The following is a 72,089-nucleotide window of genomic DNA, read 5'->3' on the forward strand; positions in this document are numbered from 1 at the left end:
GCATTTGCTCCTTCTCCACAGACCTCCACCAAGCAATAAACATCCTGTTCAAAGCCCTCCTTAAGAGGCACTACTCCAAAAGATTCCTCCGTACAATAAAAACAAACACCCTGGCTGGCCTAGCTCCTGCTCACTCATGTACTCCCAACACCTCACTGTCTACCCCCACACCTGTCCCCATCCCTAACCTCAACCCAAACACTACTCCTAACCTTAACCCTGATCCCAACCCGCTCCCTAATCCCAACCCCAACCCAAACACTAGCCCTAACCTTAACCCTTACCCAATTCCTAACCACAACCCTCACTCTGGTCCCAACCCTCACCCTGACCCCAACCCAAACCCTAACCCTAACCTTAACCCCTCCCATCTCCTGCCCCTCATCAGCACCTACTCACACGGCATCCAACACCTACACCACACACTGAAACAACATTATACTGACTATCAATCATCACACCCCACCTTCCAACACCACGCACTCATCTCCGCATACAGACGCAATAAAAACTTAAAGGACCTCCTCATCCGCACCACTTTCACCCGTCACCTTCAACCTCCACCCCCCAAGGAAAACATTCATTTCACTCCCCACTTATTCATCACAAACATCCATAGCCATTGCTCTGCACCCACCAACCCCCTGGATTTAGACACCCCCAATTTAGTTTACGCCATCACCTGCACTTCCTGTCACATGATTTACATTGGGGAAACTGGACATACCTTACGCACACGCCTAAAACAACATCTACACTACATACACAAAAATGCACTCAACACTTACCTTGTCGCACACTTCCAAACTCACCACATTTCACACCTGAGGGTCTGTGGCCTTGAAGGGAACCCAGGCTGGACCTGTCTGCAGAGAAAGAGGGCGGAAAAAATATGGATTTTAAAATTAAAAACACTTTATCCTACGGGATTAAATGAAAAATTAAATTAATTTAAACAACGCCTACCACCTGTGTTTTTCACTTTTACCTGTGTCCTTTCTGCCCTCTCTTTTAAACATCATTTACATTACTTTTAAATAAACTTTTAACACCTTGGTTTTAATGGGATAAGGGTGGCAATAACAGCAGGCCAGTGCACCTTTTAATTAACCTTTTAAATAACAAACTACATTTTAAACCCTAACCTCCTAACCTAGCCCGAGCCGCTGTTATTTGCCCCCGATCCCCATTTTTACACATTATTACTTACTTTTGTTTTAATATCTTAAGTGCAAATTTGCTTTTAACCAGTCCAAGCCTGGTTTCCCTTGCCCACCGGCACCTTCCTAGTTCAGTCACACAGACTGGACTGGGGCTTGAACCCAGGCCCCCAGATTACCAGTCTGCCACTGTACCACTACACCACAGGCCCACTTCTACTGACTTATTTATTTCTCTTAACCTTTTGTTTTATTCTCTTTTTATTGAAATAAGGAAAACTCCCCTTCTGGGAATTGAACCCGGGCCCCTGGATTCCAGTGGTGATGCCCTGACCGCTGAGCTACCACTTATCTCTTGTCTTGTGGTTTTAACATCCATCTCACCCTCTCAGCTGACAGGGAACCTTGATTATTTCACCTAGTCTACTCCCCCTCCCTTCTTAAATAATTTTAATTAACAATATAACCTTTTTTCCTTATTTCCTTTTAAACTATTATTTTTTCTTTTTTAAAAAACAAAGGTCCTCAGCCTTGAACTTATAACCCCCGACTCCTGGGGCCAGCACTTTCACCACAACACCACATCACACTCCAACCTCAACACACTTACAACCCTCATTTCTTTATTTCTAAAACCACTCCTCTTAATTTTTAACACCTGAATAAGGAGGAGCTTAAAATCATAGACACCAGTTCTTTTACTCCTTTTATTTTGTTTTAATTTTTTCTTAAACCATTTATTTGCCCCTACTAAGGCTAGAACCCACAACCTTAGGTTCTTGAGCCCAATGCCCTGACCACTACACCATGGGCCTTTTTAAATGACACTCTCCCCACTTTTAATTATCCCCCATCCCTGTAGATTTCAAACACGAACACAACACAAGCCTCAACCAATTACATCTCCCCATTAGATCAGCTGACCCTTGCTTCCTGCCATCTACTTCCTTTTTTAGATACATATAGGGCACCACACTACAAACACTCACTAGCCCTGAAGAAGTAGCATAGCTACGAAACGTCGGCTTTTTAAAATTTTACCAAAGACTCAACACTGGCTAAACTTTTAATTGATTTTATAAGTTTTAGCAAGCCTTTTGGCCTTTTAACAATAAAGTTCTACATTTTAAACGGAAAGCTGTGGAGATTTCCCCTCATCACAAGGACAATTTCAACCACATCAAGACCTGGATTTTCAACAAGGATCATCAACTTCACCCTCTTCCATAACTTCAACGGACTTTACAAACTTTACACAACTCACTGGCTGTGCAATAAAGCTTAAAACTGGACTCTGGGGCTCACTTAAATACCATCTAAAGTGAGCCCCCTACACCTGGATTACCGTAAACAGAGGTAAGACTTCACCACAGCTTTCCACCTTTTAACTTGTTTAAGCCTGTTTTGACTCTTTTGTAAGTTCATTTTAGCTCTTCCCCCCACATTTTAGATCCCTAGTTTTTAGCCTTCCCTACCCTGTAACCCCTTTTATTTCCCCATTCACTAGTTGTCCACTTTAATTTTCTTTGCCCCACATCTTACCTTTTCCTTACCTTAACCCTTACACCTACCATATTTGAGTTAATTTTGACTTGACCCCTAGTCCCCTTTTAGCACAATACACCTCACATAGTCCTACCACTACCTTTTGTTTGTCCCCTTGCACTTATACACACACTCTGCCCTTTATAATTTTTTCCTTATTCTTATTTTTATTTTTCTATCCCACTTGTCTTGCCCCTTCCCTACACAACCTACACACGCTGTTTTAATTTTGTACCTTACATTCTTTTATTTGTCCCTACACTTGCACACCTAATACTTCATTCCTACACTTACATTCACAACACAACATTTCACAACACAAGGCCGACCATTGTATAGAGTTTTACAGTGTCTTTTATTTTCTTGTTTTTATTTCCTTTTTATCTTCACTGGATCTCCTTCCCCCTCTGAGTCATCCATCCACCTGACACACCCTGACACACCATGCCCACCACCACTGCCCCTCCCAAACACTTAGATAGGGCCCCCCCGTCCAGACGCCCACCCCCACCTGCCCGCACACAACCACCACCTTTATTTCCCCGCACACAACCACCACCTTTATTTCCCCGCACACAACCACCACCTTTACTGCCCCACACACAACCCCCACCCTTACTTCCTCACACAACACGCACTACATTTAGACATCCCCACACACGTCCACTCCTACCCACACCCCCACCTAACACTAGATACACCAACACACATAGTTATTCTAGGCCCACACATACACATACATATGCATCCATTTTGGCATCCAACAGACCGCCTCTCACACATACACGCACCCAGACACGCACACACCCCATTCCATCACCTGACATATACACTAACACCCTCAGGACAGAACCAGACCCACTCACCCGCCAGCTAGCTAAACACTACTTCAAACTCATTCAGGTCACACATCACAAACACATCACACAAACAGCCCTCAACACACACACCTTCCCCACGGGCATGCACAAACAAGTCACTAAACTCACTGAATTTATCAAACCAGCTGCCCCCACACCACAGACACTTGAACATATACGGGACAACACTACACAATGGATGACTCAGAACATGGAGATCCTACACCAACACTACACCTCACAGTTCTTAGCCTTCACTACATCCACAACACCTTTTAACAACACAGCATTCCAAATAGCCAGTGGCTGGGCTAGGAAGCGCTACCAGAAGAGACTCACCGACTCCACTCTCCCCACAGCCCACCTAGCCCTCAACCCCCACAACATTACCATTCCATCCACCACCCCTCTCTCTCCCAACACCACACCCACTGTAACATGCACACAAGAGTTTCCACCACTAGCTTCCTCCACCACACCACCACACACCACTGACGACGCAATAGCTCATACACTCCCCCACACCACCCCCCCTCCCACCACCGCTCCTGTTCCCACACCACGCACTCACACTACACCAACACCAGACTCAAGTCCACCCCAAGATACAGTAGTACAGACACTAGATAACAATACAACACATAGCACTGAAAACACACCCCCCACCACCCCCCCAACTAGACATACACTAGCTTCAACACACTCCACTAGCCCAGCACCAATCCTCACACACTCTACACAAACCCAAACACTCGCACCCACGGCCACTCCACCACACACACACCACACTCCACATACATGCAAACAGTCACCTACATCTCACAGATCACCGGAGATCCCCTACACACCCCGCATCACAACTACACACTCCACCCCCCACATACAGTCACACACTACCAGTACACAACCACTACCCCAACGCCCACAACCACGCCCACGCATTAGAACACAAGCACAATTCCACCATACATTACACAGCCAACCTGACACCAACACTCCCCCCACCACTACACGGTCACTTCGACACACCAACACACACACACTTTCACATCTGGTAGTCCACGACACTGATAACACCATTTCCTTATCCCCACAGGAACTACCAGAAGAGAGGGTGTCTCCAGCATCTCCACAGCCGGAGAGGGCCATGACGAATGAGCGGACAAACCAAGTCAACCAACTTGCCGTAACCGCCTCTGAGCCCTCTCCAACAAACGCTGTGGATGTGCTGGAGCCACCCACCTCACTCCCCACCACACTTCACTCTCTCCCAACCCTTCCCTCACAACCCACACCACCCAACACACGCACATTTCATCCCACTTACCACAGCTACAGTAAGAACAAACTGGACGAATGGACCATTCAAATTCACAAACCACTAGTTTTCCTGGGGGATTCAAACCTCAACCGGATCCCCTCCTTCATCCATCCTGACATACAAATTGACAGTTACCCCGGAGCCACCACACACCACTTTTGCAGAATGCTGCAAAAGCTTCTCCCCACCCCCTTCCCCCAAGTGAAGTCGGTGGTCTTGTCGGTGGGCCTGAACAACAAGCACCACGACCCTCGGAAAACCACTACAAAACAATTACTCATACTTTACAAACATGCTTCTACAGTTTTCCCCGATGCAGTCATACACTTCCCACTTCTTAATTTTTCACCTCACCTTTTGACACAGCACAAAAACAACCTCACCTATGTCAATGAATACATTGCATGTCACTTCCCCCACATCCCTACTATCCCCTCACATACATTTCACACCGCAAAGGACAACATACACTGGACAAACCACACAGCACACACAATATTTACACATTGGTGCAACTACCTCCATTTTCATTGACCCAACCCTTACCCTTGGACCTCCCAAACCCTAACCCTCCTACCCCCCCTCCTCCTTCCCATCATGATTTAATCATGAACCTGTCCACCCTCTTCCAACCCACTTCCCCACAGCGCTCCCTGTTGGAAAGGGGGCTCACCTTCATTCCACATAACACGCGGGTCGACCAGGAGGAACTTCAGAGGGACCTTCACCAGTATCACCGCCGTCTGAAGTTGATAAATCACTTCTCTTCAGACGACACCTACACTCCCACTCCATTCACTCTCCCCTCCAATTGGGAACCCCCTCCCTCACAATTAGATAAGGACTTAGTTAGACACATGCACAAGGATAGACAGGCACTTAGGTACTTTCTCCAACACCCCCCTCCCCCACCTACCAGTAACATTACGCCAGCAGAAAAACAAGCCATTTCACAACTCACAAATAATAAATTTATAGTAATCAAACCGGCGGACAAGGGGTCCAAAATTGTAATCATGGACACCCAGCACTACCTCACTGAAGCACACAGACAACTGAATAACACCCAATTTTATACACCTATTGCACGATCCACCCAACCCGCAGCACAAGCCATTGTCCGCCGTTTAGTCACCACCCTCTACCAACGCAAATTTATCAACCATAAACAAAGCATCTTTCTACAAGGACCAGATCACCCTCGACCACGACAGTTTTATCTCCTCCCCAAAATTCACAAACCCCCTCACACTTGGACGGTTCCCTCTCAAGTTCCTCCTGGTCGACCCATTGTCTCAGACTGCAACAGCACAACATATAACATTTCCATTTACATTGACTCCTACCTCAACCCCCTTTCCAACAGACATCCCTCCTACCTCAAGGATACATACCACTTCCTCACCCGGCTGCGACCCATGGTAGTCCCCCATCACACTTATCTTTTCACTCTAGATGTTGACAGCCTTTACACAAACATAAATACTCCATCTGGCATCCAAGCAGTTAAAAACACATTTCTTAAATATCCGGACCCCCTCAGACCCGACACCATCCTGTTAGAACTTTTAGAAACCTGTCTCACACACAACGACTTTAATTTTGACAATAAACTCTATCTTCAAATACACGGTACTGCCATGGGTCAACGCTTTGCACCTTCCTACGCCAACATATACATGAGTGACTGGGAGCAGGCCGCCCTTGCCAAATGCCCCCTTCAACCCACATTTTATTTCCGTTTCTTAGATGACATCATTGGAGCTTGGCCACACCCCCTTCACGAATTCGACACTTTTTTAGATATTCTTAATGCACATCACCCATCTATTTCACTTAAAGCCACTATAGACCCACACCAAATTCACTTCTTAGATACAACCATCTTCTTCACACCTATCTCACCCACAGAAAACACTTTTAGTTCTAAAGTCTATTTCAAACCCACAGACACTCACTCACTGCTGCACAAGCACAGTCACCATCCGAAACACACCTTTAGATCCATTGTTAAATCACAAATTATCCGTTTTCATCGCATTTGCTCCTTCTCCACAGACCTCCACCAAGCAATAAACATCCTGTTCAAAGCCCTCCTTAAGAGGCACTACTCCAAAAGATTCCTCCGTACAATAAAAACAAACACCCTGGCTGGCCTAGCTCCTGCTCACTCATGTACTCCCAACACCTCACTGTCTACCCCCACACCTGTCCCCATCCCTAACCTCAACCCAAACACTACTCCTAACCTTAACCCTGATCCCAACCCGCTCCCTAATCCCAACCCCAACCCAAACACTAGCCCTAACCTTAACCCTTACCCAATTCCTAACCACAACCCTCACTCTGGTCCCAACCCTCACCCTGACCCCAACCCAAACCCTAACCCTAACCTTAACCCCTCCCATCTCCTGCCCCTCATCAGCACCTACTCACACGGCATCCAACACCTACACCACACACTGAAACAACATTATACTGACTATCAATCATCACACCCCACCTTCCAACACCACGCACTCATCTCCGCATACAGACGCAATAAAAACTTAAAGGACCTCCTCATCCGCACCACTTTCACCCGTCACCTTCAACCTCCACCCCCCAAGGAAAACATTCATTTCACTCCCCACTTATTCATCACAAACATCCATAGCCATTGCTCTGCACCCACCAACCCCCTGGATTTAGACACCCCCAATTTAGTTTACGCCATCACCTGCACTTCCTGTCACATGATTTACATTGGGGAAACTGGACATACCTTACGCACACGCCTAAAACAACATCTACACTACATACACAAAAATGCACTCAACACTTACCTTGTCGCACACTTCCAAACTCACCACATTTCACACCTGAGGGTCTGTGGCCTTGAAGGGAACCCAGGCTGGACCTGTCTGCAGAGAAAGAGGGCGGAAAAAATATGGATTTTAAAATTAAAAACACTTTATCCTACGGGATTAAATGAAAAATTAAATTAATTTAAACAACGCCTACCACCTGTGTTTTTCACTTTTACCTGTGTCCTTTCTGCCCTCTCTTTTAAACATCATTTACATTACTTTTAAATAAACTTTTAACACCTTGGTTTTAATGGGATAAGGGTGGCAATAACAGCAGGCCAGTGCACCTTTTAATTAACCTTTTAAATAACAAACTACATTTTAAACCCTAACCTCTTAACCCCTCCCATGTCCTGCCCCTCATCAGCACCTACTCACACGGCATCCAACACCTACACCACACACTGAAACAACATTATACTGACTATCAATCATCACACCCCACCTTCCAACACCACGCACTCATCTCCGCATACAGACGCAATAAAAACTTAAAGGACCTCCTCATCCGCACCACTTTCACCCGTCACCTTCAACCTCCACCCCCCAAGGAAAACATTCATTTCACTCCCCACTTATTCATCACAAACATCCATAGCCATTGCTCTGCACCCACCAACCCCCTGGATTTAGACACCCCCAATTTAGTTTACGCCATCACCTGCACTTCCTGTCACATGATTTACATTGGGGAAACTGGACATACCTTACGCACACGCCTAAAACAACATCTACACTACATACACAAAAATGCACTCAACACTTACCTTGTCGCACACTTCCAAACTCACCACATTTCACACCTGAGGGTCTGTGGCCTTGAAGGGAACCCAGGCTGGACCTGTCTGCAGAGAAAGAGGGCGGAAAAAATATGGATTTTAAAATTAAAAACACTCTATCCTACGGGATTAAATGAAAAATTAAATTAATTTAAACAACGCCTACCACCTGTGATTTTCACTTTTACCTGTGTCCTTTCTGCCCTCTCTTTTAAACATCTTTTACATTACTTTTAAATAAATTTTCAACTCCTTGGTTTTAATGGGATAAGGGTGGCAATAACAGCAGGCCAGTGCACCTTTTAATTAACCTTTTAAATAACAAACTACATTTTAAACCCTAACCTCCTAACCCTAACCCTAACCCTAGCCTAATCCCAACCCTACCCTCACCCTTAGGCTAATCCCAACCCCCACCTCTTTAGGCTTACCCCTACACCTTACCCTAACCTTAACCCCAGTGCCTTAGGCTAATCCCAGCCCCCTCCCCTTAGACTAACCCCAACCCTTTTCCTAACCTTAACCCAACCCCAGCTGAAGGCTAACCCCAGCCCTTGGGCCTAATTCCACTCTGGTCCCCTAGACTACCTCCAGCCCCTTACCTCAATCCCCTAGCCTAATCCCAACCCATTCTTCCTTAGGCTACCACAGCCTCTACCCCAAGCCTAACCCCCTTCCTAATCACTTTATTTATTTATTTATTTATTTATTTATTTCACCTTTAATTCTTCTTAATTGCTTTCTTACCTTCACCTTCTATCTTATTTTCACTTTCACTTTCACTTTCATTTCTTCCCCTTCCTTGTCCTTCTTGATAACATGTAGCAACTTTATTATATATATTATAATTATTATTATTATACTTGTCCTTAATAAATATCTTTTAGACAGTTTGACTCACTTCTTCTTTACCCCATCACACAGCGTGCTGGATCCAATCGGCCCGTGCACTCACAGTCACTCCACTCACCAAAAATTCATGTTCCCCTAACCTAACCCAGCCAGTGCCATTGGATCCACCGCTACTCCCTTCCCCTCACTTCTTTCTTCTTTCTCTACAAATATTTTTCACTTTTTTTAATTTTTCAATCCAGCCGGGGTTGCACTCCTCCCACCGACAGGTTGGTCCTCTTCTGGCCCGGCCGCATCGGGGTCTTGAACCTAGCGCAACAGACTCCCAGACCACTGCCCTAACCACTCTCCCATGGGGGCAACTGGCTAATGTATATTCCTTTTTGTTTTTCTTTTGTTTTCACCTCCTTAAAAACTTAATATGGAGTGCCCCTCCTGAGACTCGAACCGACCACCTTTGGGTCACAGGGTAGAGACTCTACCCCCACTCTATTGAGTCTCCCTCCTACTTGACTTGATAACCTCTATTTTTAGACTTCTTACTACCATCTAGATTAGCTTCTTCAAGTAAAAACTTCTTCGTTCCTCCTCACTGACCGGACTCGAACCGGGTACCCTTTGGTACAAGGGCGAGTTCCCTACCATTACACTAGGGAATCTCTTCTTCCTTCATCTAACCCTTTTCATCTACAAACCTACTCTAACACTAACATCTTAATATGCACTTTTAGGTCCTCCCTCTAATTTTTTCTTTATTTTATCTATGCTATCCTTTTATTTCTTAATTCCTTCTCATTTTTTACAAAAATGCTACTTTGCACATTTGGTCAGATGGGCCTCGAACCTACAACCTCTCCCATCATGGTCTGACCTCTTAACCACTGCACCATAGAGGACCTCCTCAGTAGAGCACCTACACTCTACCTCAATGTCACCTTTTACATTAGGAACTACAACTCCCATGCACCTTGTCCTACTCCATTTTGAGACTCCATTCAAACACTCCAATCACAGATGCCCACACATCTTCATTTAGACTGACTTACATTATACCCAATCATAAACCCTCCTTCCAGAAACAAACCCCTTCCTCTTCCCTTCCCCACCCCTCATTTCTAACTGAAATACCAAACACACCAGCACTTTGGCATTACGTCCTCCTCTGATGCAGGACTAGATGTCCGAAACGTCAGGAGTTTTTCACAAGAAGCAACACGGTATCTATGCACTTTTCTACTTACTATTTGCTCTAATTGGACTTTTAAACTACTTGAAGTAAAATTTGGGCTTTTAAATTTCACAAACACTGTTGCAAGATTACCCTTCCCATTTCACCGACCACATGGACTAGCATGCTAATAGCGCTTAGCTGAATTGTTTGCAAAGCTGAACTGCTAGCATGCTAATAGCGCTTAGCTGAATTGTTTGCAAAGCTGAACTGTTTGCAATGCTCAATGCTGCCAAGATTGTCTACTCTTTTCCATAAAATCGGATTACAACTTTTATCACCTTGGATACAAACTTCAAAGCAACACCACCTGGAACATTTCTGTGAACATTTCCAAAACTGGAGGTATGCTTGCCTGCTTCCACACCACAGGTAAGGGCTTTCTTATTCAGTGTTTTGTGTATTAATGTTAAATCTTGTAAGTATTTGCTTTACCGTTTTGCTTCTTTCTAGCCAGCTGTCCCCATTCCCCCCTCTCCCCCCAACACACTAGCACCCACAACATATCTCTTTATTTTTTATTTTTTACTTTCTATCCTTTTGCCTCTTCTACATCACACACTCCTAGTCCCTGGCCATTCCATCGCCTTGCCCCAACCCCTAGCCCCAGCCCCTGCATTCATTTTCACTCACTCACTCACTCACTACTCGTACATACACTCACTACTTGTACATACAAACATGTCCACGGCCAATAGACCCTACACACGTTTCCTCACACAACCACCAGATCCCCTCACCCGACAGCTATCCAAACACTACTTTAAACTGATTCAAATCACCCACCACCAACACATAATCTCAAGTGCACTGCAGACAGGCCACTTTCCCTTGGGTATGTGCAGACAGGTGACTAAACTTACACAGTTTATTAAGCCAGCACTACCCACTCCACATACACGTTCACTTCTCACCCAGAACACTACAGATTGGATGCAACGCAACATGGAAATACTTCACGACCACTACAACACACAACTTGCACAACTGACATCCACCCACTCCCCCCTCAACACATTGGCACTCCAGATTGCCAGCGGCTGGGCTAGAAAGAGGTACCACACTCGACTGTCACCTACCACCTTACAGACAGTTCAACGGCTTCTTGACCCCCAGTCATCACCCCACACTACCCCAACACACAACACCACACTCCACACCATCCCCACTCCTAGGGACCCTCCTACACCCACTCACTTTTCTGATCCCTCTTATCTCACTGAATTTCCTCCCCTGCCACCTTGTACTAGGGCCCCTAACCCCCCTCCTACCCAGGTCTTGGTAGCCCCCCTTCCCCCATCCACTACTGTCCCCACTCCCCCTCCTAACCAGGACATGGGAGCCCCCCTGCCCCCATCCAATACTGCCCCCACTCCCTCTCCTAACCAGGATATGGGAGCCCCCCCAGCCCCTTCTACCCCTTCCACTAGTGCCCCCCCTCCCTTTCCTAACCAGGACTTGGGAGCCCCCCTGCCCCCATCCACTAGTGCCCCCCCTCCCCCTCCTAACCAGGACATGGGAGACCCCCCTACCCCTTCCACTAGTGCCCCCCCTCCCTCTCCTAACCAGGATTTGGGAACCCTCCTGCCCCCATCCACTACTACGCCCACTCCCCCTCCTAACCAGGACATGGGAGCCCCACCAGCCCCCCCTTCCCCCTCCACTAGTGCCCCCCCTCCCCCTCCTAACCAGGACTTGGGAGTTGTCACAAATCATACACTCACTACTTTCCCACCCATCCCTCTACATACCACATACATTGACTTACAGAAGGTTACCTTCACCATTCTTGCCCCTGACCTCACAGATACACTTTCAGATACAGAAGACCAACAACACCCACCTATTACCACAGACAGCACCCAAAACACACAACACCACACCACACACTCCCCCACTAATCCTACACCCACAAACGCCCCTCTCACTAACACCCTCCCAACCTCCTCATCCACCACACTTACATCTGCCCCTTCCCAGAGTCTTAACTCTACAAGGGCTCTCCTTACCAACACAACCCCACTAGTTCCTGCCACCCTCTCCCCTACCCTTACACCACCTAAGAGGAGACCCACCACACAGACAACAGCCATTGTCACTCACACTCACAATAGCCAGCCCATTATCACCTCACCTCCCAACACAACCTACACTAACACCACCCAGACCCCCCACCTTGTAACCCACCTGGCTCCACAGGAGATAACACCATGTCTCTTACCCCCAGGTTCCACCCAAGTGGGAAGGGCAAACCCAGGACAGTCCAAAACACCAAGGGTGATGATGAGCAAAGGGAAGCAAAAAGCTAACCAGCCTAAACAACCCAATGCTGAGCCCTCCACCTCCACTGGTGTAGGACTGTCCAGGGCTCCCACCCCATCCCATGCACCTCCACCTATACACCCACCCACACCACTCCTATCCCCTAGGCCCCCCCTTCTTAGGACCCCCATAGTCCCCCTTATCTCTCTTCCACTCTTCTCTCCCACGTACCACAAATGGTCTAGCAATAGACTATCTGACTGGCACATCACACCCACCAAACCCATCCTCTTCATAGGGGATTCAAATTTGAACCGCATTCCCCCTCACCCATACTCTAACATACAAATAGACAGCTACCCAGGTGCCACAGTCAACCATATGATCCGCTTAATGGAAAAAACTTCTCCACAAGAAGCCGTTGAGCTGTTGGTCCTGTCGGTGGGAACAAACAACAGAGAACACAATGCCAAGGCCACCACCAATAAACAACTTTTCAGAATGTTTAAAGTGGCAACTAAGGTCTTTCCCAATGCAAACATTTTCCTTCCTCTCATCAACTTTTCCCACTCCATTCACCCACATTACAAATACAATCTCACTGAGATCAACACATACATCACCACCCATTTCCCACACCTCCAACCACTCCCAGGGGATCAATTTTCCACCTTGCCTGACAACATCCACTGGCCCCCAGAAGTTGCTTCTAAAATCCTTCACTTCTGGTGCTCCCAACTAAATTTACCCTGCCCCAGACCTTAGATCAGGACACACCCTCACACACCCTTGATCACACTTCACTTCACACTGAGTCCCTTATCCTCAACCTTTCCAAGTCCTTCATCCTCACTCCTGCACAGAGCTCCCTCTTAGAAAAAGGTCTATCCTTCATCCCAACACCCACCAGCCAGGACCGGGAGGGACTGCGAGGGGATGTCCATGCCTATCACAGACGACTGAAAATACAGGATAATTTTAAATACAAACCCCACCGTGACCCCATTCCATTCACCCTCCCGTCAACCTGGGAACCAGCATCCTCCCAGGTTGATATCAAACTACGCACACTGATCAGACAAGACCTCCATTCACTCGCCACTTATCTTTCCCGCCCATTTGACTCCAGTCATCTCAACATCTCCCCAGAAGAAAAAAGAGCCATATCTCAACTCAATCACAATCCCATTATCATAATCAAACCAGCCGATAAAGGTTCCAAAATTGTCATACTAGATACCCACCAATACCTCATAGAAGCCAACAGGCAGCTCTCCAACCCTCTCCATTATTCACCCATCACCCAATCCCTCCAACCCTCAGCACAGTTAAAGATTCGTGATCTGGTCCTCTCCCTCTACACAAACCACTATATCTCCAAAAAACAATTCGATTTTCTCATAGGACCAGACCAACCCAGACCCCGAGCCTTCTACCTTCTTCCAAAAATCCACAAACCCCCGGAGGCATGGACAGTCCCCTTTGTAGTCCCTCCTGGTAGACCTATAGTCTCTGATTGCAGCTCCACTACCTACAACATTTCCTTCTTTATCGATCACTTCCTTAATCCCCTTTCCACCAAACACCCCACTTACATACAGGACACTTATGATTTCATACACAAGCTTCGGCCCATGGCAGTTCCCAACCACACTTACCTGTTTACCATCGATGTCGAAAGCCTTTACACCAACATTGACACAGCCACAGGTTTACAAGCAGTACAGCACAAATTCAATCAATTTCCAGACCCCACGCGACCGGACAATATTCTATTACAACTCCTGGAAATCTGTTTAACATGCAACGACTTTGAATTTGATGACAAACTGTTCTTACAAATCCATGGAACTGCCATGGGCCAGAGATTTGCCCCTGCATACGCGAACATATTCATGAGCGAGTGGGAGCAAGAAGCCTTAGCTAAATGCCCCCTAAAACCACTCTTTTTCTATCGCTTCCTGGATGATATCATCGGCGCCTGGACCCACACACTTGAACAATTTTCTGACTTTGTGCACACACTCAACACACACCACACAACAATTAAACTGAAAGCCACAATCGATGCTCATTCTGTTAATTTTCTAGATACCATACTCTTTCTAACACCATCCACTTCAACACATAGCTCCCTCAGTACTAAAGTCTACTTCAAACCCACTGACACACACGCACTCTTACACAAAACAAGCTACCACCCCAAACACACATTCCGAGGCATCATCAAATCACAGATCATCCGCTTCAATCGCATTTGCACCTTCCCCACAGACCTCCAGGAAGCGATAGAAATCCTCTTTAAAGCATTACGCCCCCGTGGCTACTCAAAGAGATTTCTTAGGAAAATCAAAACTGACACCTTGACCCTTCTTGCTCCCACTCGCTCTGATTCCCCACCCAACATTACAGCCCCCCCCAACCCCACTCCCGACCCCAACCCTAATCCTACACCTTTTATTCCACTAGTCAGCACTTATTCACGGCCCACAACACAACTACACCACACTTTTAAACAACACTTCTCTCACTTTCAATCTTCCTACACCCCTTTCCAACACCACAGACACATCTCAGCTTTCCGGAAAAATAAAAATCTACAGGATCTCCTTATTACATCACGGTTCTCCCGGAAGCCCCCACCTAAGCCTTCACCACAGGACCCCTTCTTTAAGCCACAACACTTCATCACCAACATTCACTCACACCTTTCTTCTCCCAACACACCACTTACACTAGACACCACAAATGCTGTTTACATCATTACATGCACTCATTGTCACTTGCAATACATCGGAGAAACTGGTCATTCCATCAAGACCAGACTCACACAGCACCTGTACACCATTTCAAAGAATTCACGCCCCACTCACATAGTCGCACACTTCCAGCAACACAGCACTGCACACCTTGGCATTTGTGGTCTCGAGAGCAACCCTGGCTGGACCCGGGCACAAAGACAACGGGCAGAGCAGAGCTGGATTAATAAACTTAACACCTTTTTCCCTCTAGGCCTCAATTAAGTTCTTTACTTTTTTCCTTTTACTAATAAAGTTATCTCTTTTCCTTGTGATCAGGTTCTGTCTCTTATACATATACATACTTATTTCATATTAAATTGCCATGCTATTACTATATTACTATATTATTACTATGTTATTACTATGTTATTTCTGTTATTACCCCCCCTTTTTCTTCTCTTTTCTCTCCTTTTCCTTTAGTCCCTAATATGCTTTCCCCAGCTTGTCCTATCCTCCTAAATTTTACTAGGACCTCTGAAGAAGTAGCATAGCTACGAAACGTCGGCTTTTTAAAACCTTTTACCAAAGACTCAACACTGGCTAAACTTTTAATTGATTTTATAAGTTTTAGCAAGCCTTTTGGCCTTTTAACAATAAAGTTCTAAATTTTAAACTGAAAGCTGTGGAGATTTCCCCTCATCACAAGGACAATTTTAACCACATCAAGACCTGGACTTTCAACAAGGATCATCAACTTCACCCTCTTCCATAACTTCAACGGACTATGCAAACTTTACACAACTCACTGGCTGTGCAATAAAGTTTAAAACTGGACTCTGGGGCTCACTTAAATACCACCTAAAGTGAGCCCCCTACACCTGGACTACCGTAAAACAGAGGTAAGACTTCACCACAGCTTTCCACCTTTTAACTTGTTTAAGCCTGTTTTGATTCTTTTGTAAGTACATTTTAGCTCTTCCCCCCACATTTTAGATCCCTAGTTTTCAGCCTTCTCTACCCTGTACCCCCCTTATTTTCCCATTCACTAGTTGTCCACTTTAGTTTTCTTTGCCCCACATCCTACCTTATCCTTACCTTAACCCTTACACCTACCTATTTGAGTTAATTTTGGTTTGACCCCTAGTCCCCTTTTAACACAATACACCTCACATAGTCCTACCACTACCATTTTGTTTGTCCCCTTGCACTTATACACACACTCTGCCCTTTATAACTTATTTTATTTTATCTGTCCCACTTGTCTTGCCCCTTCCCTACACAACCTACACACGCTGCTTTAATTTTGTACTTTACATTCTTTTATTTGTCCCTACACTTACACACCTAATACTTCATTCCTACAATTACATTCACAACACAACATTTCACAACACTTCCCACTTTGTTTTCCCTTCAGGCCGACCTTTTATAGTGCTTTACAGTGTTTTTTATTTTTTTATTTTTTTATTTTTTTGTTTTTATTTCCTTTTATCTTCACTGGATCTCCTTCCCCCTCTGAGTCATCCATCCACCTGAAACACCTTGACACACCATGCCTACCACCACTGCCCCTCCCAAACACTTAGATAGACTCACACATAGGGCCCCCCCGTCCAGACGCCCACCCCCACCTGCCCGCACACAACCACCACCTTTAATTCCCCGCACACAACCACCACCTTTATTCCCCCGCACACAACCACCACCTTTACTGCCCCGCACACAACCCCCACCCTTACTTCCTCACACAACACGCACTACATTTAGACATCCCCACACACGTCCACTCCTACCCACACCCCCACCTAACACTAGATACACCAACACACATAGTTATTCTAGGCCCACACATACACATACATATGCATCCATTTTGGCATCCAACAGACCCCCTCTCACACATACACGCACCCAGACACGCACACACCCCATTCCATCACCTGACAAATACACTAACACTTTAAGGACAGAACCGGACCCACTCACCCGCCAGCTAGCCAAACACTACTTCAAACTCATTCAGGTCACACATCACAAACACATCACACAAACAGCCCTCAACACACACACCTTCCCCACGGGCATGCACAAACAAGTCACTAAACTCACTGAATTTATTAAACCAGCTGCCCCCACACCACAGACACTTGAACACATACGGGACAACACTACACAATGGATGACTCAGAACATGGAGATCCTACACCAACACTACACTTCACAGTTCTTAGCCTTCACTACATCCACAACACCTTTTAACAACACAGCATTCCAAATAGCCAGTGGCTGGGCTAGGAAGCGCTACCAGAAGAGACTCACCGACTCCACTCTCCCCACAGCCCACCTAGCCCTCAACCCCCACAACATTACCATTCCATCCACCACCCCTCTCTCTCCCAACACCACACCCACTATAACATGCACACAAGAGTTTCCACCACTAGCTTCCTCCACCACACCACCACACACCACTGACGACGCAATAGCTCATACACTCCCCCACACCACCCCCCCTCCCACCACCGCTCCTGTTCCCACACCACGCACTCACACTACACCAACACCAGACTCAAGTCCACCCCAAGATACAGTAGTACAGACACTAGATACCAATACAACACATAGCACTGAAAACACACCCCCCACCCCCCCAACTAGACATACACTAGCTTCAACACACTCCACTAGCCCAGCACCAGTCCTCACACACTCTACACAAACCCAAACACTCGCACCCACGGCCACTCCACCACACACACACCACACTCCACATACATGCAAACAGTCACCTACATCTCACAACACTACCAGTACACAACCACTACCCCAACGCCCACAACCACGCCCACGCACTAGAACACAAGCACAATTCCACCATACATTACACAGCCAACCTGACACCAACACTCCCCCCACTACTACACGGTCACTTTTACACACCAACACACACACAATTTCACATCTGGTAGTCCACGACACAGATAACACCATTTCCTTATCCCCACAGGAACTACCAGAAGAGAGGGTGTCTCCAGCATCTCCACAGCCGGAGAGGGCCATGACGAATGAGCGGACAAACCAAGTCAACCAACTTGCCGTAACCGCCTCTGAGCCCTCTCCAACAAACGCTGTGGATGTGCTGGAGCCACCCACCTCACTCCCCACCACACTTCACTCTCTCCCAACCCTTCCCTCACAACCCACACCACCCAACACACGCACATTTCATCCCACTTACCACAGCTACAGTAAGAACAAACTGGACGAATGGACCATTCAAATTCACAAACCACTAGTTTTCCTGGGGGATTCAAACCTCAACCGGATCCCCTCCTTCATCCATCCTGACATACAAATCGACAGTTACCCCGGAGCCACCACACACCACTTTTGCAGAATGCTGCAAAAGCTTCTCCCCACCCCCTTCCCCCAAGTGAAGTCGGTGGTCTTGTCGGTGGGCCTGAACAACAAGCACCACGACCCTCGGAAAACCACTACAAAACAATTACTCATACTTTACAAACATGCTTCTACAGTTTTCCCTGATGCAGTCATACACTTCCCACTGCTTAATTTTTCACCTCACCTTTTGACACAGCACAAAAACAACCTCACCTACGTCAACGAATACATTGCATGTCACTTCCCCCACATTCCTACTATCCCCTCACATACATTTCACACCGCAAAGGATAACATACACTGGACAAACCACACAGCACACACCATATTTACACATTGGTGCAACTACCTCCATTTTCATTGACCCAACCCTTACCCTTGGACCTCCCAAACCCTAACCCTCCTACCCCCCCTCCTCCTTCCCATCATGATTTAATCATGAACCTGTCCACCCTCTTCCAACCCACTTCCCCACAGCGCTCCCTGTTGGAAAGGGGGCTCACCTTCATTCCACATAACACGCGCGTCGACCAGGAGGAACTTCAGAGGGACCTTCACCAGTATCACCGCCGTCTGAAGTTGATAAATCACTTCTCTTCAGACGACACCTACACTCCCACTCCATTCACTCTCCCCTCCAATTGGGAACCCCCTCCCTCACAATTAGATAAGGACTTAGTTAGACACATGCACAAGGATAGACAGGCACTTAGATACTTTCTCTTACACCCCCCTCCCCCACCTACCAGTAACATTACGCCAGCAGAAAAACAAGCCATTTCACAACTCACAAATAATAAATTTATAGTCATCAAACCGGCGGACAAGGGGTCCAAAATTGTAATCATGGACACCCAGCACTACCTCACTGAAGCACACAGACAACTCAATAACACCCAATTTTATACACCAATTACACGATCCACCCAACCCGCAGCACAAGCCATTGTCCGCCGGTTAGTCACCACCCTCTACCAACGCAAATTTATCAACCATAAACAAAGCATTTTTCTACAAGGACCAGATCACCCTCGACCACGACAGTTCTATCTCCTCCCCAAAATTCACAAACCCCCTCACACTTGGACGGTTCCCTCTCAAGTTCCTCCTGGTCGACCCATTGTCTCAGACTGCAACAGCACAACATATAACATTTCCATTTACATTGACTCCTACCTTAACCCCCTTTCCAACAGACATCCCTCCTACCTCAAGGATACATACCACTTCCTCACCCGGCTGCGACCCATGGTAGTCCCCCATCACACCTATCTTTTTACTTTAGATGTTGACAGTCTTTACACAAACATAAATACTCCATCAGGCCTTCAAGCAGTTCAAAACACATTTCTTAAATATCCGGACCCCCTCAGACCCGACTCCATCCTGTTAGAACTCTTAGAAACCTGTCTCACACACAACGATTTTAATTCTGACAATAAACTCTATCTTCAAATACACGGTACTGCCATGGGTCAACGCTTTGCACCTTCCTACGCCAACATCTACATGAGTGACTGGGAGCAGGCCGCCCTTGCCAAATGCCCCCTTCAACCCACATTTTATTTCCGTTTCTTAGATGACATCATTGGAGCTTGGCCACACCCCCTTCACGAATTCGACACTTTTTTAGATATTCTTAATGCACATCACCCATCTATTTCACTTAAAGCCACTATAGACCCACACCAAATTCACTTTTTAGATACCACCATCTTCTTCACACCCATCTCACCCACAGAAAACACTTTTAGTTCTAAAGTTTATTTCAAACCCACAGACACTCACTCACTGCTGCACAAGCACAGTCACCATCCGAAACACACCTTTAGATCCATTGTTAAATCACAAATTATCCGTTTTCATCGCATTTGCTCCTTCTCCACAGACCTCCACCAAGCAATAAACATCCTGTTCAAAGCCCTCCTTAAGAGGCACTACTCCAAAAGATTCCTCCGTACAATAAAAACAAACACCCTGGCTGGCCTCGCTCCTGCTCACTCATGTACTCCCAACACCTCACTGTCTACCCCCACACCTGTCCCCATCCCTAACCTTAACCCAAACACTACTCCTAACCTTAACCCTGATCCCAACCCGCTCCCTAATCCCAACCCCAACCCAAACACTAGCCCTAACCTTAACCCTTACCCAATTCCTAACCACAACCCTCACTCTGGTCCCAACCCTCACCCTGACCCCAACCCAAACCCTAATCCTAACCTTAACCCCTCCCATGTCCTGCCCCTCATCAGCACCTACTCACACGGCATCCAACACCTACACCACACACTGAAACAACATTATACTGACTATCAATCATCACACCCCACCTTCCAACACCACGCACTCATCTCCGCATACAGACGCAATAAAAACTTAAAGGACCTCCTCATCCGCACCACTTTCACCCGTCACCTTCAACCTCCACCCCCCAAGGAAAACATTCATTTCACTCCCCACTTATTCATCACAAACATCCATAGCCATTGCTCTGCACCCACCAACCCCCTGGATTTAGACACCCCCAATTTAGTTTACGCCATCACCTGCACTTCCTGTCACATGATTTACATTGGGGAAACTGGACATACCTTACGCACACGCCTAAAACAACATCTACACTACATACACAAAAATGCACTCAACACTTACCTTGTCGCACACTTCCAAACTCACCACATTTCACACCTGAGGGTCTGTGGCCTTGAAGGGAACCCAGGCTGGACCTGTCTGCAGAGAAAGAGGGCGGAAAAAATATGGATTTTAAAATTAAAAACACTCTATCCTACGGGATTAAATGAAAAATTAAATTAATTTAAACAACGCCTACCACCTGTGTTTTTCACTTTTACCTGTGTCCTTTCTGCCCTCTCTTTTAAACATCTTTTACATTACTTTTAAATAAACTTTCAACTCCTTGGTTTTAATGGGATAAGGGTGGCAATAACAGCAGGCCAGTGCACCTTTTAATTAACCTTTTAAATAACAAACTACATTTTAAACCCTAACCTCCTAACCCTAGGACGTCGAGTCGGCGACCAAGACCCTGTTCCGAGCCCTCAAATTGAGGGGATACAGCAGAACCTTCCTTAGGGACATTAAAGGCGAGACCCAACGACTTTGTGGAAATGAGTTGAACCCTAAAAGAGAGAACGGCACAGTCAGAGAGAAAAATCTGGTCCCTTTTGTGTCAGTCTTCTCTCCCACTTCCCAGGCTCTGAACTCTAAGATGAAGACACATTTTCATAGGTTGCAGGATTCATGTGTTCCGCTACAAGATTTTAAAATTATTTCAGCTTTCCGGAGGAACAAAAACCTCAAAGATGTTTTGGTCAATGCTTCTTTGGGCAGAGCATCTAAAAGAGACAAATACAGTCAACAATTTAAAACAGTTAAATTTATTTTGAATCAAGCTACTCACCTGGGTTCACCTGTCTCTGATGGTCTGGAGATGAGGACAGTAAATCTGGTTTATTGTATTGAATGCAAGACATGCAATAGGTTATATATTGGTCAAACCAAAAATAGCCTATTGGAAAGGCTAAAACAGCATATCTATTCAATTAACAATACTGTGAAAGCAACCCACCTCTATGAACACTTCAGACTGCATGGGAGTAACAATTTGTCTATCATGGGTCTTGAAGCAGGGTCGCATTGGTCTGAAGGCCAGAGACTAGCTAGGGAGAGACACTGGATCAAGAAATTGAATACAATTTATCCGAATGGTCTCAACCATAAGCTTTAGAAAAATAGAGAGAATTCATACAGGAATATACAGGTGGCCTGAATAGGTTTCTCCTGCAAGAGGGTTGCATATATGATACATACAGGATTGCAGACGCAGGAGAGATCTAGGATGGTCACCTGTATAAAAGAGAGAAAAAAACATTTTAATATACACACAGGGAAACCATTTTTAACCTTTAATATAAAATAACATATACTTACCGTATATCCGGTGTCACCAGTATCAAGGGATGTCTGAGGACTAGGGTTGTACTGTAGTTCATCTAACCCTTACCCTAAACTTAACCCTTACCCCAACCCTTGGGTTATTAACATCTAACCCTAACCTTAACCCTTACCCTAACCTTAACCCTTACCTTAACCCATACCCATACCTTTCCCTAACCTTAACCCTCTCCCTGGGTTACTGAATTAGAGTATAAACCCAGATACTCACCTCCTTTGTCTGAGATCCGCTTGGAGATCTGCCCCTTCGGCCACCTGCAAAAGGAGAGTGACAGAGCATCCATATTAGAGAGAAATAAAAGGTACACTTACCTGACCACTTCGAGGCTGTCCTCAGATTTGTGTGCCAGTGCATTCCGGCTACTTTCTGTAGCTGGAGCATTTTCCCCTAACCTAACCCTCATCTCCGCATACAGACGCAATAAAAACTTAAAGGACCTCCTCATCCGCACCACTTTCACCCGTCACCTTCAACCTCCACCCCCCAAGGAAAACATTCATTTCACTCCCCACTTATTCATCACAAACATCCATAGCCATTGCTCTGCACCCACCAACCCCCTGGATTTAGACACCCCCAATTTAGTTTACGCCATCACCTGCACTTCCTGTCACATGATTTACATTGGGGAAACTGGACATACCTTACGCACACGCCTAAAACAACATCTACACTACATACACAAAAATGCACTCAACACTTACCTTGTCGCACACTTCCAAACTCACCACATTTCACACCTGAGGGTCTGTGGCCTTGAAGGGAACCCAGAATGGACCTGTCTGCAGAGAAAGAGGGCGGAAAAAATATGGATTTTAAAATTAAAAACACTCTATCCTACGGGATTAAATGAAAAATTAAATTAATTTAAACAACGCCTACCACCTGTGTTTTTCACTTTTACCTGTGTCCTTTCTGCCCTCTCTTTTAAACATCTTTTACATTACTTTTAAATAAACTTTCAACTCCTTGGTTTTAATGGGATAAGGGTGGCAATAACAGCAGGCCAGTGCACCTTTTAATTAACCTTTTAAATAACAAACTACATTTTAAACCCTAACCTCCTAACCCCTAACCCTAACCCTAACCCTAACCTTAACCTTTACCCCCTCCTCGATCCTTTTTCCTCCTTTAATTCCTAAACCTAAACCTAACCTCACCCATAAACTTACCCTAACCTCAACCTTCACATCATAATGCATCTTTTTATTTACAGTCAATAGGAGTTCCCATGGAAAATATGATGCTGACGTAAGAAAATTAAGTATCAAGCAGACAAAGACAGTTTCAGAGATTATAAAGCATGGTAATTTTTTGGACATTTATTAGCTAACAACAGTTCAAGACTACGGCCGGAGACCCAGCGTCAGCACACTGCTTAGGGCAGTGGCCTACTGGGCCTCCCGATAAGTGTGTTCTCTCTGCATTTAAAGGCTTGAATCAAGAAGAAAGGCCTCATCAACAATGATCAGTCACACGGTCACAAGGTTGCATCATCAACATATGTTCAAAAGGTCACATGGTTAGTTGGTTGACAAGTTTTGGCGTGAACAGAAGCTGATGTTCATGTTTAAAGTAAATGATAAAATATTTCTACTACAATGCACTTAGATAAAGTGATGTCTGCGCCAATGCACCAGGATGGACTTCATTGAGGTCCATCCTCCCCTTCACAAATCCTAACCCTAACCCTAACCCTACACATATACTAAGTTATATCTTATAATCTCTAGTTTTAATTTGATCTTGTATTCCTTTAACACTAACACAACCCCATACACTCCCTGGGTGTGTGCGGTGCCATTAGGCCAGTGCACCTATGGCCAATGGCCAATATAAGTTCACATTCCCCTACACCTAACCTAGCCAGAGCCATTGGCACTGCCACACCCTCCTTTTAACTTTCCTTCCCGTTTTAACTTTTCTTTCTAGCTTTCTTTTACCAGTTCCAGTAGGCCTCTTCCTAGCCGGGATTGCACAATCCCACTGACAGGCACATCCATACACTCGGCCCAGCCGCAGAGCAGACTTGAACCCGGGCCCTCTGTCTCCCAGCCCAGTTCTCACACCATTCACCCATGGGGACAACTGGTTATCTTCTCCTGAACGCTCCCTTTGAACTCACTCCTTGAAAAATGATACTTAAAAATTAGACCCTGAGTGGGATTTGAACCGGCGATGCCGAGATTATGGGGCAGGTGTCCATCCCCTACACCACGGAGCTTTCTCAATGACATGACTCCGGGACACTTTTGTCTCTTTTGTTTTTTTTTCCTTCTCTAACATTGTACAACTTCCACATTACCCCATTTTTCCTTGTTATTCTCTACTTATAATTACACATAAGAAAATTACTGTGACTTGTTTTCTTCTCTAAAAAATATCTTCTTCCCCGTTGCTGGGTTTCGAACCGGTGACCCAGGGCTTTGCAGCCCAGGTCCCTGACCACTATCCCAAGTGGATGTTGAAATTGAATACCTTTCTCCCCTTTGTGGATCTTGTTCTTCTGACCATAGACTACATCTCCCACATACCCTACGATCTGCTTCCATCTTGTGCATTATTTGAATCACCAAATTGCTATCTTCCTAACACCACTCATTAATATTGACACACACTAGAACCAATTAGAAACATTCACCACACAAACCCCAACCCTCCCCTTCCTCTTCCCCTTAACTGAAATACAGACAGACAGCACTTGGCACTTTACTCCTCTGAAGCAGGGTCTACCCCCGAAACGTCAGGAGATATAGAGAACAAATACGGTACTTTCTATTTTACTACAATTTGGCTCTAAAAACATTTTAAAGAAGTGGAATAGCTTCTTATTTTAAAAACTTGAAATAAAGATTGACCTTTTAAATTGCAAACTTCACAAACTGGATTGCCCTCACCAAAAACCTGGATACCGCATGGACACTGGATGCTAAGCTACAAGCTACAAACATTTCCAAAAACCATTGACCACCTTTTTCCAAGACTCTCTGTATTTAAAGCTACACAGAAGACAGCGGAACAGCGGCCAAACAACATCTAAACAGGACACCTGGGACCACTCCAGACGGAGGTAAGGGCTTTTATCCATTTTAGTTGTTTGCTTAGTTTTTAATTTGGTTAATGTACTGTACTTTTTCTCGTTAGCCAGCTGTCCCCTTCCCTTTTCCCTCTCCTAACCACAACCTACACACACTACATTTCTCACTTCACACACCCAAATAATCACACACACAGATACATACTCAATACACACATTTTTATTTTTTATTTTTCTTTCTTGCACTTTCAATATGTCCAAACTCCCATACATGACCTTCCCACCTCATCGGACTCACACTGCACACAACATGGCTACACGTACATACAATATGGCTACATCCAACAGACCACCAGCACTCACACAACCCCCAGACCACCACACTAGACAACAAGCTAAATTATACTTTAAACTCATTCAACTTACACACCACAAACTGATAATTTCCAGAGCCATAGATACAGGCATCTTTCCAACAGGCATGACCCGTCAAGTCAATAAACTGACACAATTCATCAAACCCGCAGTACCCACCCCCCAAACACGACAGCACATCGACCACAACACTACTGACTGGATGCACAACAACATGCGCATACTCATGGACCACTACACCACACAACTTACACAGCTCACACCCACCAACACTGCATTCAACACTACATCCTTCCAGATAGCCAGCGGCTGGGCCCGGAAGCGATACACCAACAGGCTTCCCCCACACATCTTGCACACACTACAAGAATCACTCCAGCCCACCTCCCCTAACTCCACTACACATAGCCACCCTCCTGCCCCAGTCACCTTACCCATCTCACCTAGGGCCCCCCCTACCTTCACCCAACCACTAGTTGCCCCCCCACACTTGGACATCCACAGCCTCACTCAATTTCCCCCATTCCTAGAGCCCACCTCCCCTACACACACAGAGCTCACCCCCCCTCCTCACCAGGAACTAGGGACCAACACTTCTCACACACCACCACAACCCCTCCCACCCAGGTCTCCTGTCATTACACCACTGAGACCCAACAGGCCCCTATCATCCATCCTACACACTGATCTCCCCAACATCACCTTCCACCTCTCCACTTCAGACCTCTCGTCTGGTAACACACCACCCCCCACCCACCACACAATCACAACTCCTGCCACTACCTCTACAGACACCTCATCCCAACATCCTACTAACAACACACCAGCCCAAATACACCACACGGCCCACAGCCAACCAGAACCCCTCCAACCCCATACGGCCAACACCACCACACCTGCAGCACACCTCACTCACTATTCACAAAACACAATAACACCATCTGTTCCCTCCCCAGATCCCACACCTGTGAGCAGGACGCACTCTGGACAGTCAAAACCTAAAAGGGTGATGATGAGCAGGGAAAATGAAAAAGCTAACCAGCTTACAACTCCCAATGCTGAACCCTCAACATCCAGAGGGACAAGACTGTCTGGAGTGCATGTTCCTGCTCACGTACCACACTCTCACCCCCCCACAACACCCCAATCCATGGTAACACAAACACATAGTCCTCACAGGCCCACACTCACCTCCTTTGCCCCTACTTATCACAAATGGTTCACAAATAGACTGGCAGAATGGTCCCTCACTCCGGTGAAATCCATCCTCTTCATAGGAGATTCCAACCTTGCCAGGATCCCCCCACACCCACACTCAGACATACAAATTGACAGTTACCCAGGAGCGACCGTTTACCACATGTGTCAGCTCCTGGGTAAAACACCTACACAACACTCTACACACACAGTAGTCCTGTCGGTGGGTACCAACAACAAAGACCACAATGTCAAGGCTACCACAAACAAACAATTACAACAAATGCACAAACTTGCCAAGAAGGTTTTCCCCTCTGCTTCCCTCTTCATCCCCCTTATCAACTTTTCACCTCACCTCACTCCCATCCAGAGGCAAAACCTCAGTAACATCAATCACCACATTTTCACACACTTCCACCACCTCCTCCCCATCCCTGCTGAACAGTTCACGACAACACACGACAACATCCATTGGACCCCCTCCACAGCCCGCCACATCCTCCACTCTTGGTGCACACAACTAAATGTATTCCCCCTCCAGCCTTAACACAGGACACACTGCCACCCACATCAAACACTACACTTACACTTCATAACCACTCTCTTCTACTGAATCTTTCCAAGCATTTTATCACCACACCTCCTCAACTTTCTCTTTTAGAAAAAGGTCTCTCATTCATCCCGCAGCCCACAACTCATCTCCGGGAGGAACTTCGAAGGGACCTGCACATGTACCATAGACGCCTTAAACTTGTAGATCACTTCCAACACACTCCCCACCATGCACCCACTCCCTTCACCTTCCCTTCCACCTGGGAACCCCCAAGTTCCCAGGTGGACGACAAACTTCAACAGTTAATCAAACAAGATCTCCGTTCCCTCTCCCGGCACTTTTCTCACCCAATTGGATTCACCCCCTCTAACCTATCCACGGCTGTGCAACAAGCCATCAGCCACCTCAAAAACAACAAAAATATCATCATTAAACCTGCAGACAAGGGTTCCAAAATTGTCATCATGGACATTCACCACTATCTCACAGAAGCCAACAGGCAACTTTCTAACCCACTTCACTACACTTCCATAGCCCAGTCACTCCAACCACTTGCACAAGCAAAACTCCGCCCACTAGTTCACTCCCTCTATCTAGACCAGGGTTTCTCAAACTTCTTTGCTCTGGGGCCCTGTGATGTTAGGCCTTGGTGTTCCAAGGCCCTGCATAGGCGTCTGCACACCCTCTGAACACCCGCCCATGCCCCCAACTTCCACCGCCCGCCACCATGCACGCCTTTAGATAGCAGGCTTGTGCACAATTCCGAATTTTAGAATTCAATTCATGAATTGGAATTGGAATCGAATTGGCCCCACCCCACAGGAAGTTGAATTTTAACTTGAATTGGAATGACAGGAAGTGGAATTCAATTCATGGCAATTCAAGACAATTCCACAGTCACATAACAGGAAGAATGTGTTGAATCTGCATTCAGTTTTGGGAAGGTCACTTTGGAAATGTAATTGATTACTGTTTTCAATAAATTGTGTGTTTGTTGCGATCATATCTGACATTTTGTGAAACTTAATTGTTCAACACTACCCTTAAATTATGTATGAATTTCTTTGAATTTCAATTCTTCTTTAATTCAAATTTGAATTGTAATTCTACATCCTGTTTTTGACCTCAATTCAATTAAATTCAAACCCTAGAATTGAATTGGAATTTAGGAGTCATTCTCAATTCAATTCTGAATTTTGCACAAGCCTGATAGATAGATAATTTATCACTATTATTAGGCTATTATTATTACTAGTAGTAGGCCTACGTATAACATTTCAATCTATTGCCATTTTGGGTCCTGAAATGGCATATCAAGCATCTGCCATATCATAAACATGGGTCTGAAAACTTCTGTTATGAAAAACACATTATTTTGAAGTGGGGGAAATGGGGAGGTATGAAAAAAGGCAGAAATTTAATGTGATTTCAAAAAGGGATTTTTCGTGATTACCGCTAATTATACAGACACATTCTACATGCCATTGGAATCAGTAGGATCTCCTGTTTATTTTGATATGCAGTTTGCCATAGGGCAGTTCCGAAATCATGAGATATTTCACAGAGAAGAATCTGTATGACGCAGAACTGAGTGTGACATTTTATTTCTGTATGTAATTTTCAACGCTAATTATCTCGCGAACCGTTCGTCGTAGAAACTAGTGGCTAGCGCCATTAGAAAGGTCAGGTTATGCAGTTTCATATGATATGCCTGTTATTTCTGTGTGAAGATATCTCGTGCCAATATGACCGAGAAGAACGGGTGCGGCAGCGGCCGCATGGTGCGTCTTGAAGGCGGCAGAGAGGGTCGGCCGGCGGCCCGATGGTAATCTTCTCGCGGCCCGGTACCGGTCCGCGGCCCATAGTTTGAGAAACACTGATCTAGACCACTTCATAAACAAAAAACAATTTGACTTCTTAATTGGCCCAGACAACCCCAGACCCCGCTATTTCTACCTCTTACCCAAAATTCACAAACCACCAGAAACGTGGACGGTTCCCTTTGAAGTTCCTCCCGGAAGACCCATAGTTTCCGACTGTAACTCCACCTCTTACAACATCTCCATCTTCATTGATCACCACATAAACCCTCTCTCCACCAGACATTCCAGTTACATTAAGGACACATACGACTACATTAACAGAATTTGGCCCATGGCAGTTCCCCCTAACACTCATCTTTTCACACTTGACGTAGACAGCTTATACACCAACATCGACACCACCGCAGGCATTCAAGCCATCCAGAACACATTCTTGAAATATCCAGATCCCACACGACCCGATAACATTCTCCTTAAACTCATTGAAATCTGTCTCACCCATAATGATTTCCAGTTTAATGATCATACATACCTACAGACACATGGAACTGCCATGGGCCAAAGATTTGCACCTGCTTACGCTAACATATACATGAGTGAGTGGGAGCAAGAAGCCCTAGCAAAATGCCCTCATCAGCCCCTCTTTTACTATCGCTTCCTGGATGACATCATTGGGGCCTGGACCCATACACTTGACCAATTTACTGACTTTGTACATACACTCAATACGCACCATCCTACAATTAAACTGAAAGCCACAATACACCCACATTCGATCACCTTTTTAGACACCACCACCTTTCTGACATCATCTTCCCCAACACACAAATCCCTGAGCACTAAAGTTTACTTCAAACCTACAGACACCCATGCATTATTACACAAATCCAGTTATCACCCAAAGCACACTTTCAGGGGTATTATTAAGTCCCAAATCATTCGTTTCCACCGCATTTGCACTTTCCCCAGTGACCTCCAGGAAGCGATAGCCACCCTCTTCTCTGCTCTCCGCACACGCGGCTACTCCAAAAGATTTTTACGCAAAATCAAAACAGATACACTGGCTCTTCTTGCTCCCGCTCACTCTCCTACATCCAACACCTCCCACACACCCAGGCCTGTCCCCACCCCCCCTCCTCTCCCACATCCTGACTTCAGGACCACTACCACTTACCCTAACCCCAGGCCTTCCTCCAACCCTGGGCCTCAACACACGTCCAACCCTGGACCAAACCCTGACCCTAACCATAACCCTGACCCCAACCCTGACCTTAACCTTAACACTGTCCTTAACCTTAACCCTCTCCCTAACCTTAACCCTGACCCTAACCCCAGGCCTGGACACACTCCTACTCCAGACACACACACACACACTCAGTCGTACCACTGATCACCACATACTCACACACCACAACACAATTACATCACACTCTCAAACAACACTTTACCAACTTACACTCCACTTACCCCCCCTTTCAATCCTACAGAGTCATCTCTGCTCTTAGGAAAAACAAAAACCTACAGGACCTTCTTATCACATCCAAATTCTCCAGACGCCCCCCTTCCACACTCTCTCATGCTGACTCTCACTTTAAACCTCATCACTTTATCACTAACATTCACTCACACTGCTCTGCACCCAACCAACCTCTGTCACTTGATGCCACCAACGCAGTTTACATCATCACTTGTCACAACTGTCACTTGCACTACATCGGTGAAACAGGCAACTCCATCCGGGCCAGACTCAAGCAACACCTCCATAACATTTCAAAAAACATACTTAACACACACTTAGTAACACATTTTCAGACTCATGACATCTCCCACCTTGACATTTGTGGTCTTGAAAGCAATCCTGGCTGGACACAAGCACAAAGGAAGAGAGCTGAACGAATCTGGATTAATAAACTAAAAACTCACGTCCCACTTGGTCTTAATGAATCTTAATAAAGATATTTTTACTTGTCTCTGTCTCTTTCTTTTACAAATGTCTCACATATGGAATACAAGGTCTTATATCCTCTTTATTTTTCCCCTTTTCTTTTTCTTCACTTTCTTCTCTCTCCCCCCTCTTTCTACCACTTTAGCCTGGTTGGGTAACCTAGTCCTTTCCCCTTCCCCTCCCCTTTAATAACCTTTTGTCCTTGATTTTGTGGTTTGTGGTTTTGTCTTACACCTGCCTGTCTTGTTTTCACCTTGCTTGTTGCTTTATGTATTTTAGCACTTATCTCACTTTTTAGCACTTACTCCTCCTCTAAAGCACTTATTCTAGGTCCCAACTCTAGGCTTCTTATTTCTCTTACATTTCTTGTCTTTTTTCCTACTTTGTCCTGTGTAATATTAATATTTTTTTAACTTTTATTCCTTTTAGCAATGTTTTAGATATATAGTGACCGCTTTCACTGTTATTAACACTATTTTACTAAATCTCTTTTATAGTCTTATTTACCCACACTTATAAAAGCTTTTAGCCTTGATATGGTCACTGTATGTTTATTACATTGTTATTACATTGTCATTACATTGTTATTACATGGTCATTACATTATCTTGTTATTACATTGTCATTACATTGTTATTATATTGTTATTACACATATACTAAGTTATATCTTATCTCTAGTTTTAATTTGATCTTGTATTCCTTTAACACTAACACAACCCCATACACTCCCTGGGTGTGTGCGGTGCCATTAGGCCAGTGCACCTATGGCCAATGGCCAATATAAGTTCACATTCCCCTACACCTAACCCTAACTCAAACAATAAAAAAAAAAATGTTTGGGAAAAAAAAAAGTGTCACTACAAAGGTGTACCAATCGACTCCAAATGCTCTGAAACATACTCCTACACACTTTCTCCAGGTGATGATTTTGGCCTCAACACTAGGGTTATACTTGGGGGAAAATTCAGATTTTTCATTTTTTCCCATTCGTTTCAATGGGAAATTGTTTTTTGATTATAACTCTTGAACGGAAGGTGCTACATTCAATCTGATGTGCTCCGTCAGACATAATTCGACCACAAGGAACACACCAGAAGTGAAATTTTGTTTCTACGACTTTCCGTTCTCGAGATACAGGCTTTTTAAAGTTTATTTCCGGTTTTTAACCAACTTCCGGTTATCATTTTGAGTCTCTAGTACCTTCGAGGCCGGAGATATTGGCCAATGAAAACATGGCAGGGAGATGGCAGGGGGGTGCCGTCACTAGGTTTTATCCCTATACCCCTAACCCTAAATACAACCTAACCCTAATCTACCCTATCTAAAAAACACGACTTACGGTTGCCATCATCAGGTCTCACACACACATGCTTGTAAATAAAAAGAAAAAAAAAAACCCTAACGCTAACCCTAACTAACCCTGCAGCATCTTGATTCTCTTTTGTTCGAAGGCCCTAAAGCTCCGAATGAGAATACCCCTCACCTGGCAGCTCTTCACGTACAATGCGTACGCCTCCCTCGGAGTCCCAGATAGTGACACCAGAGTTAGCTCAAGAGCGGACCAAGTCTTGCTGGTGTTGGCCGGCAACACCATTGCCCTCGATTTACCAGGCACCGCTGCCTCCTCGTCCCGCAACAACTGCACCGTGTCATCATGAGGTTCTTCCTCCTCTTCTCGAGGGTTGGCTTGTACTTGCACTGCAGGGCCCTGTCTCTCTGGACCAACCCTAAAGAAAATGCCAGGACCCAGCTGGTAGAGCTGCATCCCTTTGATGTTGTGGGGCAAGGAGAAGTTCCCCAACACCCTGGCATCCCTCAACCCCTTCACTGTCATTGGACAACTCTTGTAGAGTTGAAACAGGCCTTCGAACTCTACAAAGGTCCCGTTTTGAATGAGGCCGATACAGCTCACAAAAGCCATGAGCTTCAGCTGCCTGTCCTCATCCTGAGGATTCAATGGCAACTGGAGCCTCAAGGACAGGCACTGCAGGACTTCCGGGATCCAGGGCATCCCCCACTCCCGGTACCTCTGCATGGCAGTATCAAAAGCCAGATTCCGACTGACAATGAACTCGATCACACTGTTCTGGAGTGACAGGTTGGAAGTTGTCAAACGATCTCCATCGTTGACAAACAGTTCAACGAACGACCGCCCATCCCAGGTGACCCGTCGTAGCCTGCCCTCATAAAACATGATGTCAGGGAACCACCTCAGCTTCAGTGCTGTCAGTCCCTCAATCAGCAGCAGGGTGAGATCCAGATCGGCCCCGGCGATCATCTCGTTCGCCCGCTGGAACACACATGGGAACTTAAAACTCCCGACATGGTCCACAATCCCCTTCACGAATGCCTCTACCCGGAGAGAGTCCACCACTAGGTAGGGCTTTGTGCGGGCCCTCAAGTCATGCAATGGTATGCGCGTGTTGGACTTGTATATATCCTTCAACTGAAGGACCACCAACTCCCGCCCAACCACTGCGGGGGAACCGGTCAGCGAGTCGGAGAAGAGGAAGATCCTCTTCACCCTTTTCCTCTGGGTATCGAAGGACAGGAAGGTCTCCAGCGGTGGAGGCTCCAGACCCGCACTGGCCGAAGAGTATTTGGCAAGGCCCAAGAATCCCCGGGTCTTGGTACAACTCTTGATGTGAGTTGAGGCCGTGCCCAAACTGACACTGTATAGACGGGACATGTGGCAACGAGGCTGGCCATGAAAAAACTCCTCCAGAGCTAATTCGATTTGAAAGTCCCTCCAGGCAGTCTCATACCCTCCAAAAAACTCCCCCCTGTAATGAATGTCCCGTAGGGTATGACAGAGGAACTGCCCAACCTTCTGGATTACGGTATGGAGCCCCTCGCCATCCGCATCCTTCCATTCGAAAAACAGACTCCGGTTCGAGGAGTTCTGGGATGCCCCTTTCCTCCTGAAAGAGCAGAACCACCTCTACACGTGCCGGCAGCAAGATGTCGGACTTGCTGTACAGGTCCTCAAAGTGAACCATGTATTGCTCTGCACGTGTTGCCATTGCCCGGTTTTGGACAGGGTGCAACAGCCCACACGAGCAGATCACCGCCGTCACGGGATGTTTATAGAAGGGTGTCTGGTGAGTGTGTGGGCAGTCACAATAGAACTGAATATGATTCAGTCTGGGGACCTCCAGGAGCTGTTCCAATATCCCATACACCTTAGGACCTAGATCCAGCGCTAAACTATCTAAATTGGATTGATAATTGGCAGCCTCATGGAAGGCCATGTTCGTAAACATTGTGCCCTCTGAGTCCCGTTACTCTTTCCAGGCCTAACCTGGACCACATCAGGTGGGTAGGGGAACTCAAAGAGCCCACTGGGTTTGTCCGAATGGACATTGCCAGGTGGACTGACATGGCCTTTACCTCCTCAACATCTAGTACGTCGGCGAGGTCAAGGGGCGAGCGGTCCTTCTGCCCAAACTGACTCACCGTCAGCATGACGATACAGCCCATGGGGATGGGAGTTTGGGAAATGGCTTTGTCCAGCAAAGCCAGCACGAACTGCTGGTCGTCTGGGCAAATGGCCATTTTGGTGAGGTTGCCAACGTTGTTGCGTTGGAATGTCGGCTTTGCCTTATCGAAGGCATTCAGCTCAATCATGAGCGTCTTAAACCGGTCTTTAACGTCAGTATAAAAATCAGTGGTCAATCTCTTGGCCACTGAAGCACTTAAAAACTGGTTGGACACCCTCGATTTATGGCCAGGAACTACCGATAAGGTGCCACCCTCCGTCCATAAAGCCCACTCTCACCCCATGGCACTGACGGAACTCATCCAAAACAGCATTGGAGTAATCTGCCACCGGAATGTGTTTCTTCAAAAACACCCATGTTGGCACAGCCCTGACCACATCCCCCAGAAAAATCTGGTGGATGGGTTTGTACAGGGTGAAGAGACTCTTCAACTCTACAACGACCCCATCAACATCAGCTTTGAAAACGAGTTGATCTGGATTGGGGTGGGGGGTGGGGAAAAAAGCCATTCGGAGTTCTTCATCCCGGAGGAAATCTCTCGGGCAGAGGTAGGACCTATAAGCCTCAAGGAGGGTTTTTCAGTTCTCCCTAGCAATCTGAGCAAACATGTTCACCTATCAGTTTCAGCAGCACTGAATGGCCCTGTTCTGGCGCTCCTATTTACACCCTCTGGAAGATAATAGAAGATGTGACCACATAAGACCACGGGTTGAATCCTGGATAACTATGGACAAATCACAATCAAACCTAATCAGAGTAAAGACAGTCTACAATGGACAAACCAATCCCACCATGTTACCAACTTTCTTCATGTCAAATCCCAGATCCCTTGTGAACAAAATTGATGAGTTACAGCCCATCTTGACTAAAAATCATATAGATGTGGCTGCAATCTCTGAAACTTGGTTTGCTCCCCACATGCCTCTGGATATGTTGGACATTGATGGCTATACCTTGTTTTCCAAATGCCGAACTACTCGTCATGGTGGAGGTGTAGCACTGTACATCAGGGACAACATCCCAACATATCCTCTCACCTTTAACAGTGTGCCTGACCATCTAGAATGCTTATGGCTAAGAGTGAGACCCCAGAAGCTCCAACGACACATATCTGCCATTGCAGTTTGTGCATTGTATTCTCCACCACAATCACCACATCAAGATGAGCTAATTGAACACTTAATTACCTCACTTGACCTACTCCATACAAAGTATCCAGACATTGGACTAGCAATCCTTGGGGATTTCAATCACCTCAAAGTGCATAACATCTGCCTTGATAACAATCTCTGTCAGGTCGTTCAGAGCAAGACCAGAGGTGAAGCCATCCTTGACATGATTATTACCAACATGAAGGCGTCGCATGAGAAGCCTGACATTCTCCCTCCCGTCAGCTCCGATGACCACAACTGTGTTCTCTGGCGCCCAAAAGCAAAGCCTTAGATCCTCCCCTGAGTGCACAAAAAGGGTTGTGCGTCCTATAAAAGAGTCTGGCTTGACTGAATTTGGCAGGTGGATTACTTCACACCCATGGCACGAAGTGAAAGAAGCGGTTAGTACTGAGGGAAAAACAAATGCTTTCTATAATACCATATTACCAAAAATAGACTCTTCCCAACAAAGACAGTGAAACTATATAACTTGGATAAACCATGGATCACCCCCAAAATCAAAGACTTGATCCACCAGAGACAGAAAACTTTTAAGACTGGGAAATCAAGTGCCCTGGTCAGGTTCTACAGAAACAAGGTACAAAAAGAGATACATAAAGCAAAGAAACACTTCTACAAGTCTAAAGTGGAAGGCATGGATAAAGCCACCCCAAGAATTTGGCATAACAGAATTAAATCAATGTACAAAACTGTGAAGAAAGAAGATAGAATAAATGCCCCTGAGATCAACCCCAATGACTTTGTGACAATTGCTAATGCAATAAACACAACATTTGTAAGAGTATCACAATCCCTCCCACCTCTTGACTACTCAGCTCTACCTGCTTTTTTGCCATCACTTCCATTGCCTACTATACCAGTGTGGGATGTGTATAGGAAACTGTCCACCATCAACTGCCACAAATCCCCTGGGCCAGATGGGATTCCACAAATCTTACTGAAGGAGTTTGCATGTGAGATCAGCATCCCTTTCTGTGATATTATTAACCAGTCCTTCACTGAAGGGGTGGTCCCTAGTCAGTGGAAGGAGGCTATTGTGGTACCTATCCCCAAAACCTCTCCACCAAATATTAACCAGTCCTTCACTGAAGGGGTGGTCCCTAGTCAGTGGAAGGAGGCTATTGTGGTACCTATCCCCAAAACCTCTCCACCAAATATTGATGAACTGAGGCCAATTTCACTAACAGCCCAACTGGCCAAGTTATGTGAACAGTTTGCTTCAAATTGGATCATGAGTGACATTGCACCAGACCTAGACGCAATGCAGTTTGGCAGCAGACAGAATTGCTCCACAACACACTACTTGGTCAGTTTGATGGACTTTGCCTACAAGACCTGTGACAAGCCGGGCTCAGTCTGCACCCTAATTACAACTGATTTTGCAAAGGCCTTTGATGCCAGTCTTGGACACCCCAGCAGCCCTGTAGTCTCCAAGAGACCCTAAATGACCTTGACATCTGGGTCAAAGACCGCAAAATGAAACTCAACCCGAAGAAATGTAAAGTTGTCCATGTCACCCATATGAGAAACCCTCCTGCTCTGCCAGCTCTGCTCATTGATCAGAACACCCTAGACAGCTCTGAAACAGTTAAAGTCCTGGGGGTCACCATCCAACAGAACTTAAAGTGGGATAGTCAAGTGAACCATATGCTCACTTCAGCCAATAGGAAGCTCTTTGCCCTTCGACGTCTGAAGAAATTTGGAGTCCTGGACTCTGAATTGGTATCCATCTTTACAGGCTATGTGAGGCCTGTGCTGGAATATGCTGCCCCTGTATGGCACAGCTCACTGACAACAGCACAAGAAAAAGTACTAGAAAGTATCCAGAAACGGGCTTGTAAAATTATCCTTGGTCAGAGGTACTCGGGGTACCCAGAGGCCCTTACTACTCTTGGACTGTGTACATTAACAGAAAGGCGCACTCAACTATGTCTGGGCTTTGCCAAAAAGCTGATGAAGTCCAGCTACAGAGACTGGCTACCTCCCCTTAGAGAAACACTAACTGATCGGAAAACAAGAAATTCAAATAAACTGTCCATTCCTACATGCAGAACCGAGAGATACAAAAAAATCATCAATCCCATACATGTGTGGACTCTTAAATGGACTCTAAAATGACAATGGATTGCAGATGTCGCCTATTTGACATATTTTAGCTTGTGTATATAATGTTTTTTTTTTAATGAATGTATTTATTGTAACAGCATATTGTAATTCAGTGTTTATGATGACAGCTGTTTGTATGTCTTTATGAACCTGCAATAATGGCTGAAATTCAAATAAACTATAAACTATAACTCTGGCTTTTCAGGAAAAAAAAATGTTGAAATTCAAATATTTAATGAAAACTTGTACATTAACATATTTTTTTCTCCTAGCAGGAAGGTCGTAGAGACCTGAAACCAAGACCTACCCCCACTAAATCGGCCATGGCCTTTCCAATGGTACCACTCTCGACATTGTACGATGTTCGGAAATATGCGTACGAAGTTCGGTATTTTCGTAAATTCGTAGCTCCTGAACCGTGCATCGTACAAAGTCGTGGCTGGTACCGTTGGAAAGCCAGTGGCCGATTTATATGGGACAGATCTTGGTTTCGAGTCTCTACGAACTTTCGTTCTCGAGATATAGAAAAAAAACGGAAAAGGTAAGTATGATTTGTTTTTATTTTTTAACTCCTGAACGGAAGGTCATAGACTCAATCTGATGTGATCCGCCCCACCTAATTCGACCACGAGGAACAAGCCTGAAGTGAAAGTTTGTTTCTACGACCTTCCGTTCTTGAGATACAGAAATTCTTGTGTTTATTTCCTGTTTTAATCCAACTTCCGGTTTTCGCAGGAAGTCGCCGATGGACTCAGAAGAACCGTATTGACGAGATGAACAACTGGTAGGAGTTTCAAGACTCTACAACCAACGACAGGTAAGGTATGACAACATAAGAGGTAAGTACTTTATTTAAGATTTTTTTTCTAGTCTTAAAGAAGTCTTTAAAAAAAAATCGTCACACAGAAAGGGCACCAATCGGCTCTGAAACGTACTCCTACACACTTTCTCCTGTGATGATTTTGGCCTCAACACTCAACAAGGCAAATTTCAGCTTTTTCTTTTTCCCATTCATTTCAATGGGGAAATTGTTTTTCGCCTATAACTCCCGAACGGAAGGTGCTAGCTCAATTTTTTTTTCCGCCTCCCCAAAACCGGCCAAAAGGAAGCGGAATCCGTTGAAATTTTGTTTCTACGACTTTCCGTTCTTCGAGATATAAGCTTTTTAAAGTTTATTTCCGTTTTTTGACCAACTTCTGGTCATCATAGGAACTCGAAAGTGGTCTCAAAAGTTCCGGCGTAAAAAAGGGAAGGGATGGGGACTGGTTTCATGATTCTAGGTCCTTCGAGTGGGGCGCTACATGAGGATCAGTCCTCGGACTGATCCTGCATTTGCCCTATATCCCTAATACAGATACACTGATTATTTACACTCAGTTATTCTTGTGAATAGTACATACAGTGGGCGTTGGTTGATATTGGCCGCTTTCACGTGAGATTCTCATGAGACCTCACGCGTGAATCACGTGTATTTTATTTATTTTTCCCAAGTGAAGCTGCAATGACCCTAACAACCACCAGGTGGCACTTGTGAGCAGGGTTAGGAATGTCGGCATTTACCAATAGCCAAACAATCCAAAAGTGAATTAAATCCCTAAGCAAGCTAGTCTCACGATAAAACGTGTTATTGTTTATGAAGGTGTCTTCTGTTGGCCTATTGTATGAAGAGGCATCTGGCTGTTTCGTTTAGGTTTGTTTTGCTGTCACTAATGGTTTTATGAGGTCACAAGGCCAGTTTCCACTAAAAGCATAAGCCTATGTCCGGATGGGCCGATGGTACGCTTGTTTTTATGCTGGCAACAAAACAAAATGGTTACGAATGTTATTCTTGATTCTAAATGCAGGAAACAATTCACATCTTGTCTATTTAAATATTCTATTATTTGGGCCTATTCTAAAAGGTAGAACTTTTTCGTTAGAAAACAATTTCATTCGAATTATGGACTGCCTTTGAATGAAGTTTGATCGGACTTTCAGTTCACAGAAGAAAGTTTCAAGACGCTAAGAAACACGTTGTTTGCCCCGTAGCATTAACGGTGACTTAATTTATTTCAAAAGGATATGACCTCATGAATCCTATGGTTGTTTGTATGTTCTACTTGTCTTTTTTGATCTATATAATGATTATAGGGGATGCATCTCAGTTGTTAGATTTGCACATAACATGGTCACCCGCGGTTATGGGTCAAGTAAACATATTTTTAATGATAATCGGGTCATGTTTGGTCGTGTCAGTAAAAAAAAACTATGCTGTTAATTTTTTGTCATTTATATCGTACATAATTGTCTTTAGAAGAGGAAAACATAATTTGCAGCATTCCCACTGAAACGCGATTCTATTCCCCATATTTTGTCACGAACATGTATGTATTTGTTGTTTCTGCGTAGACAGACCCTCGGCTACACTTGACATGCAGTTGTGTTCTGTTCTCAGAGCATATGCTTTCTTTCTTTGTATGATCTGCAACTTTTTTCTCGAACTGCTGGCCTCCTTCACAGAAAATTCGGCTACTGAGCAACGAAGTTGCCGATGCGATGCGTGCTTCTCAAGTCTGATAATTTCAGCAAGATCGAATGGTGGAACCATGGACTGAAAGAAAAATAAACTAAAAGTGTCCCCAATCAGGAAATAGTCCTACTTCTTAATTTAATGTCATCAAGGCATATAGCCTACAATTGGTATGAGCATGCAATGTGCGTCCTTGCACAACTTATAAAGTGGCTTGTTGGAAAGCCCCACGTCTGTTCCTCACCAATTTGAGGAACCGGATAACCTCGCAAAGTTCATGCTCGTCTTTTTGCGCAAGTGAAACCGAACGTTATATAGATAGATAGATAGATAGGCGTCATTTTAACACTTTTTGTTATCACAGATTTTGTCCCCACCACTTTTGACAACTGAAAATAAAATGTATTTAATACATGGCTACGCTTGACAGGACGATAGGACAGTGAACGGTGATTCTTTTTCACCATTGACTACTAGACCTATAGCTACGCAAAACAAAGTTCTAGCAACTTAAGGCTGGCTTACATTGCACGATTTTGGCCTGTTTCAACAGTCGGCGACTAAATTTCCAAAATCGGGCGGAAATCTTGGGAGTTGTACTAGAATCGCAGCACGCTCCCGTCATCTAAATCGTTTAGTGTAAGGTGCCAATCTTAGCGGTTTTAAGTCCGTCGGTCTTTTTTCTAGTTTTGCCGTTACGACAATATCAAACATGTCGTGGCTCATGCAAATAGTGACGTGAACATTAAAGACCAATCGTCTTTGCAAAATCCTAATCTGAGACTGGCCTGTGACTAGACTGTGACTACAAGCTCAATGAATTGTCTTTAGATGTGAGAGGGTCTGAGACAGTAGTCTTTCAAAAATCTTTTCCAAATCTTTGCAAAGTCTGTCAATGTAAGGTAGGCTTTAGATACTCGTGTTCATGTTGATTCAGAGATAGGCATAGGCCTACCGTTGGCTACTGTACGTCAAGCTAGACTGCATTTTATCATGTGGCCCAGCTGACTGTCAATAAGTCGTCAGTATGCATGTCAGAAGTTTTGATTGTGCGTTTCAAGTGTATGCCGCGAATATCAATATCATAAACTCGACTGACTAAATCCCTTATATTTTTGGCAACTGTTAAAATATTCAAAACCATGCACTGAAATATCAAAGATAATGATAAGGCATGATAGGCTACTGTTCTTCGATAAACGACCAATATTTAGATTCACTGCTCCCGTCCTCCGCTGATCAGAGCGCAATTTCGAATAGCCCATGGAACTACGATTAAAAGATTTATGCTTTGGCTACTGTATTTCATAGAGGGCCTAGACCACCTTGAAACATGTCTCTGCCCCCCGAGAAAGTAAGTCTAAAGCCTACATTTTCACCAATCCATATGGATTACTCCACAAACCAAAGCGAAGTGACCAGCGGTGGTAATTTTCGTGGAGTTAGAATGAACTACTTGGGACACAGACCGGTAGGCCTATTTCACCATCACTCTGGCTCTGGTTTCGTTTTTTGTGTGTGGTGTGTGGTGTGGTGTGTGGTGTGGTGTGGTGTGGGGTGGGGTGGGGTGGGGGGGGAGAGCCGAGTCTTGAGGACATGATAGAAGCCAGCAAACTAGCCTTCATTCTCCTCGGAATGAGCCATTTAAGTACGAAGCTGATAAAGTAATCTAAATATAGCCTAGTAGGCCTATGCGTTTAAACATGGTTCTGGCGGCAACGGCGCAGCAGAATCAGAAACGCAACAGTCCTCAACATCGTTAAGATCATGTAAAATGTATGTCCCCAACACTTATCAAACCAAGCTGTAAAATAGTGTTTTTGTAGCCTGGATGCCAGACCGAAGTTTAGCCCCGCCTCCATTCTTTTTCTGCAGGGAACTTCGGTCTGGCACTGCTCCGTTCAGCTGCTACTATTCGAGATACACTTCTGCTCGGACCAATCACATTTCACAGGGCGGGCTTTACGTGATGATTGACATATGAACAGCAGTGACGTTCACGGCTGCATGCGTCCTCGTTCAGAGTTGGGTGTGAAACCATGTTCGCTTAGGTTGATTTTGATTGCAACAGAAACGCTATGGCTATGAATGCATAATTTGTTCATGCAGTTTGGCCTTTCGTTTATCTTAGCTATTGAAACGGAGGTTTTATCACGGATTCGCACAACTATTTCTGAACACTTAGACCAACGAGGATATGTGGGAAAACTTCAGTTTCACTTTCACCCAGTTAAAACAGCATGTTTGGGTGATGTTGTTCCCGTTTGTTTAAAAATGTCTGTTTGCTCGTTGGGTTAACGACACACTTCCCCAGCTGTTCATTGCATACAGTTTGAAGGAATTATTTTTAAAAACGAAGGAGGATGTTTTCCATAGCCTCCCCTGCTACATATTTCTGTCTTAGATTTCGCAGATACTGACAGCCAATAACTTGTTCTGTTTGGTTTGGTCTATCCAATGAGTGCAGAGCTATCCCCCCCGCACTGTATCGGTTGAATCACGCCCCATAATCGCAGCTGAATGGAGCAGTTTCAGACTCATATTCTGATAAGAATTGAGTATGACGTCGTCAGGCTAGTGTTTTTGTCCCCTGAAAACTAAACTGACACCATTGGATAGATAGATAGCTATCCAAAGAGAAATTACAGAATTACATTCATGAGGATTGAGGAAGTCAGATTACGGAACTATTATAGAGACGCAGTCTAACTCAATAAAACTTGTTTGCATAGTGCTTATCATCCTCACCGTTGTCAAACTCTCGAATGAAACATAAAGTGTTATTTCAATCTGCTGCTTATGTTAATGGCAATTTTGAACTAGGCCTATGACAAATAGTTTGTTAGTTCATGCTCGTCTTTTTCGAAGTGCAGAGCCTTGCGAACATTTTCAGAGTGCCAGGCTAAATTTTCAAACACCCGAAAAAAACAAAACAATAAAAGAGTTGTAGTGTTGCAGTCTGTAGGTGACCAGGGGGGTATTTCACAAAACCAAGTTAGGGGATTTAGACAGGCTTACTGGGTTATCCTGGATGAACATAGCCTTGACTTGGTTTCACAGAAGAGATCACATATAAGTTACCATGGGAATTTATACTTGGAAGCTAGCCTGCTCCCGACCAGGCTAACAGCCAAGCTAAGATAATTCTAATGGTAATTACATTGTGTGATTGGTTCTGCTAGCTGTCATTCAAATCAGACGTCCATGCAATTTTTTCTAAGAGCTGTATTCCATTTATATATTATTTGCGACTTGCATTTACTCGCAAAACACAGCAGAATGTCTGCCTAATACCATATGGATGTCATTTAAATTATGGTGGCCTTATAATTAATAACGTACTCGTTGTTTGCTTCTTTTTTTACGGACGTTTGATGAATAGCCTACTGTAGTAGTTGATTGGAAGTGGAGGGGACATTTTTCGAAGGTGTTTTCAACTAATTCGGCTTTTAAGACAAATTAAGATATATATAGTCATACTGTGTGCATCTTTGCGGTGGCAAAGCGCTTTCTTAATGACGTTGCGTGCCGACACAAGGAAACTCTCACATGTGGGTGCATACGTACATTTGCATTCGCTTGGTCTGTCACACCTACTCCTGCTATGTAACAGAAATAATCATGATTCCCATCCAAAAAAGTACAACTTTACCTCGTTGTTAGTCTATATCAAAAGCGGTTGTTCACTTTGTGTGCAAGACGCTATTTTTCGCGTCTTTTTTTATTCCAACCGTGAGATATTTGGGGGAGAAACGAGAACGCGCACACATACCGAATAACTTACACCTGGCTTGACCTAGCCGCCTCAACTCATCTGCGCTCAGCATTAGTGAAACGTATTTAGCATGTTTACTTTGACCAGGCTTGGTCAAGCGTGTGTGTCGTCACTTATCTTGGATCTACTTACTCTGGTTTTGTGAAATACGCCCCAGATCTTCTGCATTCTATAAACACACTGTGTCAGCCAATAAGGTGATAATGCAGTAATGAAGCATGCGGTCAACATGAGTTTTATAGAATTAACACATTTTGTTATGTTTATTTATCCCCCAAATGTGTAGGGTCACCAACTGGCATCATGCATTTAACAAAAATGAGGGAGGACAACAAATTAGCTGAACAAAAAATATGTCACCTTCAAGAACGCATTAAACACCTCGAGGAGGCCAACGTAGAGTTGAAAAGGGACAAGGAGTTTCTCGTTGAACAACTGAAGGGATAGAAATTTCCATAATGAGTCTAGTTTTCTATTGTTGTGATGCAGCATCAGACTATTTACACATGTTTATTAGGGTGTTTCCAAGATTTATGTCGAGTTGAAAAGAACAGCTATGCCAATTCCTGTGGGCAGTATGGACAGTGAAATAAGCAATGAAGATAATGTAGTTGTAAGAGTGGAACACAGCATCAGGTATGACCAAAAGTGAGAACGATGGTAGTGAGGATGGGTAGGATGAGAGTGAAAAGTAAGGCAGTGAGAAGAATTTTCAACCAGGGATAGGCTTTTGGTTGTCGCTGGAAGATGGTCTATCCACCGTATAAAGGGAAGGCTGCATTTGCCAGCCTATTACTTAGGAAGGTGTTCTCCCGTGTGTCTCTTATACACATTGTACTGTAGACAAATCTTTACTCTGTGCAGAATGATGTAAATGTATGTATTCCTCTGAACTGTATAGAGAATGGAATGGAGCCTTTCATTGGCATCAAAAAAGGAAGAGGGAGTCACTCCCATATGTATAGATCAGGAAGGAACTTGCCTTAGTGCACTGAAAAACAAGGCTGATGCAAAAATGACAACTGCCCTGACCAAACATGAGTGAAGTGCAGTAAGTGTGATGTTCACCTGGCTGGGCTTCACCACAAAATAAATGTCTGGTTGAGTTTCACCAGCGATATGAAAAGCAACAAGGGACCCATCTAACACACAGTGAAGAGACATTTTATGACTTGAATCAACATGGTATGTACTCAAAATTCATCATGCACAGACCATTTTTTTTGCATTTTTGTTTAGTCAGAAAGACCCTGAAATTAAATGAATCACTTGAGTTCCAATTAAATATGTCCGTGAATAATTAATCCATTTATCGTTAATGAATTGGTTTTTACATTGACCAATCATGAAAAATGATATACCTAAATGGAACATAGTCATTTATAAATCACGGTACCCCAAAATGAAGGTCAAAGGTAAATTTTTGAAAGTGAGCTCGGGAAATTCATTTTAGGCCTAGATAGACTTTTAAATCAAAGGTGTTTGAATTTTTTTCATTGATATTCTTAATAAGTCCCATAGTGAATCCCCCAGCATTCCAAGATTACTAATCTCGCCAGTCCAGCACCATCTAACATGATTAGGATCACATCTCAGTTCATGTTTAGCATGTCAACAGTGACCTAAATAACCCTTGGGAAAGAGTGTCAAACTTAACCACTAACACAATGACGTTAATAATCACAGGCAGGCAATCTCTGTTCCTCTTTCTAGACAGACTGACATAACCCAACATAATGACGTTAATAATCACAGGCAGGCAATCTCTGTTCCTCTTTCTAGACAGACTGACATAACCCAACGTGACCATTGTGCTGACGCCCGTGCGACCTCTTCACTCTCACAGTTTAAGAGGGCACATTATTAAAGACCACTTCCATGTTTCCATGTTTCCATGTTTACTGCATATAAACAAAAACACACATCTAATCTCTTATGAACTGAAAACAAAAACTGGTGATTTCAATCAGACTGGATTCCATGCAACTTCAATTGCATGCAGACGTAATGCTCACAAACTGTTCTCCTGGTGATGTAGTCACACAGTAAAGCTGAAGTCTAAAAAGCTGAAGTTTAAACCAAAAGGAGCGGTAACGCTTTAGAATAACATATGCTTATTAGGTATTCAAAGTTGTAACACATGTGTTACACACAGTTGATTTGATATCCATGAACTAGCCTATAATCAATAGGCTACATGAAGCGATTTTGATTATTAGTAGCCTATAAAGGCTACAGAATTAGGCTATATATAGGCTGGGCATGCATCATATATAGCCCACTGACATAGACTGTACTGTCACTGAACAAGCTACTAAATGTGCATGATCCTTTATCAATAGTGGACATGCCTTTCATCCCTGCTGAAAAAAACAGCCAGGTAATCCAGGCTGCCAAGTTTTAGAAAATGGAATGCGTGAGATGTGTCCGTCGAAATTTTTTTTGACTGTAACACTCAAAGCGTGACACTTGGCAGCTCCGATTAGAGTCGCTGTTTCAAGTGTGAACTTACCAAGAAAGAGGCAAATAAATGTTGCACAGCTCTGCAACAAGTATAGGACAATGATAGACTTAGCAGCCTTAATGTTAACTTGGAAACTCAAGGAGAAACAGCAAATAAACAGTGAACAAAATCTAGAAAGCAGTAGAACGTTTTTAATCTAATTTTCGGAGTCGACGCTGTTGTGTGTAAAAGAGAAGTTAGAGATGCCAAGACCCGCCTTCCATTGCTTCTGATTTGTTTATATTGTGTGATGCCGTCCGTGGTTGATTAGATTTAGGCACAAAGGACTGATGGATTGGTTATTGCGGTCAGTCAATCAGAGTTGCTCGAACCACGGCAAGGGAAGGACCAAAGTTTATTATCATGAAAAATAAATACATAGTGCACTGAATGGGGAAATATTTTGCGTGAGAAATGTCAAGTATGGCATGTGGTGTGAGAATGGGTCTAATTGCGTGAGACTTGGCAGCCCTGCAGGTAATTCAGCTGGTTTTTATTGTCTTACCACCTCAAGTTGTTCATTTTAGTTGGTGTTGCTGGTCTACATTGCTGGTTAATACTGGCCATGCCAGCTTATGTTGGTCATTCTAGCAAACCAGCATCTTACACCAACAATGTCAAGCTTGGCAGGTTGGTCACCATCTGTATCCCACACGACAGGCTGGTGACACCAGCATGACCAGCTTCCTCAGATGGTCACGCCAGCACATCTAGCTGGTGACCTAACCAGCTACACCAGTAAAGACCAGCAATAGCTGGAAGAAAACCAGCAAAGACCAGCTAAAACCAGCTTCCAGCATAAGCTGGTGTCTTGCTGTTTTTCTTGCAGCAGATATTAAAGAGTACCCTGCTGAAAAAAACAGCCTGACCAGCTAAAGGTGGTTTGCTGGTTGACCAGCTTGTTAAACAGCTTATTTGACCACCCTATGATGGTTGACCAGCTAGACCAGCAAAACTCTTGCGAAAACATACCTTCAGCTGGTTTACCCAGCTTACGATGGTCATTCAGCTGGTTTTGATTGTCGTACCACCTCAAGCTGGTCATTTTAGTTGGTGTTGCTGGTCTACATTGCTGGTTTTTACTGGCCATGCCAGCTAATGTTGGTCATTCTAGAAAACCAGCTTGCCCGTCTTTGTCAAGCTTGACAGGCTGGTCACACCAGCACGACCAGCTTCCTCAGATGGTTACGCCAGCATGTCTAGCTGGTGGCCTAACCAGCTACACCAATAGCTGGAAGAAAACCAGCAAAGACCAGCTAAAACCAACTAAAACCAGCTACCAGCCTAAGCTGGTTTCTTGCTGTTTTTAGCTGTAACCGGTCATGCCATGGAATGCATGCATTTCTCATCAACGTTGCAATCTATCGTTAGGTTAACGGTTAAACGGCAACACACGGATGATCCCCTTCTGCCGTTTAATTGTGTATCACTACACTTGTAGGCTATGTAAATATACACACACATATACATATATTAATTAATTTTACCGATGACTTTTACCTGACGAGATTTTTTTTTGAATAGGCCTAGCATAGCATGACATTTCACTATCTGAGAAATTAGCATGCAGTTGACTGCTTAGCCAGATCTAAATTGACTCACCTGTGGAACAACTGCTGCTGGCATCATCGTCCTGTATCTCAATAGCTGCTTGACTTGATGCTTCATCTTGGGTAGGCACTGGCAGGGACTCCCACGCTGGTCATCGCGGAGGCTGGCGAAAACGGTGCAAGCTTCGGCCTTCAGATTTATGCCATGCGTCACCAAATGTTTAATCAAATTAGACGTATTCCCGTGTTTACAGGCAAACGACCTCAAACACTTACTACATATGGCATTTTCTTAGTCCTTTTTAGTAAAATATAGCCACACTTTAGAGCGCTTTTGTTTCGACATCTTAGGCTCTCTGGCCTGACTCCTGAGCTGACCTCTCAGTGGTGTGTGCACTGACGCTGCCGTTTTTAACTGCGAACACCAGAGGGCGCGATTACGCAGCTGCATATTTGGTAATACCGAAATGAGGCACCGAAATTCACATTGTATTTCGGGATGGTTACTACCGTTGATGTTCGCCCCGATTACGTATTTGTACCGAGTGTCGGTACCCAACCCTAATTACCAGACACCACAAGTAAGCTTTCATTCCAAGCACATCAACAGCTACAGGCCAAAACAGCTCCCCCTAGAGGACTACGGTCACCACATTTCTTGAGCATTCCACCAATGGCGTCTGAAGTCCATGTACCTCCTTTGGTTTTGATACGTTAAAGGCTTGCTGAGGTATGAGCTCACTCCCTGTTTGGTGGCTTCACCACCCATTTCGATTGGCTGTTATGGTGAACAGTTTAAGATATGGAGACAAAAAAGCACAACGTTTGGGCAGCTTGTGCAGTCTGAAGATCAGGTGTGTCAAGTTTGGTGTTGATCAGGCGTTGATTAGTTTAACTTTTGCTAAAATTTCAAAACTTTTTATTAGATGGTTCTATGGGCTGCCATAGACTCCCATTGAAGAAAAATGAAGAATATTTAGAAAAGGTAGAAACACAATGGGAGCCTTCACAGCTTGGCTCCCAATTAATGGATATAACCATAACACAACACACAGGAGTGGCACAAATAAACACATTTTATATGATATATTACAATAATCTGTGTTGTGTGATGTTTGCATTGTTCTTTGTTCTATGTGTTACATTCAAATTCATACAATACATGCATAACACACATTATGTGTACAAACACACACACACACACACACTGATTACACCCACACGCATAACATACTTCATTGGGACAATAAGCCATAATCTCCACCCTCCACCCCCAGCAACATCACTTAAGCAGAATATTATATACTTTAACACATGCAGTTCAGATTTAAAGAAAGTGTTCATGCCATCAGGTTATCTACTGACAGTCTAGATTGTCATCTGTTCATGAGAATGTTTATTATGAGCAGCAGAGAGAAAAGGGAACCTGCAGATGTTTAGATATGAGTGGAAGCCCTTGTGTCCACTGAGCTGGAGCGTGACAGGAAGCGACTGGTGGTGCGAGCGTCCTCTCCCATGGCGTTCTCCATTTTGGACAGCAGAGAGCTCCTGAACTTCCTCCGGAAGTCGTTGCCCATGAAGACGTAGAGCACGGGGTTGAGGCAGCTGTTGGCTAGTGCGAGCAGCGTGCCAAACTGCAGGCCGTGCACAAGGTGCTGCTGGACGTAGGCCCCGTGGTGGAGCTCCAGCAGGATGAAGACGTGGTAGGGCAGCCAGCAGATGAAGAAGGTGACGATGAGCGCCGTCATCACTTTCAGGGGCTTGGACGACCTCTTGATCTGGCTGCCCATGAGTCTGAGGGTGATTACGGAGTAGCAGACGATGATGACGACGAAAGGCACTACGAAGCCGGAGACAAAGCGGCTGACGGCGATGGCGGCGTGGCTGTGTGGGTCCGCCCCGTAGTTGTTGAAGCAGTGGCTCTTGCCCATATGGTGCTTGACATCCCGGAATATGATGGAGGGAATGCTGAGAACCACCGAGAGCATCCAGGCCAGAAGGACGGCGACGGACGCGGTTCGGACTGTCCGGTGGTTCTGGGCCCACACGGGGAACACCACGGCAACGCAGCGGTCCACACTGATGAAGACCAGCAGGAAGATGCTGCTGAACATGTTGACGAACATCATGAAGGAGGTGAACTTGCACAGGAAGAGGCCAAACACCCAGTCCTGAAGAGCCAGATGAGCGATGTTGAAGGGGTGGATTGCGCAGACAAGGAAGTCAGACACTGCCAAACTCAGGTACCAGGTGGTGTTGATGGTTTTCTTCATCTTGAGGCCGGCGATCCAAATCACTATTCCGTTTCCAAAGACACCCAAGACAAAAATAACACCATTGATCACCACAAGGGTGAAACAAGCTTCCTCTGTGAAGCAGGTCGATTGGGATTTTATGGAATGCTCTTCCTCGGCTGTTGAATTGTCAGTAGAGTAATTGCCATAGTCATAATAATCCAATTCCATATTGTTATCCAGCTCCATTGATTAACCTACAAAGAGAAGTAATTATTCAGTCTTAGTTCAAGTTTTTTTAATGACCTCCTCATTGCTGCTGATAACAGACATGCATCAATTCTAGTCCTCCTTGACCTCAGTGCTGTTTTTGACACCATAGATCATGACATACTACTTCACAGGCTTGAACATTCAATAGGCATCAAAGACTCCGCGCTTGGTTTAGGTCATACCTTACTAACTGCCAATACCTTACTAACTAACAATTTGTACAGGTCCAAAATGAACCATCTACCCAGTCCCAGACTATAGTAAAATATGGAGTGCCTCAAGGCTCAGTACTAGGGCCCCTGTTATTTTCTCTTTATATGCTTCCTCTAGGTTCTGTAATTAGAAAACATGGCTTTAACGTCCATTCTCATGCAGATGATACACAATTATACATTTCCATAAAGCCAGATGAATTAACCCCATTAGCCAAACTTGACACATAATTTAAGAGACATAAAAAATTGGATGACTAATAACTTTCTGCTTTAGAATATGAAAGTGTTTTTTTTTAGTTAGCAATTTGTGATGGGTCAGTTGTGAAAAATGCAGCGTGATGTACAGTGACATAAGAAGCCAAGGTATTAGGATTAGTAAAACTACTCCACAGGATTATAATGTAAATCTACTCCATAGGATTATAATGTATAACTACTTCATAGGATTATAATGTAAAACTACTTCATAGGATTAGAATGTACAACTACTCCATAGGATTAGAATGTGGATTATAATGTAAAAATACTTCATAGGATTATAATGTAAAACTACTTCATAGGATTAGAATATAAACTTCAACACTTTAATCTAAACTGGACTGGGCGCTGAGTCTTCCAGAATGAATATTTAAATGAAGGCCATGGAGCACTCATCAGTACTTTTGAAACAGTTTAAATTGAGGCAGCAGCCATTGCTTGAAAAGATTGGCCAACCCCGGTGTCCCTGAAAGGTGGCACACAGAGGTAGTACTTTGTGTGTTTTCTGTGTGATAATTCTGCTGTCCATTATTGGGTCATTCCATGTGAAATCACCCAATTTCAGCTAAATTAGGAAAGTGACCCTCTTCAAGAAATCGGAAAAACATCACAGGTGTTTGTAGACTAAACATATGCATACACCTTAAATAGTATATCTCTATCACTAATGGTTCAAAAACTACAGCCCTCAAAAGCTTTGAGCTATTTTAAGCATTACGGTGAACAATCCATTTTGTTCAACTTGCAGTATTATTGGCTCCTTTGGTATTTCACACACATTAGTAAAAGTATATGAATAGAAGAACAGAAAAATCCAATCAAATCAGAGGTACAGTATCTTGTGTCATTTCCCCTCTAGTCAGGTAGAACTTTGTGGAATTTGGGCATAAGTGTGACATAAGGTACTAATGCAATTTTTTTGCATAAATTGATAGTTTAGGGGGTGTCCTTTCAGAATCTGATGGGTGCCGCTCCGGCACCCTTGAGCATTTTCTTTAAAATGACATCATCTGCCACACCCCTTTTTTTATCATAGAAAGTCATCTGAATATACATTAACATATAAACCCATCATGTATGGTATCAAATTAAAGCTCTTCTCATGCAGGAATCAGGTTTGACCATCAAAAAGATGAAAAAAAATAGTTCAGGTCCCTTCAGAGAACAAAATACCATTTGCAAAGTGACCTTTAAGGTCAGATTACAGTACGTTCCTTTTTGCCGCATAATAGCTGACTCTAAATCATGTCATATTTTGGTATTAAATTGAATAAATGATGGAACTGCCATTTAGCCTAATACAGTGATTCTTAACCACAGGGCCCAGACTTACGGTGATTCTTAACCAGAGGGCCGCAAGACATGTTCAGTGTTGCACCTGTTGGCCGCAAGGGCCGCGGTACTGGGTAGATTATCAAATGAAGACATCAGAGATATGTAATGCATGAGACTTAATTCCATTCACCTTGTGGGTATATCCGTATCGAGGATATGTACTGCAAATGCTGCTAGCTACGTTAGCACATTGTCGTTATACCTATGCACTCACAAGAATCCTTACAAAACTGACTGATTCTGACACTACACATTTCACTAAAGGGGAGACTTGCCCAACGTGTTAGAATGAATGGATGGCCAGAAGTTCATTGCCAGAAAGGTACCATTAAGTGAATCCAGCCATGTCTAAAAACAAATACCGTTAACGTAACGTAATGAAATTGCACTTGTGAAATGTCTACCAATAAATACAAAAACGTGCGCTTTTTGGATGTGAATGATGAATATTAAATGGACCCCGGGCCACTTTCTACTATAACAAATTGGGCCTCAAGGTTGAAAAGGTTAAGAACCCCTGGCCTAATACATACAGGAATACAATCATTCAATAGTAATTCATTTTATTGTGAATATTATAGCAAGTCTGATGTACCCTTGTTAGTTAGCATGTTAGTTATAATTTCCCTTGAATCTGTCACTGAATTTGACAGCAATGTTGTGAGGTACTTCCCAGGTAGTTAAGCACATTAGTTATGACTGTCCTTGGATCCCCCCCCCCCCCAGAATTACAGAAAACAATATTTTTCATCCTATCATTTTTTTAATGCTTTAAGAATAGACACCAAACGGGGTAAAGACAGCTGTCTTCTCTCTATCCTGGTCACCCATAGCCACTTGAAAGTAACCCATGTCAGGTCCAAAGTGGGGAACAGCTGTGCCTTGCCCAGTGCATGAAGCGCCTCCTCTATCCGTGGAAGTGGGTATGCATCTTTGCACATGACCATGTTCAGCTTTCTGTAGTTGAAAGCAGCAAAAGCGCACACTCCCGTCTTTTTTTCGCACAATGACCACTGGCGATGCCCAGGGGCTACTACTCTCTTTGCCCCACTATGTCCTGTACATGTCGCTTGAACTTTTGATCGGGTGGGTGTCACCAGTTTATATGTTATGTCATGTGTCACTGTAGTTGTGTAGTAGTCATTGTCGTGGCTTGAGAAGACATCCCCGTAGCTTTTCAACAGTGCACTAAGCTTTACATGCTGTGCCGAGTTAAGCTCTCCTGCAGCTACCTGTACTGGAAGAGGTATACATTGGTGTCCATCTTCGGTAGCCTGAACACTGTTCAACATGCAATACCCCATCCATTTCATCAAACCCCACCACCTCTTTTGGACAGATCCTCTGTGACTTGGACACCACAGCTACCCTGGCCCTGGATATTAGTTTTATGGCCTTCTCACAGGTATTCATAACCCCGACAGGGACTTTTCCACCTGCTGCCTTTCCGAGTATGTTGGCAACCAGAAGCCCCTTCTGGATGCTGATCTTTGGAGTGGCTTCACTCCACTGTTGGAGGCACCAGCCTTCAATCACCTTCTTACTGTGTGGTGGGATGGTGATCACTTCTCTGCCAGCCACCTTGACAAACCCAATTTTGCCATCTGAATCCAAGAATTCCACCTCATTCTTGACCCTAGCCAACACACGACGGACACTTGCCTCTGGTGGAGCAGCCTTTTCATCCTCATTGCATCCACACCCAGCAGAGAGGTCACTAGATCTTTGATGATGTTCATCCCCATAATGCCAGGGAGCCCATTTTTACATCTTTACAACATCCAGATGGGTGTCTCTCAGTATGAAGATGCACCGCCACTAAAGAGTGGCTCCAAAACACTCAACATCTGCTTCAAGACAACCAAGGACAGGCATGTTCAGTCCATAGGCTCCACCCAATGGGTGGACTTTAGCTGTTCCTCCCCAAAGTGTTCTCTAAAGTGAGACTCTTTGATGGTGGTGACCTCAAACCCAGTGTCCCAAAGGCAGCTTGTCTTCACTCCAGAGATCATCAGGTCAACAGTCCAGCAGTGACCAAATGCATTTTGTTTCAGGAACTGGTCGACTTCAGTGTCAACACAGTCTGCCAGCCCACTCCTGATCATTGATTAACCAGGGGGCCTTGGTTCGCTCTCTGGTGGAGTATTCTGTGCACTGTCTGCCTCTCCTGGAGCATGTCTTTGCCGGGTGACTTGGCCATGACTGTTGACTGGTGTGACCGGACTCTCCACATGTGTAGCAGATGTACTGCCCTTCCTGGTCTCTTAATGGCTCTCTCTTTGGGTCACGAGGTGGTCGTCTGCTTCAGGGATCCATTGCAAAGGTGATGAGCAGTGTGCAAATAAAAATTCGACTTTCAGTGGAGGATACTGATGACAGCGAGGGAGAAATGTCTGATTGAATGAATGTTCTTTGGAGGAGACATTTGATGTTTGTGATGTGTACAAGGCCAGCCTGGCAACATGTTCTTGATATAGTTGCTTTCAGAAATCTGTGATAAAGTACTACTTTGTTGTCTATTTGATTAATTGGTGAGGGTTGATACAATTTGTTGCTCAGCCTACCATTTCAGAGGTGTGACCGTACCAGATTTTACAGTTCTCTGGAGGGATAATTTTTAGCATTTTTTAAATTGACATCATTGATTTGTGTTTGAGAAGAGCTTTCATTTGATACCATACATGATGGGTTTTATACAGTAATGTGAGTCTAGTTCTTTTTTTTATGGTCAACAAAAGGGGGCGTGGCAGATTATGTCATTAAAATCTTTTTTTTTCTCATCTTTTTGATGGTCAAAGCTGATTCCTGCATGAGAAGAGCTTTAATTTGATACCATACATGATGGGTTTATATGTTAATGTATATTTAGACGACTTTCTATGATCAAAAAGGGGTGTGGCAGATGATGTAATTTTAAGGAAAATGCTCAAGGGTGCCGGAGCGGCACCCGTCAGATTCTGAGTCTACACCCCCTAAACTATCAGATTATGCAAAAAAATTGCATTAGTACCTTATGTCACACCTATCCTGGGGTTCTACCTGACTACTCTCCAAAGCTCTGAAAATGGCTGTAAATTAATTATGTGAAAAGACATCATAGCCTTTGAGGGCTTCTCATTCAAAAAGTGTGTGACCCAAATTCATCACATTGTTCCACACTCATATATGGACTATAAGGTCATGTCCATGCATTACAGTTTTTTTCAATCGCTAACAAGCGTTTGTCCATTCAGTTGACACATTTTCAAAACTCTAAACACAGTTAGCACAGCATCGGTCTTTTGTGGCCATACCATTCACACATTTCATGTTGTTTTCACACAGTATGCAGTCAGTGAATACATTTTCACAATGCTTACATTTTCTTAACAGACAAACTATACTTCCCAACAAAATAATGGATCGTTTTTGTATTATTTTCAAATGTTAACACACAACATCCCACAATAGTTAAAACAATATTCCAAATGTTAGATACAGTATAAAAACCTCTGTTTCTGCAATGTTATCAATTCAAAAGCAATATATCTCAGCTGATAATAAACAAACAATCGAATAATTGACACACAGATGAAATCATGTTGATTGGGCCAACCACAGCTGATTCCAGTCCATCTTAGACTCAGTGGCAGGGGTTATTTCTCTCTATGACATTGACACTTACACAGTAAAAAGAGGAGGTGATGTTTTTGGAAACAGAAACAGAAAAAGACAAATACTGTAATGTCTGGACGAGGAAGAGTAAGAGTAAGGGGCCGTGAGAGAAGACCAGGCCCAGTGAGAGGTGCAGGAGCACTGAGAGGAGCAGGTGCAGAGATTAGACACAGTAATATTGTGCTTTTTTTTTGTTCACCCCCTTTTTATCTGGGCTTTTTGCTGTTGTTTTTTGTTCAGAATGCTCTTGTGTTCCATGGATATTTTGTTCACTGCAATGCTGTAAAACGTTTTCTGTTCTATCATAGTCTACTGTAAACAGGATTTATACTGCACCTCCTTTAGGCCTAGTGAACAGTAAAAAAAAAAAAGATTTGCTTTTTACTGGAATGCATTTGAATGTGAACATTACATCTGGACATACAGTTCCCAACCAATAAATTTAGTGTAAAAATGCTTGATTGCATGTTTTGCATGCAAATACCTGTAAAACTGAAACATAAAAGTCTATGCAGTTTTTGTAATGTCAACAGTAGCCAGTATTTTGAAACCTAGTGTACTCTGATTGACTGCATGTATCTTGTGAAGTGAAAACAAGCTTCATTCTTTGACAAAATAACTTCATTTTGAGTCAGGTTTCCAGTGTTTTGGTAAAGTTAGTGTGTGCAGAGAAATGACGAGTTAGTGTATATGTAACAAAATGTGGTGTAACAACATGGAATGTGCTTTTGAGAGGAAAATGATCCATTTGGCCAATTGTGTTTTGTAGGTGAGAGTCTGTGTTTAGAGTTTTGAAAATGTGTCAAATGAATGGACAAACGCTTGTTAGCGATTGAAAAAACTGTAACATTGATTGTAATCATTATCATATTGTCAGAGCATTTCTTTGTAATTGGGCTTGATTTTCAAAAAGCCCATTTTTGTTTTCTCATTTCACCATGTGGACAGTTAACTGGATCTTTAAACATTTTACCATATATCATTCTGCATGTTAGAATAATCTGTCCAAAATGTGGGCTTGTTGCTGAGTTTCATTATTTGAGATACGATTTTTGGAAAATATTCTCTATAAATCCACTGAACATGTATTGGATCTGCAGTACCACTTTGCACCATGTGTGGTGCTCTTTTAATATGTGTGTGTGTGTGTATGTGTGTATGCATTGTAGCACTTTGAGATCATTTATTTGATGTAAAGCGCAATATAAATAAAATGTATTATTATTATTAATATACAATATGTTCTGTTATGACTATCAATTTCCAGCTTCTATAGTCTATAGAAAACTGTTACAAATAATTATGCTAAATCCTCTTGCTGCATGTATGATCAGTCAGTCTTATGTACTTGATGAGTTTATTTTCTCAAAATAAGATTTATTCCTGGCAAATTACACAAGATATGTCTCATCTGATTGGATTTTGTAATTCAACAAGGAAATGTCCTTGTATTCACAGAGTTTCACTAATGTGAGTAAAATACCAAAAGAGCCAATAATGTCGCAAGTTGAACAAAAAGGATTGTTCAACACAATGCTTAAAATGACATGAACCTTCAAAGGGCTGTATAGTGTTGGAACAACTAGTGATACCGATACACTATTTAAGATTTATGCATAGGTTTAGTCTAAAAACACCTGTGATTGTTTTCAGATTTTTTGAAGAGGGTCACTTTCCAGCACTGGGTAATTTGACACGGAATGACCCTATAGTAAATCTGAGATGTTCTGTAGCTGATGTGCTCACTGCCAGAACACTGACTGTAATGGTCTTTTAACACGGTACACTGAACACTTTTAACACTGTTTAAATCTAACACTGACTTTTTGCTGACGCTTAGCTGAGATTGAATTCCTTGACATGGATAAAAATATCATTATTGTACAATATTATGTGTAAATAGATGAAACAGAAGTGAATAGAACTATTTGAAAAGTGGGCTCTTACCTCCTCCACAGACTTCTTTGTTGACACCAGAGCTCAAATTGTGGTGCCAACCCTGCTATTGATGACGTTGATGATGTGGGGACATCCTGTTTGTTATTAGCAACCCATGACACACTTGTGATCACTCAGTTGCACATGCTGTTTTCACTGTGGCTACTTCCCCCATCAAACTGCTGATGACCAGTGCTCTCTTCAGTCAGTGCCCCCTGTCCCTCTTCCTTAGTTTCATGCCTTTAGCCTAGCTTAGCATAGTTCATAGATGTGGTCTGCAGCTGTCAGCCTGTAGATCTGTTTTTGCCAGGGGGTCAGGATTTGACTGATTAGCTTCGCCGATTAGCAAGGCACTTCCTCGTTGCCATTTTCCCGAAATACATCATGTCCGGTGCCGTTTTCCCATAGTTTTCCTCATGCTGATTGGTGGCTGTTCCACCCTCAGCTCATGCACGAGCTTAGTGTGGGCACGAGCTCTCCTTCTGTACCTTACGTCAATCAGTAACCTGGCACTTAATTGGCTAAGTAAAACGGCACCGGAAACAAGCCTCTTGAAACGCCATGTTGAAGCCTGAAAAAATCGTTCAATTTTGGCAATTTTCACTAGCCTAGCATTCCCATTGAAATGAATGGGGGTGGGACTTGTTCACTTTCTCCAGGTTTTATAATACCTCCATGGTTTTTGCTATCAGCTTATTGGTGTAACCCACATCCAATGAACTGTCCTAAACTAGGCATTGCCTGACTGTGTTATTATCACAGAAAAGAGAAGGATTCCTTCTGTCCAACTGCTATATGGCAATAAGCTATCTTCCCCAAAAGTCTGCGTCCTCCTTTTAAGCACAGGAAGATGCCCAATAAAACTCTAAATGTTGGATCATAGTGGACTGAAATATCATTGCAAATTGAACAGCCTTGCTGAAAAAAAAACAGCCAGCTTACAGTGGTTTGCTGGCTGACCAGCTTGTTAACCAGCTTACTTGACCACCCTATGATGATTCACCAGCTAGACCAGCAAAACTCTAGTGAAAACACACCTTCAGCTGGTTTACCCGGTTAGGATGGTTTTGATTGTCGTACCACCTCAAGCTGGTCATTTTAGTTGGTGTTGCTGGTCATGCCCATGCCAGCCTGTGTCAGCTTATGTTGGCAATTCTAGCAAACCAGCATGACCATCTCACACCAACAATGTCAAGCTTGGAAGGCTGGTCACTAGCATGACCATCTTACACCAGCTGTATCCCACATGACAGGCTGGTCACACCAAACTAAAACTAGCTAAAAAAAACAGCTCAAATTGAAAAGGTGAATAAGTAGTGGAGCTTAATATCATCGCAAGTGAATAGGTAGTGGACCTTAATATCATCACAATTGAACAGGTGAATAGGTAGTGGACCTTAATATCATCACAATTGAACAGGTGAATAGGTAGTGGACCTTAATATCATCACAATTGAACAGGTGAATAGGTAGTGGACCTTAATATCATCACCATTGAGCAGGGGAATAGGTAGTGGAGCTAAATAGCATCGCAATTGAACAGGTAAATAGGTAGTGGACATTAATATCGTCACCATTGAGCAGGTGAATAGGTAGTGGACCTTAATATCGTCACAATTGAACAGGTGAATAGGTACTTGGACCTTAAAGTGTAAGTTTGGCGGAAATTGAAAATAAAGCTATTTTCTGAATGAAAATACATCAACTAAGCCGTGGAGCAAGTAATTTTCGCTCATCACGCAGTACAGAGCTAGCACGGGCAGGAGCTACAGTCCAAAATCGCAAACAGTGGGTTAGCATGGGGCTTTACGGCTACACACTTTCAAAATCACATTTTTAAACCACTAACATTGCTCAAAACAGCGCCAAACCTCATCAGTAGCTTGCTCTAGGTGTCTACACATAAAACAAAGCACCAATCAGTCTGTAAACTTTGGAATAGTCAGGATATATCAATTTGAGACCGCAACCCCATCTGAAGCACAGAAATGTCACCAGAATTGGACCAAAATTGGACCAAAAACCAATGCCAATGCCAACATGTGAGATGTTCTAATAACGTCACCTTTTAAAACTCAAGCAAAACACTTTTCTGAAAATTCAATTATTACACCACATTTTCTTCCTCTTTTCTTAGAGTCTCTTCCCTTCACCCAGTCCCCATGCATATTTGTTCCACATACACATATCCTCTTTTTTTCCAAACTTGAGTAATAACCCCAAGATTACATCACTGTGCTTGTCTGTGAGAGCTCAGTTTCTCAGAAGTTAATCTTGTTGCTTATTTTCAGCCATAATACATATGAATAATAAACAAGGTCAAATGTGCCACTTTTTTTGCCACTCTCAATTTCCAAAAGCAGAACATTTTCTAAAAATCAGTTATTATATCATATATCATATATTGACTCCTCCCTTAAAAAACCCTCCTTCCCACAGTTTCCCGGTAGTTTGTGTGTTTTTATAAACCTGAAACACTATCTGTAGTGGGAGATGATTATAACTTTCACCTAAATATGCTGTGTGTTTTTATAAACCTGAAACACTATCTGTAGTGGGAGATGATTATAACTTTCACCTTAATATGCTGTGTGTTTTTATAAACCTGAAACACTATCTGTAGTGGGAGATGATTATCACTTTCACCTAAATATGCTGTGTGTTTTTATAAACCTGAAACACTATCTGTAGTGGGAGATGATTATAACTTTCACCTTAATATGCTGTGTGTTTTTATAAACCTGAAACATTATCTATAGTGGCAGGTGATTTATCACTTATGTCATACATAGAATAAAATATCTACTATACTATCTACTATGCACTTGCCACAGTCTATATGGAATAGACTTTACAGTTCCCAGCTATTACAGTTTTTTTCAATCGCTAACAAGCGCTTACCCATACTTCAGATACTTTTTCTAAACTCTAAACACAGACTCATGCCTACAAAACACAATTGGCCAAATAGATAATTTTCTTCTCAAAAACACATTTTGTTATGTATAAACTAACTCTTTATTTCAAAACAGAACACATATTTCTCTAAATGAAATTATTCTTTTATTCTTTGAAAGAATAAAACTTGTTTTCACTTCACAAAGTACATGCAGTTCAATGTACACAATTCTGGCTATTGTTGACATAGATTTTTCTGTTTCAGTTTTACAGGTATTTGCATGCAAAACATGCAATCCACCGTTTGTACACTACATGTCTTTGTTGTGAACTGTATGTCCACATGTAATGTTCACATTCAAAAGCATTCCAGTAAAAAGCAAATCAGTTTTTCATTTACTGTTTACTACAGGAGGTACAGTAGAAATACTGCTTACAGTATGATAGAACAGAAAACTTTATTGTTTCAGTGAACAAATTATCAAAGAAACACAAGACACAAGAGCATTCTGAACAAAAAACAACTCACTGCTCCTGCACCTCTCACTGCTCCTCTCACTGCTCCTCTCACTGCTCCTGCACCTCTCACTGCTCCTCTTACTGCTCCTCTCACTGCTCCTGTACCTCTCACTGCACCTCTCACTGCTCCTCTCACTGCTCCTGCTCCTCTCACTGCTCCTGCACCTCTCACTGCTCCTGCACCTCTCACTGCTCCTCTCACTGCTCCTGCACCTCTCACTGCTCCTCTTACTGCTCCTCTCACTGCTCCTGTACCTCTCACTGCACCTCTCACTGCTCCTCTCACTGCTCCTCTCACTGCTCCTGCTCCTCTCACTGCTCCTGCACCTCTCACTGCTCCTCTCACTGCTCCTGCTCCTCTCACTGCTCCTGCTCCTCTCACTGCTCCTGCACCTCTCACTGCTCCTCTCACTGCTCCTCTCACTGCTCCTGCTCCTCTCACTGCTCCTGCTCCTCTCACTGCTCCTCTCACTGCTCCTGCTCCTCTCACTGCTCATCTCACTGCTCCTCTCACTGCTCCTGCACCTCTCACTGCTCCTGCACCTCTCACTGCTCCTGCTCCTCTCACTGCTCCTCTCACTGCTCCTCTCACTGCTCCTCTCACTTCCTCAGCACCTCTCACTGCTCCTGCACCTCTCACTGCTCCTCTTACTGCTCCTCACTGCTCCAGCAACTCTCACTGCTCCTCACTGCTCCTGCTCCTCTCACTTCCTCAGCACCTCTCACTGGTCCTGCACCTCTCACTGGGCCTTTTCTTCTCTCTGGGCCTCTTGCTCTTCCTCTTCCTCATCCAGACATTACAGTGTTTGTTATTTTCTGTTTCTGTTTCCAAAAACATCACAGTCTAAGACAGACTGGAATTAGCTGTGGTTGGCCCAATTTACCCAACATTAATCAGATATGTCTTTTTTAAAATTCTTTATTCATTGGACAATAGTAAAATTACAATGTCATATCAAATCTGCACTGTAAACTACAAGCAAGTGCCAGGTCAGAGGTGTGAATGTAGTTCATGGATATATAGCACGAATGTAGTTCATGGAACTGGGTAAACAGGCCCGGGGTGGGTAATCGGGAGAATCGGGAGATTTCCCGATGGGCCGCTTCACTTTTGGGCCGGTCGAGAATTTTTTATTTCATTTTACATTTGTCAGGTTAGTCCATCTTCTCTTAAAGGAGGCTACAGAGGTTCCGCATTCTGACACCGCAGCCTCTACATGGGCTGTAGCCTACCATGCGAGGGAGTTCTCTCCTCCCAAGATAGAGTTGGTTGGGTCCATAGCACGTCTTCCAAAATATGATTTCTCAGATAGGCTACCGATAGCAGGGCCGGCCATACCGCAACTATACGCGCCAGGGTCTCCAGCAAGTGTGAAATACATGTTTTAAGCTGTCTCATCACCAGGCTATTTGCTACAATATTTACCTCTGTTACAGCAAGTCATGATTTATGCCCATTAAACTTTTAACTTACCGTCAGCATCCGTGTCACCTGAAGCATGCTGATAGAAATATCTATTGAAAAGCCATGACCATCTTTTGATTATTTGATTTAGAAAGCAAGTTCATCATTTTGAGCTGCCATTAGAATGGAAGCTTAATATAATAATTTAGCCAGAAGTTAGATAACATGTAGGCCTAGATATTTGCTGCAATTTCAAAACCGGATTACTCGGTATCAGCGTAGGCTATTGTACAGAGGAATGCTTATCCTCGGGTCCGATAAGGTCTGCTGTTTATTTTGATATTATGGTTAGCTATGTGTTGACTAGTTTGGGAGATATAGGCTACCACCGAGAGTAATGGGTGTGGAGGTGGATGAAGCTCTGTGTGCACAATGGAAATAGCCTAACTGAATGTAACCAACGTTAATTTTCGTTACGTTTCGTTAAGTTTATCACAGCACCTAGCTTCTAATATAAGCTCAAGTCCAGCTCTTCCACGATATCTGTGATTTATGTGTGATAAGGCCTACCCTGTGAGCAATTAGGCTAAACAGAGAATGTAAATTTTGATACATTTTACGTCCATGCTTTATTAATTTCTTTCTGTTTTTGTTAATTTATCAACCTTGGGATAGTGGAATATGTTTGTTAACTTCTCAGATTATTATTTGACCTACATTATTTGTTGAACCATGGTATTGAAAAGAAAAAATACAGGATAGTAGGATAAGAGCTGAACTGTTGCTTAATTGATCCAATTTCCACTACCATGGAAAAAGTGGGCCGGTGTTGGGCCTGAAATTCCCGGGCTGAAAAGAGGCCCCACTCCGGCCCTGTGGGTAAATGTTTAGACATTCAGCAAGTGTGTGATATCTGTTGAACCAGCATCACAATTAGAATCCACAGTCAGCAAAGCATTTTCATGGAAAAACAGACAAGCACGTTTAGATTACTGGATACATACATTCATGCACATAGTATACATCATTTAGAAACATACACCTAACAAACCAGTGCTTTGATTGTTTGTTTGCTATTGCACTACGTAAGTGCTTCATATCTCACATGCTATATCTGTCTGCGGTTCATATGCTATTGCACTATGTGAGTGCTTCATATCTCACTATATCTGTCTGCGGTTCATATGCTATTGCACTATGTGAGTGCTTCATATCTCACTATATCTGTCTGCGGTTCATATGCTATTGCACTATGTGAGTGCTTCATATCTCACTATATCTGTCTGCGGTTCATATGCTATTGCACTATGTGAGTGCTTCATATCTCACTATATCTGTCTGCGGTTCATATGCTATTGCACTATGTGAGTGCTTCATATCTCACTATATCTGTCTGTGGTTCATATGCTATTGCACTACGTAAGTGCTTCATATCTCACTATATCTGTCTGCGGTTCATATGCTATTGCACTACGTAAGTGCTTCATATCTCACATGCTGTATCTGTCTGCGGTTCATATGCTATTGCACTACGTAAGTGCTTCATATCTCACTATATCTGTCTGCGGTTCATATGCTATTGCACTATGTGAGTGCTTCATATCTCACTATATCTGTCTGCGGTTCATATGCTATTGCACTACGTAAGTGCTTCATATCTCACATGCTGTATCTGTCTGCGGTTCATATGCTATTGCACTACGTAAGTGCTTCATATCTCACTATATCTGTCTGCGGTTCATATGCTATTGCACTATGTGAGTGCTTCATATCTCACTATATCTGTCTGCGGTTCATATGCTATTGCACTATGTGAGTGCTTCATATCTCACTATATCTGTCTGCGGTTCATATGCTATTGCACTACGTAAGTGCTTCATATCTCACTATATCTGTCTGTGGTTCATATGCTATTGCACTATGTGAGTGCTTCATATCTCACTATATCTGTCTGCGGTTCATATGCTATTGCACTATGTGAGTGCTTCATATCTCACTATATCTGTCTGCGGTTCATATGCTATTGCACTATGTGAGTGCTTCATATCTCACTATATCTGTCTGTGGTTCATATGCTATTGCACTACGTAAGTGCTTCATATCTCACATGCTCTATCTGTCTGTGGTTCATATGCTGGATTCTCTCCACTGACCACAATTGGTGTTTTTTCTCTGAGCAAGAGGCCATTGTGTTCTGTGTCCTGTAGTGTCCTGTAGCACTGTGTCCTGTAGTGTTCTGTGTCCTGTAGTGTTCTGTGTTCTTCAGCACTGTGTCCTGTAGTGTTCTGTGTTCTTCAGCACTGTGTCCTGTAGTGTTCTGTGTCCTGTAGTGTTCTGCAACACTGTGTCCTGTAGTGTTCTGTGTCCTGTAGTGTTCTGCAACACTGTGTCCTGTAGTGTTCTGTGTCATGTAGTGTTCTGTGTCCTGTAGTGTTCTGTGTTCTTCAGCACTGTGTCCTGTAGTGTTCTGTGTCCTGTAGTGTTCTGCAACACTGTGTCCTGTAGTGTTCTGTGTCCTGTAGTGTTCTGCAACACTGTGTCCTGTAGTGTTCTGTGTCATGTAGTGTTCTGTGTCCTGTAGTGTCCTGCAGCACTGTGTCATGTAGTGTTCTGTGTCCTGTAGTGTTCTGTGTTCTTCAGCACTGTGTCCTGTAGTGTTCTGTGTCCTGTAGTGTTCTGCAGCACTGTGTCCTGTAGTGTTCTGTGTCCTGTAGTGTTCTGTGTTCTGCAGCACTGTGTCCTGTAGTGTTCTGTGTCCTGTAGTGTCCTGCAGCACTGTGTCATGTAGTGTTCTGTGTCCTGTAGTGTTCTGTGTTCTGCAGCACTGTGTCCTGTAGTGTTCTGTGTCCTGTAGTGTTCTGTGTTCTGCAGCACTGTGTCCTGTAGTGTTCTGTGTCCTGTAGTGTTCTGCAGCACTGTGTCCTGTAGTGTTCTGTGTCCTGTAGTGTTCTGTGTCCTGTAGTGTTCTGTGTCCTGTAGTGTTCTGTTCTGTTTCCTGTAGTGTTCTGTGTCCTGTAGTGTTCTGCAGCACTGTGTCCTGTAGTGTTCTGTGTCCTGTAGTGTCCTGCAGCACTGTGTCCTGTAGTGTTCTGTTCTGTTTCCTGTAGTGTTCTGTGTCCTGTAGTGTTCTGCAACACTGTGTCCTGTAGTGTCCTGCAGCACTGTGTCCTGTAGTGTTCTGTTCTGTGTCTTGCAGTGTTCTGTGTCCTGTAGTGTTCTGCAGCACTGTGTCCTATAGTGTTCTGTGTCCTGTAGTGTTCTGTTCTGTGTCTTGCAGTGTTCTGTGTCCTGTAGTGTCCTGCAGCACTGTATCCTAGGTGTTCTATAATGTCCTGCAGCACTGTGTCCTGTAGTGTTCTGCAGCACTGTGTCCTGTAGTGTTCTGTGTCCTGTAGTGTTCTGCAGCACTGTGTCCTGTAGTGTTCTGCAGCACTGTGTCCTGTAGTGTTCTGTGTCATGTAGTGTTCTGTGTCCTGTAGTGTTCTGCAGCACTGTATCCTATTTTAAGTTTCTAGGTGGATTTCCCTGGCCTGGAGATCATGACTCTTTGCAGAGAGTCTGGCCTAGATCCATTGGCAAATGTGTATTTCCTGGTTTGTGGACACTTCTCTGAAGTTTGAAATCATTGGAGTTCAATCACTAACGTTTGGTAATGATGTATGTTAACAATGGGGGAAACAATGATAACGATAGGCATAAATGTAAACAAAAGTGGATAAAGGTATTCCAGACGGAGTACTGAAGGGAAAAGAGATTGGTCGGAAGTGCGTAGACAGGTGGAGGTCTACGATTTCCCTTTGGAAGTTTTAGAAGTCATATTTAATAAAAAGGTCCTGTCAAGTGGCTCACGCATGGAGATGTTTGGCCTCAAACCAGATCTTATATTGTGCTCCTCATCTTATTCAGGTTATATTGTTATGTATAATTATTAGTGCTGTCAATCGATTAGCCTATGTCTAACCCTAACCCTAGTTAACTCCTGATTAATCGCATAATAATCAGACTCTTTTATCTGTTCATGTCTGTAGTAATACTGTCAATAAGTATTGGGACAGATGACACAATGCTGGCAGCACCACTGAGCAAGAAACAAACTTCTGTCAGGTCCATAAGTCAAGAACAACACAGACAATAAATATCTCAGGCAATTTAAATAAATATACTGCAAATTAAATTTGGTGGTATGGCTCTGTTCAGAGGAGTACCCAGACATTTCATGAGCACCATGAAAGAGCAGAGAGTCTGGGGACAGCAGCAGTATTAGAGGGCGCTCACACAGTTTAAGACTGAGTGAGCTAAACTATTCCCCCCCAAACAGACCATACCTGGTAATCTTCTTGTGACAAATCAATACAAGAGGATGGAATTATGTAGCCTTTAAAGGGGACATATTATGCAAAACTCACCTTTTGCGGGCCTTTGTGTTCATATTTAGGCCTCTTCTGTTCTTATAAACACTCCAAGCGTGAAAAAAACCATCCATCCGTTTTCTGTAGATCAGTAGAAAGACTTTGGTGTCAAGAATAGTATGCTGCTGTGAGCCATTTGGATTGCTCCCTTATTCTGATGTAATACTAAGGGAATTTGCATAGACCAACCCTAGCACCAGGGTCTAACATATGTGGTTGGATGCCGGCTCTGTTTGTAGTCATTTTCACCTGTGAAATGAGCAGCGTAATCAATACACGCAGCCGGAGGCGTGGCCAGCCCAGAAACGGCTCAATTTGGGAGAGACCAATTCTAACCTCGTTTAAAAAGAGGTATAATATGTCCCCTTTAAGCACAGGGGACCACAGCACATGGTCGGGTAGCAGAGCAGGGACCAAAGCACATGGTCAGGGAGCACAGCACATAGGTCAAGGAGCAAAGCAGGGACAATAGCTCTATGCTAAAAATCCTTTAGAACATATGAATATATTACAAATTAAATTTGGTGGTATGGCTGTGTTCAGCAGCAGCATTAGGGGGCGCTCACAGTTTAACTAGGCGAGCTAAACTATTCCCCCCAAACAGACCATACTTGGCAAGCCTCTTGTAGCAGTCAATACAAGAGGATGGAATAAATAGCCTAAAAGCACAGGGGAGCAGCATGTGGGTCAGGAAGCAGAGCAGGGGCAAGGAGCGTGCATGCATTCATTCGTTCATTTTCCCTCCTGAGTGACAACAGCGGCTCCTTGAGGTGATTCCTTTTTAGGCTGTTCAGCAAGAGACGTATGGATGGGTTTTCCAGAACTGGTAGTGGATGGATCCAGGCAGCGTAGATGGAATTGGGTTCCAGCGACGTTACGTTTGATGGAAGGAGGCTGCATTTCCGAGATTCAAGCAGTGGCCTATAAGCACTCCACACATCTACTGCGCAGCAGCACGCAAATAACATGCAGTGGATCATCCAGCTAGAATGGTTGGGCTGAAGGAGGCCAGGGGCATCCCAGGCTTGAATGGGCTGCTTCTGGACACAAGAGAATCTTTCTTTTTTTTTGTTTTAATTATTCAGGCTCATTTGACGCAGACAATAGGTTTTTACAATATCGCTGCAAGCAAATGCAACGGACCAGCAAAGAAACCTTGAACGGACCAGTCAATAATCCATGAAGCAGCGGTTTTGAAGATCTGGCTCCTCAGCTGATGAGGTATGCAGTGCAGTGGGAGATGCCGTAACGCAGAGGGGGTGGATCCGGCGACCCAACCAGGGTCGGAGGCAATGGAACAAATATATTTAACAATATTTATAGAGAGCCTATCATTGGTCTGCAGGTGCTCAAAATATGGAACGCAATAGGATAGCCGAGCCCCAGCTGACTTTGTGCATATAGCCCGCGTTTCAATTCGATGATGCACTTTGTGCCGCTGTCTGGAACAGATAGGCCACCTTGAAAGTGCCGCTCCATCTGGTAGACTATGGTGCCGTCTGATATTCTTTTCAAACAACGAGACAGTTGCAAATCAACATCAAGAATGTCAAGTACACAAGCTTTGCATTTGTGAATTCTTAAGACTTTTTGACCCAGTTTCTCCCGATGAACTCCTCGCTATTCTTGTAGGCAAATAAAAAACATGTCAGTGTTAGACATTGGTCAATAAGTATTTAAGAATAAAGTAGAAGATTTAATCCAAAGAAGTAATCGAATTGGCACGGTTATGTTATGGCCGGTCTGACAAGGGATACAGAGGGTTCCATTTAGAACTTCATAGCGCTTCAGTGATTGCACGGCTGCGTAAATACAACTTTCCGCCATGAAATGGCAGCCTAATCTGCTGTAGCATTGCCAGAAAAGAGGGCAGCGGGCTGCAAGCGGTAGTGTGATTGATAGGCTACTGTAAACCATGTTTACATTTTTATGAACATGTTCCAGCTCAAATAAGCCCTGGAGGTATGGCAGCCATAGGACGGCAGCAGACGGTGGAAGAAGGACAAGCCGTGGGGCAGCCGTGGTGTACTGGTTAGCGCACCGGGCTTGTAACCAGAGGGTTGCCGGTTCGATCCCCGACCAGTCCACCATGGCTGAAGTGCCCTTGAGCAAGGCACCTAACCCCTCACTGCTCCCCGAGCGCCGCTGGTTGGGCAGGCAGCTCACTGCTCTGGGTTGTGTGATTCACCTCACTGTGTGTTCACTGTGTGCTGTGTGTTCACTAATTCGGTTAAATTGGGTTAAATGCAGAGAACTGAATTTCCCTCACGGGATCAAAAAAGTATATATTCTATTCTATTCTATTCTATTCTAAGCCCGTGGTTAGGTACAGCGGTCGCCAGGAGCGAACTCTTGTGATGACGTCATCACGCTGAGACTGGTGCTGGAGGTGACGCAGTTCAGGTACGGTGGAGACTCCTGATGCGGAAATGAAGGTTGACGAAGACGAGGCCTAATGGAGTCGTTTTCCAGCAAAGAAATCTGGCAGTCATATCATATCAATGAGAGAAGATTGGATGGTAGACAGCTCGCAAGCACTGATCATTGGCTGGAGGTGCGCTTAATAATTGGGACGGACAAACTCTGTTTGTGCAGTAGCCTACTGGCTAGCTCAAAATGTTGGGAGGAGAAGGCACGCAGAATGTCGGGAGCCGGTGGAATATCCAGGGAGTCGCGGAGGAAGACAAAGTAAAAGCCGATCGGAGCTGGATGTTGTTTTTGAACAATGCTGAGGGGACTCAGGGTTTTACTCGCCAACCAGGAGTTTGACGGACGGCGTCGGTGTTGTCATCTCATCCTGACCCGGTTAAAGGTCCGATGGCTGGGTGTTGTTCGATGCATTCTTGTAGATCCTCCTCGAAAGTGGTGGAAGTCTTGACCATCAGCAAGGTGAGTAAGACCAGACGAGTGCTGGACAAAAGCATAAGCTTGGTGTGCTTGATCGTAGTGAGTTGCATAAAGCGAACAGCGAGCAGTTAGGAACAACTAAGCAGCTTTAAATAAGGTGCCCTGTTTGGATGTAGCCATTTAGAAGCGGGGGGAGTTGACCAGCTGATGTGCTGACGCCCACAGTTAGCAGCGTCTTGACTACTTGCCTGCCAGAACTGACGCTGACGATCAATTTCTCTCCTCCTAGAATGTCGGATACTGCAATTAAAAAAAGCTATTAATTGTTGTAGCCTAATTCAAGCCTAATTCAAACATAGTTCTTCTCACACACACACGAATGCACACTCACTCACACACACACACACACACAGACCGCATGAACACGCGTGCACACACACACACACACACACACACACACATACACTTGCACGCAGGCAAGACAAGATAACGTTAGCCTAAAGTTACAGTAGTAAGAAGGGGAGAAAAGAGCCAGAGGGATGTTGCGCACAGACACACACATACACTCACATTAACGTTACCCCGAGATAGTTCCTGTTACTGAGGGACGTCCAGTAATCTCCCGTTAGCGCAACTGTATTTGTCTGCCCCAACGCCTGCTCTACCTTAGACTTCTCAATTCTCAATGCGGATAATAATAACTAGTCGTGCTACGATGGTAACTCGGTTTACATCGACAGTACATTCAGATAACTTTGGTCTTTTCAACTGACCCTGGCAATGTTTTAAAACTAAACTTTCCATTCATCAGTTTGTTAGCAGCGTCCATTTTAACATCTTCAGCTGGACATCTACAGTAAACAATGGCATTGTGGGGCGCGCATATTGTTTCGCTTCTGGTTTACAGCCGGGTCCTGTAGTTTTTCTAACGTGGCCACCGCAGTTTATGAAAAAACTCACAGCCCTTGCATACCATTTAAACGTTTTTGGATAAGCAATTTTGATAACATTGTACATTTAGAATATCATACTGCCCGGTTGAACAAGGCCCAGGTATCCACCCTGCAAAAATGGGAGGC

The 72,089-nt window shown here is 44.1% G+C and overlaps 3 protein-coding genes across 3 annotated transcripts in view; 2 read left to right on the top strand and 1 right to left on the bottom strand.

Annotated features, from left to right (window-relative positions):
- LOC134089347 (uncharacterized) overlaps positions 1 to 429 on the top strand; it is a 5,189-nt gene extending 4,760 nt beyond the window's left edge. Inside the window, exon 3 of the mRNA XM_062543787.1 lies at positions 389 to 429. Within this exon, the coding sequence (XP_062399771.1) occupies positions 389 to 429 (41 nt within the window). The remainder of the gene's footprint in view (positions 1 to 388) is intronic.
- Positions 430 to 2,163: 1,734 nt separating this feature from the next.
- Positions 2,164 to 12,216, top strand: LOC134089348 (uncharacterized). The gene is made up of 3 exons (XM_062543788.1): positions 2,164 to 2,516; positions 4,662 to 6,518; positions 12,164 to 12,216. The coding sequence occupies exons 2-3, from the start codon at positions 5,291 to 5,293 to the stop codon at positions 12,214 to 12,216; spliced, it is 1,281 nt and encodes a 426-aa protein (XP_062399772.1). The 5' UTR covers positions 2,164 to 2,516; positions 4,662 to 5,290.
- Positions 12,217 to 50,083: 37,867 nt separating this feature from the next.
- Positions 50,084 to 59,045, bottom strand: LOC134088335 (chemerin-like receptor 1). The gene is made up of 2 exons (XM_062542248.1): positions 58,942 to 59,045; positions 50,084 to 51,516 (listed from the first exon to the last, which is right to left on the bottom strand). Exon 2 carries the CDS (start codon positions 51,506 to 51,508, stop codon positions 50,462 to 50,464), a length of 1,047 nt encoding a protein of 348 aa, XP_062398232.1. The 5' UTR covers positions 51,509 to 51,516; positions 58,942 to 59,045; the 3' UTR covers positions 50,084 to 50,461.
- Between the last annotated feature and the right edge of the window lie 13,044 nt (positions 59,046 to 72,089).

Source organism: Sardina pilchardus, chromosome 8, assembly GCF_963854185.1.
Source record: "Sardina pilchardus chromosome 8, fSarPil1.1, whole genome shotgun sequence".
NCBI lineage: Eukaryota > Metazoa > Chordata > Actinopteri > Clupeiformes > Clupeidae > Sardina > Sardina pilchardus.

Coding starts and splice junctions, on each gene's coding strand:
- LOC134089348 (XM_062543788.1), top strand. CDS start 5,291: ATGTCACTTCCCCCACATCCCTACTATCCCCTCACATACATTTCACAC. Junction 6,519..12,163: donor ACTCTATCTTCAAATACACG/GTACTGCCATGG, acceptor TCTCCTAACCAG/GATTTGGGAACCCTCCTGCC.
- LOC134088335 (XM_062542248.1), bottom strand. CDS start 51,508: ATGGAGCTGGATAACAATATGGAATTGGATTATTATGACTATGGCAAT.